General features: G+C 44.6%; 1 protein-coding gene across 1 annotated transcript; it reads left to right on the forward strand.

The window, feature by feature from the left end:
• Nucleotides 1-4,631: 4,631 nt before the first annotated feature.
• Nucleotides 4,632-36,505, forward strand: LOC144797834 (gonadotropin-releasing hormone II receptor-like). Its single transcript, XM_078668642.1, has 3 exons — nt 4,632-5,566; nt 9,982-10,186; nt 35,554-36,505. Exons 1-3 carry the CDS (start codon nt 4,901-4,903, stop codon nt 36,048-36,050), a joined length of 1,368 nt encoding a protein of 455 aa, XP_078524768.1. The 5' UTR covers nt 4,632-4,900; the 3' UTR covers nt 36,051-36,505.
• Nucleotides 36,506-72,089: the final 35,584 nt, after the last annotated feature.

The raw sequence follows: 72,089 nt of genomic DNA on the forward strand, positions 1-72,089 counted from the left end.
AAGTCAAACGCGGATTCCTTCAGGATGCATTAGTTCATTCAGCCACAAGGCCTTTTAGTCTAGTTGTCTGCTTATCTGTTTGTTCGTTCATCTGTCAATTCAATTGTCTGTACTTCTGTAATCTAGCTGCATATGCATGTCTGCCCATCTAACAATCTGTTTATGCGTCTTTCGATCCAGCTGTTTTCATGGGTTTTTCTAGCTGCCTTGCTATTTGACTGTTTCTTTCTGTATGTCCATCTCCTTCTTCTGTACATATACCTATATAACTGCACTCTATCCATCACCCTGTCAGTACATCAGTCTGTCCCCTGTCTGTTTATCTGTCAGTAGTTCCAGTTATCTGTCTGCCCTCTGTTTAACTGTCTGACTAGCTATACGTTTTGTGTATGTTTTCATATGTCTGTCTGCCCATTCATCACTTTGATTGTGTGTCCGCCCATCTGTTTATCCTCCTGTGTCTTAGTGTGTCTGTTAATCCATCCTTCCTTCCATCCACCCACCCATCTCTTAGACTGTCTTTTAGTCCTTTCCTTCATCTGAGTTTCTATCCACCATCTGTCATCTCACCAATCCCCCCATCTGCTGCTCCATATGTTGGTGTGTCCATCTCTCATTAATCTGTCTGTATGGCTAGCTGTCTGTCCATTTGTTCATCAGTTTATCTGGATTTCTGACCGACCTCATGGTCGTCTGTCCATGTGTCAGGCTGGCTATGCTTCATGTCTCCACCAGTCTCTCCATCTATCTAGCTTTCTTTGTGTCCATCTCTCAGTTCGTCCTCTGTTCATTCTGTCTTTCCAACCGTTTGATTGTCCTGGCCCTTTGTGCCCTTCTGACCACTTGTCAGTCGATTCATCAGTGCTCCCCACTGCCTTTCTGTCATCTGTCTGCCCATCCATGTGTCTGTCCATCCTCCTAGCTACTGTTTCATTTGTCCATCTGTATGTCATTCCATCTGTCTTCCTATCAATAAGCCTGTGTGTAGGTTCATCCATCCATCTGATCGTCCGTCTGAACACCTATTGTTCTGTCTTCCTATGCTTGTTTTGAGATGTCCTTCAATCCATCCATCCATCCATCCAATCCCTTGCATCCACCCATCCATCCAATCCCTTGCATCCATCCATCCATCCAACCCCTTGGGCATCCATCCATCCATCCAGCCTTGATGCCTTCGGGCTTAGTTGCGCATTATAAGATTTCCTTCATTTCATTTCATTTAATTTCATTTCAATAATTTCAGCCACTATCTATCTATCTATCTATCTATCTATCTATCTATCTATCTATCTATCTATCTATCTATCTATCTATCTATCTATCTATCTATCTATCTATCTATCTATCTATCTATCTATCTATCTATCTATCTATCTATCTATCTATCTATCTATCTATCTATCTATCTATCCATCCATCCATCCATCCATCCATCCATCCATCCATCCATCTCTCTCTCTCTCTCTCTATCTATCTATCTATCTATCTATCTATCTATCTATCTATCTATCTATCTATCTATCTATTGCCCTCACTCTATCTATCTATCTATCTATCTATCTATCTATCTATCTATCTATCTATCTATCTATCTATCTATCTATCTATCTATCTATCTATCTATCTATCTATCTATCTATCTATCTATCTATCTATCTATCTATCTATCTATCTATCTATCTATCTATCTGTCTGTCTGTCTGTCTGTCTGTCTGTCTGTCTGTCTGTCTGTCTATCTATCTATCTATCTATCTATCTATCTATCTATCTGTCTATCTATCTATCTATCTATCTATCCATCTATCTATGCGTCTGTCTATTTAACTATCTTTGTGTTTATATATCTGTCCATGTGTCCGTATGTTCCTCTAATTATCTTCCAATCTGTTCCTTCTTATATTCATTTGTCCATCCATCCATTCTTTTATCAGTCTCCCTGTCTGTTTGCCTGTCCATCCATCACAATGTCAGTCTCTCAATCCAGCGGTCGATTCATCCACCTGTCCTTATTACTATAACATTAACCTTTTCCGGGCCGCAGCACAAGCCTCAGGCATGTTTCCGACCTCCTCCACAGCGGTCGGATCCTAATTAGGCGGTCGGGACTGCCGACTACCTGTCGGGCAGTCCCTTTATTGCAACGATGCATCCTATTTGACAGTCCATCAGTCTGACTATTCATTTGCCATCCACCCATCCATCCATCTCTCAGTCTGTCCATCTGCCAGTCCATTCCTCTATCCATCAGTCCGTCGATCTGTCTATCTGTCTGTCTGTATACGTATCTATATATCTATTTTAGGCACTTGGAATAAAATATGGAGGTCTAATGAGATTGTAGTGATTTTACTTGGGGTGATAATCTGGGTCAGGTTTGTGAAAACATTCTGGTGACATTCCTGCAAGGAGTGACCATATTTAATTCTGGCTTAATTAAGTCCTGTACCCTGGTCATGGTGTGGCCGTAGACTCGATTAACAACATTGCTTGATTCAGCTCCCATAGATTAAACCAAGCTTAAAAAGGTGAGCTGAGGAGGTAGAACATGGAAAACAGAGAATGGAGATGGTAACTGAGTTTGTACTTTAACCCGAATAAGGCAGAGGAAACATGTACATTCTTTGGAGATCAACTAGGTACCCAAACTTGAGCAGCTGTGTCACATGCATCTCTCATTGAGAAGCCCAAGTACAAACCCCACCCAGAAATGCCTACACGTGTGGACTACTGTAGTGTGCGAAAAAATACTCCAGGTAGTAAAGCTTTAGTTTGCAAATCTTCGAACCCCTTAGGAAGAGTGAAATGTGTTAACTTTGTAAAACTTTGTAGGTGATATTTAATTTTCGCTTATCCCTCTGTGCCACCTAAAAGTTACAGGATTTAGCTACACTATCTCCCTTAAATTATAATATACACTTTATTTACCAGGTTCATTTAAGGATGGTTGTTGGATCTTCAGGTTCCTTCAAAATGGGGCAGGCGTAAGGAAAAAGAGATTTCAAAATGGTGGACTGTCTGCTGTGGGCTCTAGACACATAAAGTCACAGCCCAATCATATCTTGTCACCGGATCACTGTCTAATTATTCAGTGATCCAGTCACCCTGTAAATACGCAAGTTCCTGTTCTGCTCCAATGTGAACTTGATTGCATTAGCTGAACTTTCCAAAATTAAAAAATGCAGAGCACAGCAAAAGACACGTTAACACTGGGTGAACTTTTAATTATGCTGGCATAATTCTCGTAATTTGGGGATAATTACCACATACAGAAGGAAAGAGGCTATTGTTTCTGGTGCTTTTGTTTTTTGCACTTTTTTTTTAAGCAAGATACTCATCTTCGTGTTAAAAATGTAAGCAAAGACACATTTCCCCCTAAAATGCAGCACAAGAGGTCTGATTTGCAGTTAGCGTAATTCCACATAATTCCGCCTATTTTTTTAATCACATTTTTTCTCGTTACTCTAAAACTAATAACAAGCATTTCAAACACCCCATCTTATCAAGGGGCTATGCAACCTTAACTAATGTACTCAACTAACCTAAGACTGCATTGTTCAGAAGAAAGAGATAGAAAATGTGAGAGCATTCCTGTGGGGTGCAAGAACAAGAACCACTGTCGGGTCTCCTGTTATGCGAGATTGTATGCTTTAACAAATTTCAATTAAAATTCATAGCAGTCAAGAGCCGCTTATGGTGTCTGTCTTTCATGTCTATGAGTTGATCCATGTATGTTGTTCGTAATGTACCCAATAACACTCCAGCCATAATTAAAAGGGAACGTTTTAAAGCCCCCTGCTTCTGCGTGCCTGTAGCTTTCCCATCACCCCCAGGGGCTACACAGTGTATGCATGGAACACAGCACCGCAGAGATTACAAAATGGCGGCCCTTGTCACCACCGTTCAGGGCTAGCATAGATTCTCCGGCACAGACATTTGTTTTGTGACTTTCTGCTTGCAGCCCTTGCTGTGTTTTAGATGTCATTGAATCTTTTAGGGGGCTGTAAGAGCATTGAACAAACTGTTATTAATGTCTAAACATGTGTCATTTCTGATATTTGCAGGGGGAGAGCACTGTTTTCCGGAAAAAACAGTCAGTCCTGGAATCCTAAATGGAAAGGAATCGAGCTGCCCGGGGGACGGTGTGTGGTGCATCATCTGTTCCAATGATCATTCTGTACCGAAGAGTCAGTGAGTCACCGGAGGAGAGCAAGAGAGCCAGGCCCGCAGTGATGCGCAGAGCTGTGCTGGACTCTGAGGTGATGCTGGCTGGAAGCGGCTGGCACGTGTAGACCCAACCGCACCGCAGCAGTAAAAAATGAGCATTGAGCGGGAAAGATCAGGGAAAACGCATGTCTCTATGACTCTTCGCAGTATGACATAGACAGGAAGAGCTGTTGCGTCCCTGCTGTTTAGAGTGTTTGCTATCGCTGTTCAGTCGAATAGTCTAGTTCGGACAACGACTAACGCAGCCAAGTACCAGGCAGAAAAGTCCACAGTGATAACATAATTCAGCACAATTACCAGGCGGTAGATTCAATTAATGTCTCATGGGGTTAGGGTTTGATAAGATCTGAGTGTCTTAGCTGGTGTGTTGGAGTTGCACAATGAGAGCGTCTAAGTGGATTAAAACTAACCTGTCTATCTGCACGCTCTTAAAGATGAAGAATGTCTCCAGTAGTGGAACGCTTGGACAATCTTGACGACTGTGCTGGTCATTGTTGTTCTCAAGCATTGAACTTTCACTTATGTTACAGCCATCAACCATGGCGACGAGGATCTTAGATCAGCAAAGAACTCTGCCAAAGCACAGGTTTCCCACATTCCCACCTGCTTCAATGTTTTAAGTGAACCGAACAAAAGTGTGAAACCCAACAAATATCCCCAATGATCCTATTCCATGCAACCAGGATTTGTCTCAAAATGGCGCCTGCGTGGTAGGAGCCGACCTCAAGATAGAACACACTCATCTCAGGTGGCATCAAAAATGAATATCACTGTCCTAATCAAGGTAAATGAGCCCACCTACTCACCAATGATGAGCGGGGTCAAAGGAGGAAATGGGAGCTGTAGACATACAAAAGACCAGGTTGCACCATTGCCCAAACACAATATCACTTTTCCTAGTGAGGAGTCATTTGTGTTGCCCACCTTCTCCACCGCCGCTAAGGTTCGGGTGGCAATTACCTGCATCCTCTTTGTGTCATCGGCATGCTTCAACATTGCAGCCCTATGGACCATTACTCACAAGCACAGGAAAAAATCTCACATCCGGATCTTGATCATCAACCTTGCTATGGCGGACCTTCTCGTCACATTCATCGTCATGCCCTTGGACGCCATCTGGAATGTCACGGTGCAGTGGTATGCGGGTGACCTGGCCTGCAAAGTGCTCATGTTCCTTAAGCTGGTGGCTATGTACGCGTCTGCCTTTGTCACAGTAGTGATCAGCCTGGACCGACAATCAGCTGTCTTGAACCCGCTTGGTGTTGGGGAGGCTAAAAGGAAAAACAAAACTATGCTTTGTGTGGCTTGGATTCTGAGCATTCTCTTGGCTATTCCCCAGGTAAGTCCAAACTAGGTTCATCTTCATACAAAATTCTTCCCAAAAATATCTGTGTGATGTACATATTGTGAAATTAATGTCACATATCACAACAAGGGGTGTACACCGTTGCAAAGTTTTTAATTCACAAATATCCCTTTATTTTCATGAATTCTAAGATTATTGCCTGTAGCTCCTGATGTTTTCTGCATGTGGGTTTTCACATTAAATTCTGTATTTAAAGTTGTTTATAGAAAAAAATATCACCATTATCCATACAGTTGAAAAGATATGAGAACAACTATTAAAAACGTTATATTGCGAAAATATGGCACAGCAAGTTCTATTGCCAACTAGTACTTACTAAGAAATATTGTGGCAAAAACTGCATGGGCTTGAATATAGGAGCTAGAAAGTCCACCAACTACGAGTAGGCTAATAATCGGAATAGTATCTTGTTTAGTAAAACTTCCACGCCACAAATGACAGCCTAAAACAAAATGGAGGCCTGAGAAAGAATCAATCATTATATTTATTTATTTCGGCCTAGAAGGCCATAGAATTGATTGATTGACTGAGAAAGAATCATCAACAAAAGGAAGATCCTTCGTGTAAACCTTGGATGGCATCACAGGCCTGGCGTCCCCTAGGAACACCTAACCACACGGACTCCTAAGGTAAATTGTACATGATGAGGTCTTGTGAAGTGAAACATATTTCCATAGGCACCTCACAAAACCAGGAAAGGAATTACATCTTAACAAATATAGGGACAAAATCAGCTTCCTTGGGTTCATCCCTGTAGAGAGAGAGATAAAATAGAATTTACAAAGCAACTAAAGAGGTGGCTAATGTGTCAAAGAAGATATTTCTGGAAAGGATTAATGATTGTAGCTTCAAATCAAGCAGAAGACATGTATTCAAGTGTTTCATTTTAAATGTGTGAGCTGGCAGATATTGGATATCTTTTTGAGTAAGGTGAAAGGCCTAATTGTTGCAAAAATCTTATCAGACTTTACATTTCAAAGGCTAGCACCCTTTCTAATCACAGACCCTAGCTAAATAAGGGGCATTTCCTCTCTTCCAACAACCAATAATGCTTACATCCTATCACAAACAATGGATCTACCAAATTTCCCCTTTGAATGACAATAACAACACTAACCCTGTACCACACAATCTATTATCTACTATTCCAAAGTTTGTGTAGGGAATTCAAGGCCTGTGCCGAGGAAAAGTAGGAATCAGTGTGATGAAGATGACTGATTCATGCTAGCGGCATTATAATTTTATTTATGGTGGAAATGCTTTGAGTATATCCTAATATGATGATGAACTCTGATAAGAAAGATGAGAAAGACCAACCACAGCGTGATGCAGAACACATCTGGAAATTTCTAATCAAATTCCACAGATGATCATATAGTGTTTGGGAGAATGAGGGCACAGGTGGATATCGGTGGCTCCTATGTCCTCGCCAATCTTGTCATTCTTCCCCTTTAGAGGTGGGAGAGCCACAGTTTCATACAGGCGGAGCCACAGATAGCTCTGCGTTCTTAAAAAGCTTTCCCTGATGGGCCTCCAAGTCATAGTGTTGTGCTGATGGTCGCCGCACCCTATTTAAGGAGAGACGACGATCACTAGATTAGGTTTCAGTCCTAGGTAGGAAAATGGCTCAATGCTTGAACAATGCCAACATACCTTGTGCTGTACACTCATCAAACTCTTCATCCTTCGGAGCAACCGTTGCACTGGTGGTGGCTCTTAAGGCTAAAGGGAGTTCCGCCAGGCAGTCAGAGATCTCTAAATAAGGTGGGCTCGCTTCCTTCACTGCAGCAGAGGTCATGGCCAGCGCTTTCCTTGCAGGACCACAGACATTCTGCCGAGGTAGAAGGACCCCCATGTACAGCCTATATTTTAGCCAAAGAGGCTGCCATCTTTGAAAGTCACTAGTGGACACATATGCAGGACAGCTGATCTTCACGTTTAGAAACTGATGAAAACTCGCCTTTTCCTAATTCTTCCTCCTGTTCCTTAGACATGTACAGTCATTAATGCCGGATGCCTGTGTCTTCGAGGCACTATAAAAGTATATAATGATGATGTTAATCGTAGGCCAAATATGCAGGGATATCAACAGCGCTGGCCCTCAAGAGCAATAGCCCTAAACCCAGAGAGGCCGGCGTGCCTTTTGCAGCTTGAGCTCAACTCCAACCCAATAAGGGTTTATGAAACTGGCATCACCAGTTTGATCTACCCCCCTAATTAATGTATTTAACATTTTTGTATAGCGCTCACGAACTTTGGCTGAGAGGACGTGGCGTAAGGGCCAGAGCTGCCGACCTTGGGCGCTGGGGAACTAGGGGCATATTACCAACGATTAGCGATATTTATCGCTAACGAGGCTTAGAAACTAATTTTTTAACGCTAAGCATCGCCGGAAATTATCGCAGAGATAACTTGCTATTAGCAAGGTTTATCTCAGAAGTGATAAAAATCCTCACTCTAACTGCCAAATGAGAGATTATCGCTAGAAAACCAACGATAATCTCTCGAAGTTTGGCGTTAGCTTGATGATAGGGGCTCACAAACTTAGCCATGATATCCACCTTCCATAGGATATCATGGCTAAGTCAGGAAAATACCAGGTGTAAAAAAAGCAGTGCTAACCGCGGTTAGCGCTGCTTTTTTTGTCACTAACAGGGTTAGCGAAATCCTTGATAATAGGAGAAATGTCGCTTAACCACATTTCTCCTATTATTTTTCTCTGGAACGCCCCCTTTGCATCTCATTAGAGATGCAAGGGGAAGCATAGAGAAAAAGGGTGCTGACATGCGAATTTGCGTATTAGCACCCTGTTGCTGATAGGGAGATAATTTTATCTCTGCTTTCATGGCTTTTAAAGCCAAAAAAGTGGAGATAAATCCCTTGATAATATGCCCCCAGGTTCGAATCTCAGCGTCGTCTCAAACATCCTGTGATTCTGGGCAATATTGACAAAATGAATGTGTCCTTGCGTAATGTAACTGGTGCTCGTGTAAAGCGCTCCACTATCTTCGGGTCGAGTTTGCGCTATATAAAAAGTGCAAAAAAAAGGAGACTGTACATTACAACTTGAACAGTAATAATAGTGTCTAACATTAAATAGATTGCGCCAGACCATGAAACTGAGAGGACCAGAGCCCCGGAGAAGTATCAAGTAAGTTTGTGCAAAAAGACTGAATGGTATATTTGCTGTCACTGGGATTATAAGAAAATGGAGCATCAAATGCAGCAGAGAGGAGAAAATTATGTGGCAACAGAAGGCAAATTATTTGGCATTATACCAGATGCTTTGGCCGTATCATCTCACTATTATGTAATTTTTGCACACGTTAACCCTGCCTGAGTAAAAGCTTCACTTCAGTCGTGACAGTTTACAGCTATGAGCAATTGCTTAAGTGAAAGGTCGAGATGGTAATGTGTCTACGAATCAGTAAAAGCACACTGGTACTGTTTTATGTAACTTTTGATCTGTTCGAGATAGAAGCACCATTTGTGTGTTAACCTCTGCAAATGATGCAACAGATACTCAGGGACACTGGAATTATGCGACAGGAGAGGGCCAAACTATGTGGCAGGGTTGGCTAAATTATGCATCAAGAAACGGAAAATTATGCGGTTCAATTCGGCACAACTTCATTGTTTTGCCATTTTTACACTTGTTAACACTGTCTGGGCATAGGCTGCACCGCATTGGTACTAGTTTAACACTTAGATATAGAAACAAGCAAAAAATAAGGTGACACAATCAACCTTTGCGAATGGCCTTTCACTGTGCGGTAACACGTGCGTTTTAGTAACTTTTAAACTGTGTAAACTAGAAACATTTTTTTGTTAAAATCTGCAGATTATGTATGAAATGAGCAATTATGTGGCAAATGCATTCATATGTGAAAAACACTGCGGCCGCACAATCGCACAATTCCACTGGCCCTATAGAGAGTATACCATGCGGCAAGTGCGGTAAATCCTTAATTATGCGGAAAACGTTACATAATTCCAGTGGACCCTACTATTAGAAATTGGGGAATCTGGGGAGATGCTCGTATTGGAGGGACTGAGATAAGCAGAATGCAGACTTAGCCGTTGTATAGACCATTATTAAAGGCTTAATCAAGGAGAGAGCTCTTAAAATGGATGTCTCGGCACTCGAGATGAACGTTTTATCGAAATGACCAAGAGCGGGCTTCAAGTGCCGCTTCTGCTGGAACATGCACAACAATGAGCTCTTTAATTATGCATTCATGCCAGCTCGCTCTGATCTCCTGAGAGCGCGGGATTAGATTTATATTGCTGGTCCTTGGCGATGCCTCCGTCTCTGTTCTTGTCTCCCTGGGGGTCTCCGCGACCAGATGCTTACCGATGTTTTCATGTCTGGGTCTGTTCTGTCGCAGGTGGTGGTATTCCATACGGTGAGCCGCTCTCAGCCCGTGCACTTCGTGCAGTGCGCCACGGTGGGCAGCTTCGAGGCGCACTGGCAGGAGACGCTCTACAACATGTTCACCTTCGCCTGCCTGTTCCTCCTGCCCCTGCTCATCATGGTCCTGTGCTACTCTCGCATCCTCAGGGAGATATCCCGGAAAATGAAGAAAGCTTGTGGTAAGTTCCATCACTTAGGTTTCTTTTTTTGTCTTACTTGTTTTTCCCTCCATTACCTTGCCTCTCTCCTTCCGTATGTACCTTCTTGTCTTTTCCCTTCTCACTCCCTCCACATACCACTTTTGCGTCTCATTGAAGACGTGTATTCTTGTGTCTTTTTCTCTCCTCCCCACCTAGGTCCAGTGCTACATTGCGGCCACTGCTGGCAGCTACCTTGCGTCGCCACCACACATGGCCACAAGAGGGCACCAGATTGCCCCATATAGGAATTTGTTGCCAGGGAAAAGGGAACACACAAATTTCAAAATATAAATTTGCCATGGGCTTTAAAAATCCTTGTACGGTATAAAGATTTTAAGGAGGCACCCTTCAATGAAAAGGGAATGGGTCTCGTACAGACAAAAAACAAAGGCTTCCCTTTTCCTGGTTGTTATGGACCGATAAGGCTGGACTTGACCAGTCTTATATGTCGAGTTCTAAATCACACTGATATGAGGCACCCACAGTAGGTAACAAATTTACACATAGACTATTAGATACACTTGTACTTATTGCATGCAACTATCTTATTTCAAAATGATAAGAGGAAATTGAGTACCAGAGTCATAATAAAATTCATACATTTATTTAGCTTGAGTTGTGTTTAGCAAAAAACAAATTTATACAGTTTAAACAATTTTCACAGTTTCATTAAAAACAAACATTTAAATATGTGAGATACAAAGTAATTAAAAACATGAACGTGAAAGCACAGGAATTGTCGACGCGGCGTTTCGGTGAACTGGCTTGAACACCTTCTTCAGGACTATGCTTTATACAGGTTAAAAATTTCTAAGTGAAGGATAAAAAAGAGTATATTTAATTAAACATTCTAGCATCACAACAACCTCGCATCATAGTTGCCCTATATCCATTTTGCTCATGGCTGATACATTTATACTATTGGATTGACACATTTTACAAATACAGCAGTTGGGTAAAGTTCTACTATTTGTTACTCTGTAGTGCCTCATATTACACTAATGAACTCCCTGTTATTAACTTCAATTATTTAAAATGGAGGAGGACACTGAGAGTCCTGTATAAAATTTGGAAAACCAGGTAACAGTGATGCTCAATGAACCCCCTTTGAAGTTAATAACAATCCAATAGTATAAATGTATCAGCCATGAGCAAAATGGATATAGGGCAACTATGATGCGAGGTTGTTGTGATGCTAGAATGTTTAATTAAATATACTCTTTTTTATCCTTCACTTAGAAATTTTTAACCTGTATAAAGCATAGTCCTGAAGAAGGTGTTCAAGCCAGTTCACCGAAACGCCGCGTCGACAATTCCTGTGCTTTCACGTTCATGTTTTTAATTACTTTGTATCTCACATATTTAAATGTTTGTTTTTAATGAAACTGTGAAAATTGTTTAAACTGTATAAATTTGTTTTTTGCTAAACACAACTCAAGCTAAATAAATGTATGAATTTTATTATGACTCTGGTACTCAATTTCCTCTTATCATTTTGAAATAAGATAGTTGCATGCAATAAGTACAAGTGTATCTAATAGTCTATGTGTAAATTTGTTACCTACTGTGGGTGCCTCATATCAGTGTGATTTAGAACTCGACATATAAGACTGGTCAAGTCCAGCCTTATCGGTCCATAACAACCAGGAAAAGGGAAGCCTTTGTTTTTTTGTCTTTAAAAATCCTTGCCCTGCTGGATTGGTGTCATGTTGCCCTGGTCTATGCTACCTTCTGCCTGGGTACAAGGACTGGATCGTCAACTGTCCCAGGACCACCAGAGTGACTCGCAAGGACTAGTTTGCAGGCCTCATATTCAGAGCAACAGGGACACAAAAAGCTTCCGCCTTGCACCAGAGTCTTAACAGAGAATGATGGTGTGACATTATCAAATGTGCTGATAGGCGACTTGCCCAAAAGCTGGGCTTTCTAAGGACCTGGACTGTGGAGTAGTCTGTTTTCTGCTGATCCGTGCTCCTCTGTCCATTACTGTTTCTAACTTTCAAACATTCTCTCAATTATTTTCCCTTTCGGTGCTTAATTTGAGCCAGTGGTTTCCACTTGGCGTCACTAGCACTCATTTTTGGGGACCCGCACTTATTTTTCCTTATAAGATATTTCGCAAGAGAGGGGGAAACAAACACAGGGGCAAGAAGGAGGAAGATAAAGGCAGATCAACTGTCACAAAGAGAGAGAGGAGGAACCTGCAAGAGTGAGATAAAGGGGGAGGGGTGTCTGGTAACGGATTAAAGAAGCCTGAGGTGGATTAAAGGTTACACAGCCTGGTATTCGGTACACTAATGTTTAATACCACCTGCCGCGAGCTTCTGCGCACAACGTGGGGTGCTGGCACCCATTGTTTTACAAATTAAGCACTGTCTCTTTCTAGCTGTTTTCCGCCCTCATCAAAATTGGTTAAAAATGTGAATCTGAGGAAAATCTGCTAAAATCCTATGCTCAATTTTCCCGTGGGTGAGAAGTACCTACATCTTGGCTTTCTTCATTCAACACTCAAACCTGATTAAAAAGAAGGATGGATCTCTTTAGCCCATAATTTACCTGGGTCTTTAATTCTTATGCCTACAGTAATTTCAATAATAACTCAAGTGTCCAGTGTCTGGTTTGGTGTAATGCTCTGCAAAGTACTATATATAGGGCAGCGGTTCTTATACTTTTGACTTCTGTGGACCCCTACTGAATCATTACTGTAAACCGGGGACCCCTCTGAGTCATTATTGGAAGCTTCTATGTTTTGGACCACAAAACAACACACACAAATACAAAAACAGTTATACACCAAAAAATTCTCAAATATGGGAATATTTTGAATAACTCACAATGAAATATAGAAAAGGTTTTCAGATCTTCAATATTGCTTCCCGATTTGTATATGTTTTATGAATTTTAATTGATTCATTTTAATATTATTTCATTTTGTAAACAGTCATGGACCCCAGAGCTCTCAGGCCACAGGTTAAGAACCGTTGATATAGAGCAAGATATCTTGAATCCCTTATTTAATAAAGTCATTAGGACTGGAAATAGCATTTTTAGGTCTCGTGACCTTAAATGCGCGCAAGCGCATTGAGGAGCGAGAATTCAAGTCGGCAAAATCCTCGTCAAACCAAAGGGCTTTCAGCCGGCGTTTTCTTTCAGTTCACGTGAAACACAAGCACGCGCATCAGGCACTCCTCCCACACCTCACGGACATCTGTTCATTTCTCCTGCACAAGGCTCTCCTCCCTCCCCACATCAAAGGCATCCCAGGCTTCCCCAGCGCTGCCCCGCCCATCAATCACCCTCCCACGCCAGCCGCTCTTCCCGCTCCGACCCCCTGCTCTCCGCCCCCTGCTGCATCAAAGTCTTTTTTTTTTTACTTAAATTACCATCTGTTCCAAAGCCGCCTTCGAGAGCAGCTCGTAATGACTTGCCACAGCAGTCGCTTCCTAGGCTGCTGCACATAGCTTTGACGTACATGGGCGCTGTGCTATATGTTTAACACGCGCCCGCTTTCATAATTACAACACACACTTCAAATTGGGCCCCTGATTTCTTCGCGCAACCACACATCCCCTCCATGCTGTTTCACCTCAGATGCATTGCTAAAAACCTGTCCGGCCAAGGCGTACATATCTGCCCTAACGTTGAGTTGCTGCCCTCGTGTTTGCAGCATGAAGTAAGTACTGCTGCGCTCCTCAACAGACTTAATAAAGCTCTACACAAGGTCTCATACATGGAACTCAGCTTTCTTCACCCCAGTGAACAACAGATTACCAGCAAATGCCATGATGAGGGTCTGGCCGAAGTCTAAGAGCCCCTGCACAAGCCGCATGCACACTGTACAACACAAACCACATAAAATATGATAAACTCTTGCAAATTAAAACAAGCATTTGCAATGCAATAGGTCTCGTTTTAACGCAAATTTAAGCTATAGGCCTTGTAAATGACAAAGCCTTTTATTTATGTTCCAAAAACCAGAACGCAAAAATAAAGGGCATTATCATTTATAATGCTAATAGTTCAGACTCGCATTATTGCGAGACCTATTGCATTTCCAATGCTTGTTTCTTGTCCCATTGATTTGGGGGTGCTGCAGTAGACTTTGATTCCTGTTAGAAGGATTGCTTATGGGGTAGCAAAGACCTGTGGATTATACATCCATCAGTAAACTAGGAGGGTGCAAAATCTGCAAAATGCTATCTCAAGAAATTTGATACATTTTCTATAAATGTGTGGAAAATTTCTTACGTAAAGTGAAATGCCATTGAAATGATCTTGTTTGTAAAATGCATGCAAGGGCATAGCTCCCATGAATTATTCACACATGATACTGGCACTGATTTCTTTGAGCTGAAAATGTTCCTCAGTGTTAGACCTGGCATCTCTTACAGTGGCTTCCGCTGTCTTTTTGCTTCTGACCTACTGTTTTCGACTGTGTGCTGAATTTAGTTTTTGATGGCTTTAGGACTCTCGGCACTTCACTACTGCCCAGTGCTAAAGTGCATGTGCTCTGTCTCTAAAATGCACTGCTATTTTCCATGATTAGCAAATTTGAGTTGTTGGTGCACTAAGTGTGCCCAGCACCTGTAAATCAAATGCTACTACTGGACCTGCATCACTGATTGTGCCACTCACATGAGTAGCCCTTCAAACATGTCTCAGGCCTTCCACTGCTGAGCTTGTGGCACAGTTTTAAACTGCCATTTAAACCTTGCAAGCTCATTTACTTTGTAATTCGCAAATAGTATTATCTCAAAAAAGATGTGCCATCATTAGTGTACTTCACTTTTTTAAGGACGAGAACCCACACTCACCCGAGGGTGAGATGCTTCATCATAGGGCTCCCCCCTCACACTGGAGCCGAAGGTCCCCAGTGTGGGCTACAACTCTCCAAGATTTAGAAGAGGAGCTGAGGTGTTTTATGTTGAGGGGACCGAAGTACTCGGTGGGTGAAGGGCAGAGTGCAAACAAAGAAATTATTAAGCGAGAATGTTAAAACTGTCTACAGGGGACCCTACAACTTTATTGTGCAGTGTCCTGGGACAGGATTAAAAATGAAGACGACTAGGGGTTATGAACAAATATACCCCAGTTTAAAGGTCAACATGTTTCTGCCCCCCCCCCCGACCCCTTGCTGGGACCCCGAAAGGAAGGACTCGTACTGCAATTCGGCCTAGTTTCAAGTGGGGTACCCTTTGGATGAAGAGAGGTAACCTAATGCCTGTGAACTGATGAGATGGTATAATCCCCACCAGTCATGTCTACCGGCTACAAACTCTTGATGACCAGTATAAAAATCTGCTCTTGTTCAAAACACTTTTTTCTATTATATGTTCTATATGCAGAGTGACTAGTTTGTCTGTTGGTCCTGACGAATGCCCATGAAACCCAGTTGGGGTCGGTGGAGGGCAGAAACATGTTGACCTTTAAACAGGGGTATCTTTGTTCAAAACCCCTAGTCCTCTTTGTTTTTACTCCTGTCCCAGGACACCACACAATAAAGTTTCAGGGTCCCCTGGAGACAGTTTTAACATTCCCACTTAATAATTTCTTTGTTTGCACTCTGCCCCTTACCAACTGAGTACTTCGGTCCCCTCCACATAAAATACCACAGCTCCTCTTCCAAACTTCGGAGAATTGTAGCCCACACTGGGGACCTTGCAGCCCTGGTGTGAGGAGGGAGCCCTATGATTAAGTATCTCACCCTCCGGTGAGTGAGGGTTCTCATCCTTAAAAAAGCTCTCTCCGCATCCTCCACTAAACACTCAACACTCTGATTTATGAATACGTTTAGTAGTCTTACAGATTTCTCTAGGACACTAACGATGCACATCTTTTTTGAGAACGTACTGTTTGTGAGTTACAATATAGATGGGGAACAGTACGCTCTCTCTTTGTGGTTCCTCCCCTTTGATCTTTTGTGTGTATTACTATGTTCACATCCTTGCCAGGCCCTGACTTCCCTTTTATATCATGTATGGCACCCCTTAGGTAGGCCCTAGGTAGCCCCAGGGGCAGGGTGCAGTGTATTTAAAAGTTAGGACATGTGCTTGTGAGTTTTACATGTGCTGGCAGTGAAAACTGCTAAATTTGTTTTTTTTACTACAGTAAGGCCTATCTCTCCCATAAGTTAACATTGGAGCTGACTTGTAACAACTTACAAGTGTGTCTTCCAATTAGGAGCAGATAGAAAATTAGAGTTTGGTGTCTCTGGACTCATAATTTAAAAGCACATCTTTTAATGAAGTTGTTTTTTAAATTGCAGGTCTGAAAATAAGACTTTTAAAGTTGGCATTTACTTACTTAACCATTCAGTGCCTCTGCCTCTCCCTAGAATACATGTGTGGGTTGGATACAAGTTGGGATTTGTAAATTCACTCTAGACAGTCATACTCAAAATAGGCTGAAGTGTGCCCTGCATATCCTGATAACCCATCACCAGGCTGATGAGCCTTCCTGAGCTCAAGTGGTGGGAGGAGCAGACTCTTGCACGTGAATAGGGCTTTACCTGTTCCCACACAAAGAGCTGCATACCCCCCTGTAGTGTGTCTGGAGCCAGTGTGTCTGCACTACAAAGACCTTTCTTCAAAGTCTCCCTACTTCAAAGGCTAAAATGGGTATAAGTGCTGGACCTCTGACAACATATACTCAGAACACATCTGGACTGAGGACATTCTGCCAGGAAGAAGAGCTGTTGTGCTTCTAAGAGGGACTGCCACTTTGCTGTCTGATTTGCTGTGTTGGCCTGTTGCCTGCTGCTTCTGTCCTGGGAGTGAGAAGACTGGACTTTGCTCTCTGCATCATGCTTCATAAAATTTCTCCAAAGGCTCGAGTTGAGCTTGCCTCCTGTTGGAAGTCTCAGGGCCATCAAAGACTTCAGCTGCAACACCTGAGCTCCTCTGCTGAGAGTCGTACTAGCCAAGTAGTACCAATTCCAGTTCCTCAGCCCTTGGCAGTTAGTTTCAATGCTACAAGAAGAAACCAATGTCAATTGACTTTGGAACTCATGCCTGTCTGCAACTTTGACGCCTTGCCGCTGACTGCATCAAAACTGTGGCCCCACTCAATGCAACAACCATGACTTATAACACAGGCTCCGACAAAGATGCAGCACCTCCAAAGAACCGCCACTGCGGGAGTTCCGAGCACAGCACCACGACATCTGTGATGCACCACTCAGGTGCCGCAGCTGTGGCCCAGTAGTTCTACCTCAATGCAGCGAAATCATAGCCTTGCAGCTTGACCTGTTACACTTCATCGGTGCCACCCAGAAATACGGAACAGAGGGTCATCTGGGCTACCGCCACATCACCTCCCCAGTGCCATGCAATGTTCGCGGGCATAAGTGACTCCACGACTTTGCACCGCTGCCAGAAATCGATGCCTTACTTGCTGTAGTCACGTCTCACCTCCTTTGTACAATGCACTTTCCATGAGTGCCCTCGTGTCAACGACCTGATAGCGGTAAGGAACTGATGCTGCACTTGCCTCCTCGAAGCCTCTCCTCCCCTGCATCTTGTATCGTTTTCGAGTTCCGACTCCTACAAAGTACTGTACTGGGGTCTGTGTGTCTCCTGACGCTGGTGGCACTCCTTTTAGGTCTGAGTGAATTTGTGGAATTATCAATGTCAAACACGACCAAATGGCCCAGATGGAGCTATTGTTTTTTAAAAAGCTATACTTTACTTAATCTTTTAAAATTCATATCTTGACTTGTGCATGTTGGATTTTGGTAATTTGTGTCTTGTTTTACTCAGCAAAATATTGGCTAATTTTCTAAACTGTTGTGGGGTACTATGTGTTACTGTGCATGTGTGTGTGTGTACTTTACACATTGCCTATGGGGATAAGCCTGACTGGTCTTGCCAAGCTACCAATGGGGTGAGCATGGGTTATACTTAGTGTGTAACTCACTTACCCTGAAGCGAGTGAGGGTCCTTACTTGGACAGGATGCACACCACTACCAACTAGAGAACCCATTTCTAACACTCAGACAGATATTTTGTACTCATACCAGTCCACTGTGGGCAACAATCAAGCACAATTTTGTGTTATGAGTGATGGCTAGAGTTTTTGCATATTTCATATGATGTTAAATTCCCATTTGCGAAAAAATGAGTCCTATGAGCAGACATTTTGCATCGGCCTACACTACACCTCCATTTCCAAAACCCTTCACTCATTACATCTGCAGATTTAGTAAAAATGATCCTGCACTTCTGGGAGTTTTGAACTAATGCACTAACTTCTCCTTAAACAGTACTACCTCACCCTTCTTAGATGAATTAAAAGTCCAGGGGCTACACAGAACTTTTCAAATACCCCATCAAACAGACATAACATCTTCACTCAGCCTACCTCAGCCTCTCCACCTATCCCTAACTCAACACTTGGTACCTATCTTTCTGTACCTCACTAACCCATTGCACTATTATCTCTCTATATGCATTGCTTACACCTTTACAGTCAGTTTACCATTCTCTAATGATACCTCCCGATGCCTGTTGTGCCTATATCTCTCTTCTTCTACCTCTCCTTTCTCTAATTAATTTCCTTTTGCCTATATACTGCAATAGCTAGTCACTCACTACCCCACTAGTCAGTAAATCTCCACCTTTCTTTCTACCTGTCTACCGCTCCTTCCTCTCTTTTACAGAACTCCCTAAACTCACCACTGATGAGGACCTGAATTAACTGAAAATGAATGAAAATAAATGTAATGTTATTCCAAACACGGGACCTCAATGTCTTACCTGAGGCCCCACAAATCACCAAAATGAATAACGAATCAGAAGTCGGCGATCAATCCTTTGTTTCATGCATCTCTAAAGGACAGACCACCAGCACAATAATACTCTTAAACCCACCACACCAAGCAAAATTATCAAAAAATACCAGTTTGTGATGCAGAGAAATTAAAGGGCTGGAGTCTCTGATTACAGCAGGTACCCCACATCAAAACACAGTGATTATGACTTTTATCAGAAGAATAGGAAATAACCACACATCCCCAGAGATATCAGAATGGAGGATGAGCATATGAACCCAATTGCAGGTCGGCAATGCCCTTCCCATTTGTAAAAATGCAAATCAGAAGTTGGAGGGACATGAAAGGGATATCCCTGTTTGAATCACAATGCCACCTTTGAATGGAATGTGAAAGGGGTCCCCAATTGCTGTTTCAAACCAATGATCAGATAAAGAATCCTGAAAGTGAGAGGAGTCCATTTGCAAAGCACTGCATAGATGTATGAGTGAATGTGGACCACATTGAGGAGCTTCAAAAATCAAAACAAAGAGAGTACAGAGATCACCCCTGTGCTAAGACACGGATAGACCTTTTGAGTCTTCCATTGATGATGCCTTGTAAATGACCGTGACATTATTCCATTAATCTGTTCACAATCTAAGGTCCATCTAATTCCAGAGACCTGTTCACGATGGAGATCAAAATATATCTACAACATGACACAGATTAAAGAATGTAATGAAGGTGTTATGAACAGACAAGGAGAAGGCACATATCCCTGACCATCACTTAAGACGGGTATTGACTGACTGAGGGTTAGATAAATCAAAGTCTCTTTTTGGCCAGTCGGCACTCAGCTATCTACTCACTAAACAGAAGTGTAGTTTGTCTTTTAACAAACTTTATGTATCAGATTTTGGATTGTGAAACGTATTCTGTACCAGCGATTAGAGAGGTGAGGGCCTTAGTCGCACCAAGCATTTGAACACACTGACCCATATTTTTCATTGCATCAATGACGAGACTGGTTGAGAATTTTTCCCCTGCAGGGCTGTAGGATACTAGCTCTCTATATAGTGCACTAAAATGAAGTACACTGTGAAGTCCAGTGAGACCCAGATTGATATATAGAGGAAAAAGCAAATAATACTAATGCTCTATTTGTGGTAGTGTGGGCGAGCAGTTAGGCAGATCAGAGGGTAGTGCTAAGCATTTATTGTACCCACAGAGGCAATAGATGAGACACACATGCAAGAATAAATCAAAGACCAATTTATAAAAATAACACAGATTTTTATGTAATTTATCAGACCAAGAACTTTGTTCTACAATAAGTACTTTTTAGGTTATGAATTTTCAAAGTTCGCAAAATGAATCACTTTTGTGCACAATTACGTACCATTGATGTCAATGGGAAGAAACAAGAAAGTGCATATAAAATCATGCATGTTGATTTCAAGGCCCAATGTTCCACCAGCAGATTCTGAGGAGCATCCCGGATTCGGCCGGGAGCAGGGAGAAGATGTTGTTGGTATCTGGTGCGCTACGAAGAAAGGAGCCACCTGAAAAAACACCGCACAAGGGGACTTAAAGATAAGTCCGAGGGGTCCCACTTGAGGGACCAGGTCACAAGGACCTCAGGACCATGGGAGCAAAGCTGGTTCATCGGCAGCCAAGTCAGGCAGGCTAGCTGTAGAGTAGATGGGTCAATCGGGCGGCACACATCAAGATGTCCCCTGCTCAGGAGCAGGCAGCTTGGAAAAGTGATTTTAGGGCAGCTGAGCCACTCACAAAGTGGATCTCAGAGATATTGATGTCCCTTGATAGGTGATCACTTCCTGGACAGTTGGAGTCTACATTGGACTCTTCGTCTCAGTGAATGCTGCAGAGGGTCTGGTGCCCCAGGTATTGATGTGGCACAGCTCTGGTAGGTCCTGGTGTCTCCGAACTTGGTGGAGAGACAGATCTGACCCTTAAGAGCTGGTGTACATCTTTTGGTTAGGGTGCTGCATCAGAGTCGCCAGGGATCAGCAAGTTTGTAAAACCAGATTCTGCAGTTTGGTGCCTGCCGCTGCAGGGGAGCAGTATCTCCACTGCAAGGGAGTTCTTTGGTGATTTATAGAAGGCTGGAGGAGCTCTGGGGTTCTTGGAGGCCTCACAGTGACAGTATGAGTCAGCACACTACGATTATGGAGTCCTTAAGGAAGCAAGCAGGGTTTGGGCACCAATTTTCTGCAGCAGGGCTTCAGTCCTTGGGTCTGCAGCTCTTGTTTGTCCTTTTCTTCTCTATGTCAATCAAATCTCAGTTCAGGGTCTAGGGATGCCACCTAAAAACTAAATTTGAGGGGCGTTGAAAGGGGTTGTAGACAATGGGCTACCAACCTTTATGGTGTCCACGCCCTCTAAGTGGCCCCTTTCGGCGGGAAGGGGCACTACCCTGACCCTAATTGGCTGATTCCCCCTCGAACCAAGATGGAGGGAAATGAAAAGTGGTGTCTGTATTGCCTGCCCCACCTTAGGGGTGGTGTGGGATGAATGAGGCCCCACCTCCTTATTTACCTAATCTTCCTGTATGTCCTCCCCCTAAATGTGGAGCAGGAAAGGGTGGTTGGCATCCTCCACCAGCTGGAGCTGTCTGAGGTGCATTTTAAAGGCAGCATCACCTTTGAAGCTTCCCGCCTTGGAAGGCAATCCTGTCCTGGGGGAGGTGTGAAGCACCTCCCCCTAGAGCAGGCTTTGTTCCTGGTCTCGGAGAGCACTGGCCCTCAGCCCATGAGGTCATAAACATGTCTGGTGGTAGCAGGCTGGCTAAGACTAGTCAGAGAGTACACCAGTGCTCAGAAGGTTTTCTGAGGACCCTCTAAAGGGTCTAATGTGTGGGTTTATTAACCCTTTCTATGCTGATGACGGAACTGCTCCGTCATCAGCTGCGGTGGCGCTGTGCTGATGACGGAGCGGTTCCGACATGGCCCGGCCGCCGCGCCTGCGCGGTGCTGATTCCGCGCCTGCGCTGGGCGTTCTATTGAGCGGGCGGGGCCATGACGGAACGGCTCCGTCATGAGCACAGCGCAACCGCGGCTGGTGACGGAGCGGTTCCGTCACCAGCATTCGGCGGCCGCGCGGCCGCCCCGCCCCCTTAGCGCTGCGGCGGAATAGCCGCCATAGCGATGCGGTTAATACATCCAAAACTGGCATCAGTGAGGATTTATTAAGACAAGATGTTTGATACCAAACATCTTAGGGTACAGAGAAGCCATCATGGAGCTAGGAAACTCATAGTGACAAGTATCCAGTCCATATACCCTCTATGGCTTTCCTGGGCACTTACAGTATCCAAGAATGTCTCAGATATTGCAGGGTCATATCTGCTCATGCAGATATGTCCACACAGGGAATATAGTGCACCCTGCCTTAGGGCTGTAAGGTCTGCAGTAGGGGTGACTTACCTATACCTCATGTAGTGTTATTTAGGCATGGCACACAGGGATGAGTGCCGTGTCAACTCTTCAGTTTTGTCTGCATCAAGACACACAGCCTGCAATGGCAGTTTGCATGGTCTTGGTGAGGGGTCTCTGTGGTGGAACAATTTGTTCTGCTGCCCCAGTGGACCCTCTTCAGTCCTAATGCCCTAGATACCAGGGGAATCATTGACTAGGGACTTATAGGAGTTGCTGAAATTGTGCCAATTGTGGTACAGTTTTAGGGAAAGAACACTGGTACTGGTAACCTGGTTAGCAGGGACCCAGCACACCTCAGTTGCTTCAAAAACAAGCAAAAAGTATGGGGGAGGGGTACTGCAACAAGAACCCAGTTTCTCACAAGGGTACTGTTGCCCCTTCCCATAGGCTATTTTCTTCAGGTTGACTGTTGATGATTCTCCGGAAGGAGGGAGGAGTGGTTTGGACCTCCTGGGCACACCCAGGGTTGGTGGTCTTTGGCAGGAAGGGACAGGAGGTTTATAAGCCAGTGGCCCCCACTGAGTGCTCTTTTTCTCTGTTCTCATCTGTGCCTACACGAAGTAGCAATTTGAAGACCCAGCCAAATTTCCTTTACAGGTAAAGGCATTGGCGAGGACAGGCAGAAGCCAAGGAGCCTGTAGCTTTTCAAGTATTCTAGCTTTATTTTGTTCAATTTCCCTTTCATTCTGCTTAGCACATATTTACAACTTCATTTATTTATTTTTCTCTTTAATGATAAATTTAAAGGTTATTGATTGCCAATTTGCTTACCTGTTGAGCTGGTTGTGAAGGATGTTGGGGCACAGATCGGTGCCTCCCTGGGATAGAGTCCCGTTGTCTGGCTTCTGTGCATTGTTTTGTTGCAGCTAAGGTGCACTCCAGGGGAAATATTTGCATTTAGGCCAGGGGGAGTGCATGCAGGCCAGTAACCTTCATGCACCCTGGCCACACATCCTGCAAAAACATTGATTGTGGGCAAGCACATGGCACCTGCTCTTGAACTGGTCTGAACTGACTCTGATATGGGTTGCGGGCTTGATGTGTAGGGGGTCCTGATGGTAACTTTGCCTTCTAGCTCTACCTGGGTTTGCTCACATCATGGTGTCTTTATTTGCTGGAGGCCTGTGATATACCTTTATTATTGGTGGTTCTCCCTGGTTATTTGGTATAAGCACTGTGAATTCCTGATGTGCCACATTGTAAAGAAATAAGATAATGCACATGATTATTATATTACGTCAAGCTACCCAAGAGCTTAAGACATGCAATGTTGTCATGATGTCAAAGTCTGCAAGATGTGTCATCACTTTCATATGGTCTTAATTTATTTATTTATATGCCTATCGTGTCTTATTGCTCACATTGTAAGATGTGTAACCAACTTGTAAGAAAGTTAAAATTGTCAATTGTTTCACCCATTACTGCAGAGGTATACAGTTGATGTAATAAAATAAGCTACGCCCGCCTAATACCAATCAGTGGTTATGGCTTTCTATGTGCGTGAAAAATACTCCAGTGTGTGTACTATGTCTGGGAAACCTATGGGGGGTATATGTGCAAGAAGTGGTTACACTGTCTCCAACCGGTGTGAATTCTGGTTGTACTGCTTGCAACTGTTCTTTTCCTAAAGCAGTGTGTGGAACATGTTAATATTGTTATTGTATTTTGATTGGTGCCAGAATTTTTGACCCCATAAGGCAAAATCAAATGCTGATGTGTTTTCGCTCCAGCTAGACAAAAACATACTGGGGCTGATTTACAAGCCCCCTGCGCCACCAGTACGTCACTTTTCGTGATGTACTGGTGGCACAGAGGCCTCCTCCGTATTTACAAGGACAGGAAAAGCCACCCTGCGTGACTTTTCTTCTCCTTGTAAATACGGCCCCTTCACATGCAGCAGTTTGCGTTGAAGGGGCGTTCCATGGGTGTTTCTGTGGGTGTTCCCACGCAACACCCATGGAACAAGACACATCTCCAGATTTATGAGAAATCTTAAATCTGGAAATGCGTCTGAATGCTACCCCACCCTAGAGGTGGCGTAGGAAGGCACAATGAGGAGAAATGTTTTCAGTTCTCCTCGTAGGAAGGCACAACGAGGAGAAATGTTTTCAGTTCTCCTCGTTTTTTCCTCTTTCAATGCGTGCTGCATTCTACAGCACGCATTGAAAGAGGAAAAAGCCTTTAGTGATGGTTTCTGTGCAGGAAGGGGCACCTTCCTGCACAAAAACAATCTCCCCATGACGCAGGCATCCTTGCACCATGGTACAAGGGTGCCTGCGCCGGCGCTTGGCAGCTGCTTGTGCACAAGCGTAGGGGAGAGCACAGGAATGCAGCATATTCTTGTAAATATGTCGCATTTCTGTGCTCTGAAAGTGCAGCAGCGTGGCGCAGCCAAAGGGCTTGTGGTGCCACACCGTGGCACTTTCTTGTAGATCTGCCCCACTGTGTTTTCACCAATCTTGCTGCCACACTAGCTGCCACCTGCTGGTGGCACAAAAACACTGCAGCCTCAGCTCACCTTATGACAGAGCCAGTTCTGTGTCTTTTCTCTGTGGAGTGTTTTGACCCGACCATCGAATATCCAGTTTCATAACTCAGATTATGACCATTATTACCTTATCTCAATGAAAAAATAAAATATGTGTTCGATTGCTGTGGCTTACAAACACACAAAGGATGCTGTGAAAAGGCAGGTGTTGACCCTCAACTCTGCCATGAACTCAGTGGCGTGGCCAGTACGTCATGGGCCATGGTGCAAGGAAAAACATTGTCCCCTGGCCGCTGTTTGAACTGTGAAACACAGCAAGAGTCAGCGTTTAATGGCCCCCTAAGGCCTCCGGGCCCTGGTGCCACTGCACTTGCTGCACCAATTGAAACTATTCCTCTGCATGAACTGGCACAGAGGGGAAGCAGAGAGCTTGGGACATGCCCTCCCAGCACAGGAACGACTATGAGGACAAAGCTCATAGAACTGACACAAGCTTCAGTAGAGGCGCTACCAAGAGGAAAACGCAAAGGGTTTAACACCTTCGGTGCTCATGACGAGCTGAGCTCGTCATGAGCCACGGCGCACCGGTGCTCATGACGAGCTCAGCTCGTCATGAGCCCTGGAACGCTGAGGTGCGGGGAGAATTCCCCCACTGTGCTGAGCGTTCCACGGGAGCCAATGCACCTGTGACGAGCTCAGCTCGTCATGAGCCCTGGAACGCTGAGGTGCGGGGAGAATTCCCCCACTGTGCTGAGCGTTCCACGGGAGCCAATGCACCTGTGACGAGCTCAGCTCGTCATGAGCGTGCGGGCGCTGTGCGCGCTCCCCTCCCCCCGAGCACAGCGGGGAATAACCCCCGCAGTGAAGGGGTTAAGGAGACATTTCCAGGTCACCAACTACTAATGGAGTTCAGCGGGTAAAATGGAGTCAGGCTTTAGCCGAAGATCTGATATGCGGATAGAACTGTTTGGGGGGAGACAGGCGCTCACAAGATAAGAACTGTGATGGCGTAAAGTACTCAGAGTAGGGCCAGCCCCACTCAAGCTAAGAAAAACAAAGGGGTTCAAAGAGGAGATAAGATGGACTCTCCCAAGCCAAGAACTGCCGCTTTTGGGATAAAACTGGCACTATGGACTAGAGGGAGGCCCTATCTGACCAAAATGGGTCCCTGAGAAACCTGGCACTTCCTTTGAGACCCCTGGCACTTCCTTTGAGACCCCTGGCTTCAGAGGAGGCAAAAGGTTTGCCCCCTCTAGAGGCCAGGGGTCGCACAGGAAGTGGAGGAGTAGCAGGAAGCAGCTGGAGGTCACAGCTGTGACCCCTGACTACCTCCAAATGACGTCCATGCGTGGACGGAGTCTCACTCGGGTCACAAAATGCTACCAGGTGAAGAAATGTATAGAAGATGGTCTGTGGCAATCATAGAGGTAAAGGTGTTCGGAAGTACATGGGCTGGAGGCAGGCTGCCGGGTCCGGTGGCTCAGCGGACTAATGCATCCACTGCAGGGGCCTGTGTTCAGCCTCATGGTCACAGGTTCAAATACCGGGTGGGTCCACTCAGCCTTTCATCCATTTTAGGTTGATAAAATGAGTACCATTGAGTTGGGTAACAATAGACATCTGTTTTTCAGTGTCAAGATACCCCATTAGGGGTGAACGTGCTCTTTACAAATACATGTTATGTTATGTGCAAGTACTTGCTACGCGCATAACTGGGAGTTTACCCCTCTATGACAAAAAACTAACTAAGCATACAACTGACAGCTTGGAGGACGACCTGGGCCAGAAAAAAATCCGACATTTGGGGTAAAATAAATTTAGATGAGAGAGGCTGTCTGAGGCTCTGAGAACTGCCTTGACAATAAATTGGAAATATATCTCAGAGTGTTCACTCCTTGCTCTGGGATTTAAGTCCAACTGCAGATGACAGGTTTGAATAATGGCATGGCTGGCTCGGCCTTTCATCTTCCCGAGCTAGGTAAATACCCCTGAGTTGCAAGGAACAAACACTGTTGTTTACAGTGCCATGAAACAAAGTCTCCATGGATCGAACAGCTACACTGTAATAAAGTTACATTTAGGGTTATCATGTGTATAACAAGCAGTAGATTGCAGATGGTTTGACGGTAAGCCCAATGGGTAGGGAGACAAACCCTGGGAGGGCCTGCAGCCTGCACGGCAATAAATAAACTACGTTGAAAGAGATGAAATAGAAAAACAGAAAAAGAAAGGCAGAAATATTTTTGGGGACTAGCTTATAAAAAAATATATACTGCATCTAACTAAGTCAGTTATCCATGTGTAAAGTTCTTTTGGAAACAATTGGGCCACAGTAACAGCCTCGACATCTTCAGCAGCAGCTACTGATAAAGGACACTACTATTATGTTATGGCTGCCATGTAATAGGAATACATGATGTTAAAACGCAAACAATTACAATGCATGCATTTACAACACAGTATTTACATCACAACTACCATTACATCGCATGATTTTACAACGCATTCCATTACCATGCATTTTTTTAAACTACCATTACAACGCATTCCATTACAACGCATATCGTTACAATGCATACCATTACAATGCATAATACTTTTAGGGCAACATTAGGGTAAGTGTTGGATAGTGTAGGGGAAAACATATTACTATTACTACTCCAGTGAGTGCAACAGTAGGGAAAGTGTAGGAGTAAAAATTACTATTCCCATGTACCCCAAAACCGATACCCACCCTAAAACTAAAAAATCTCCATTACTTACTTTTTAATACGTTGTAATGGCATGCGTTGTAATGGTATGCGTTGTAATGGCAAGCACTGAGTGACATGCGTTGTAAGGGCATGTTTTGTAATGGCATGCGATGTAAAGGCAGTTGCGTTGTAACAGTTGATTTGTAAAAGTAGTGCGTTGTAATGACAGCGTAGTAATGGATGTTTCCCATGTAATAGGTGAACCTAAGCTAACAGGACCTGTCTTGCTTTCTGCTGGCCCAGTTAAAACACTTCAGTGTTTCTTAGTGTGGCATGTAGCCAGATTTTGCTATAAAATAAATGTGGTAAACAAACCATCTGCTATGTTGTTAGTGGCAGATTTAACAGCAGTGGGAACATAGCTGCCATGTTGCACTCCTGTCAGTGGGGAATGTACAACTTTTACCAGGAACTGGTGAATTTTATTTCAAAGTACATCTCTAAATCATGCTCTTAGCTTGGCTATCCACTTTAAAAACTCGAGATTTCATCCCATTATCAGCCCTGACCAGATCAATTATTTAATAGTGGACCAAAAGATGGCCCTGAGGATCTAGGTACTGTAACTGTAGGGGCTGTGATCGATAATCCATACGACTGTAGCTCGAGCATATGTTAGCTATATTAGTGGTGCCTATGGAAGGAGCCCTGCCGTGACTTCCAGGTCGAGGGGCCCCAGGCGTGCCCGCGGAGTCACGGGGGGCGGTAGCACAACCTCAGATGGGGAAAGGGTTTAGATGGTTTCTATGATCGGGTGGACTCCCATATGATTGCCTATGTTATGTGTAACTGCTGGGATTGCAACTAATGTGTCTAAGTCTACGCTATCAATGAATGCTGACATTGGATTGTACACCTGTGGCATGGGTTACTTACAACATACAAATAAAGTTAATAAAATAAAAAAACTTTATTAGTGGTGCCATGTGCATCCTTTGCAGGATTCCTTCTGAAATGGCCGCGTACTCAATCTGTAAAATAGAGGAGAACTCAGCTACTTCTGGACAATGCCTGTGCTTTGGACAATAGTGACGCATTCACGACCCTTAACAAAAGGATGTGGGCGCTCACTGTATTGCTCATATGGAAAAGGAGTACGGTGATGCACAAGTCCTTCGTCTTCACGCTTACGCGCTGCAGCCCCCTTTCCTGAGGCCTTCTTGCTTGTAGGAGGTAGGGCTGCTGAGGGCAGGCACCGGGCACATCCTTGTGAAAGAGGCAGGATCATATCTCCATTAAAATAGTAGGAGATATTCACATAAACAAATTGTCCCCTGTAAAATGGAGTTAGTTATAGGTTTAATAAGTGCTCAGATGACATTGACATAAAAACATTTCTCGCCCTACTTCCAGCATCCCCCTGAGTGCGCGTCACTGGATACCCTGGTAATCAAATGATATAGAGCCGGCCTTTCTTCATTGTTGATCATCATCCCTGCAGGGAATATCTTGCGTTACCTGATCCGTCCCATCCCACGCACAATTCCTTACGCTTACGAGACAATGGCGACTGCGTCGTTGCTCATGCTCGTCTTTCAAAGGTACAACCGCAGGGGCAGCAGTGCCTACTGAAAGCACTGGTCCTGGCCCTCCCTCTGCTCCCTACAAGTTCAATTGCTTGGCAACTCTACAGAAAGCATAAAATCAATTTTTTGACCCATGCTGGAGTGCAGCCATTATCCCATATTACTGCCCGTGTGATGTGATAAATAAACCCTGTGACTCATCTCATACAACTCCATGAACCCGTGCGACGAGCTCCAAGGCGCGTTAATGGCCGAAGAGCTCCAGCGCGTCAACTCAAGCAGCTATGTCCTACAGAGCAATTAGCCTTCCAGCAATACATCAATTTTCACAGCGGATCCTACAGCTACTACAGCCCCGCTTATTAGCAGGCACCGCTTCATCAGATGAGGACGACTGCACAAACATTTATGGCTGCTTCATACTGCCTCTCCGTGGTAGTGGCAGGCGCATCATTTATCGTAACAAGCAGGCGTCATCGCAGAGATTGAACGATCAATTTGTCTGGATCCGGTCCGCAGGGTTAGACCCACGGATCCGCAGCCCAGGAGAGAGACAAGATAGTTGATATTGGAATTCCCTGTGTATTACTTCTTGTAAGGCTCAGATTGAGGGACGAGCAATGTGTCCTCCACTTAATTAGCTCCTTGATTGATCTGAGACACTTACATCTTGTCAGAGATTCTCCTCGAGTTGTTTAAAGTAGCTAATTGGACGCCGGATCCTTAGATGTAGATACGCTTTGTTGTTAGAGGCGGGAGTCCAGTGTCTGTCTGAGCTTCATTCAGTATCTTTAACAGGAAAGACAGGTTGCAAATTTATTCCAGAAACATGGGCCCGAAACGGAGAGGGCTTTGTTTGCCTCTGTTGATGAGATAACAATATTTTGGAAATGTGTTAGGGCTACACTAATTCGTTTTAGTCCAGGAGAGCAAGCTTGCTAAGTTTGTATCTGTGTCTCAGGTGTTTTGCCTTTAAAATCCAGCGGTAAGATTTGTTCACGTTTCACACAACGCTGAGCTGCGTAGGGGGTAAAAGAGTGCAAAGCCATATTTTCCAAGCTGGGCTACTGCTGTCATCCTCTGCGCTGCCACTCTAAAAGACAGCTTTGCATGAGGTCTGTGGGGGAGATTTTCAAACATTTTGCGCTGGGTTAGCTGTCACAAAAGTGGCGCTAATCTAGTGTAATTTTTCGCAAAACATGTTTTGTGCTGGAAAGCACCCTAAAAGTAGTGTAAAGCAGCGTGAAGCTCTGTTTTGCGTTACTTAGCGCCAAGGGGGCGTTACATGGGTGGAACATGGGCATTCTGATGCAGCCACCCATGCTTTTTGACGCTAAACCCTATCTACAACAAATTGTAGACAGGTTTTAGCGCCAAAGGTTAACACTACTTCAAAGGAGATGCTAACAGGATATAACATTTTTATTTCTCCTTTATTTTCTGACTTTGCATGAATGCTACACTGTGCAGCACACATACAAAGTAGTGAAAGCTTTTAAACTTGCCTAGGCATGGTGTTTCATACAGGACGTGGACCCCTTCTGTACGAAACGTATGCTAGACTCAGGCGCACACCCTATGGTGTTAAGTTGTGTGTGTGGGTCTCAGCAGCTGAAATCAACACTGGGGAGAGGGGACGAGAGAGTCATATCTCTGAAAGTATGGCCATCTCCTGCTCCCTCCCTGTCATGCAACGCAGAGCAGCCTCTTTGGGGGCTGGGGTGGGTTGCGTGCATTTTTTAAAAATATAGCCCTATGTGTGCTATCTGGGGTATAATTCATACAAGAAACATACACCTCCAGCATAAATGCCAATGTCTCACACACTGGATGTGTGCTGTGCACTTCAGCATACATTAAATACGTGTGTTTTTTGAGAAATGAAAACATTCCTCTCTGATGATGCCTGCTTCAAGGGGGCATTCTTTTTTATGTATGGACCATTATGGTTAGATCAGATTTTGTGTGATGTCCTCTGGGATTTTGCTTCAGTCTACTCAGAAATGTCAGTCGGCGCAAAAAGACACAATGTAGTTCCAAAGGGGCTTAGTTTGCAATGGACAGTAAATACCCTTGCAAGACTTTGTGTTGATGTGCGTTACTTTGCGTTGCATATAGCTTTAGCAAATATGGGCCCAGGCGTCCATTCTTGGTATGTTGGACTGCTACTCCAGATTGTGAGAAATAGAGACAACACACATTTAGAGCCCTAATAAAAGTTTCAGGGTGCTGGTAGACTGGGAATATCGTGGCCAAAATTATCATTCAAGGTCTTATACCGTACAATTTCAAGTTTTCAAGCGTGACATATGGATTAGTACATGGGTCCTGGAAGTATCAGGCTCACTCCTGTATATCTGGTCCCGAATCTGCTACATTTCCTCACAAATATTCTTCCAGCTGTTACAGAGGGAAGTTCTGCCTGGAAACAGAGGTGAAGCTCACAGGTATGATCCCAAACTAGATCTATTTATAATTGAGCCGTATGGCATATTCTACTCGAGGTACTATTCTTCCTGATCCATAGTCAGACCCTCACTACTCACTAGTCACAAGATGGAGAGAGAGCCAGACCAAATGTGCTTGGCTTCAGCAGAGGCCACCTGTGTCATTTCAAAAGGTGTTAACATAAACAAGGGGAGTAATAGAGGTTGGAGACAGAAATATACCAGGGCTTCTCCTACCATATTCTTTGCCTGCCAGTTGTCCTCAGATGATTCAAACATTCTCCCCCAGTCAAGCGATCTGGGTTAAATCCATCCTTCTTTTTCCCACTACGCCACCCCAGTTTGGACCCAGCCATATGCAAATCAGTCTTGACCCTGTGCCTCATGGGAACAGTCCAGACCTAACTGCCAAGCCGGGTCCTCCATGGACCTGAAACAAGGATCCCGGGACCGGTTGCAGGGCATATCACCCTTCATCAGCCAGGCTAGCTTGAATCCAGTGGCACAGTGAGCAAGGGACCCACGTCTGGGCATACCCGTCCCACTTAGGGTGAAAAGTGTAATTGCAACAAATGATGGACGGAATGCTGAATGATTCAAACATTCTCTGCCAGTCAAGAGTCCATCAATTGTGTGTCTTTTGCTTCTAAGCCCTAAGTGCGTCAGGTATGCCCAGACATGGGTCGCAGGCTCACTGTGCCACTGGATTTAAGCTATCCTGGCTGATGAAGGGTGAAACCCCGAAACCAGTCCTAGGCTGCTTGTTTCCGGTCTTGGGAGGCCCTGGCTTGGCAGTTTGTTATAACCATATCAGGACCTAAAACAGTTGTAAGTCAAAATATTGCATACAAATAAATCGTCTGAGATAAATAACAAGTCCCAAAATCATAAAAAATATTTCCTTATTGGTATTTTAAATGATATTCTGAAAAATACATAATTGTATCACACCCCAGAAACTAGGCAATAGGAGGAGGAGGATTTAAATTGGAGTTTGCACAATGATGCACCCTTATATTAATGCTCATCGACAGTTTAGTTTCCTAAGTTTAGAGCTCCCATCTATATCAGATCTTGCTCCCTGCAGCACACCAGTCTTTCGACCCCACAATGTTTCCTCGGCATGAATGGTCTACTGACACCTATGTGGGAGCTCTAAGACTAAGTCCAACATTTACTAAGGCTTTGTTTGGTGCAAAGTGATGCAAAACAAAGCATGACATTAACTATCAAACAAAAATAAATTATGCACTGAAAGTTGCTATTTTCTCAGCTCTAAAACTGCTTTGCACTGTTTTGTGTCACTTTGCATCATGTGGGCGTTTCTGGGGAGGATCAGATCAAATATCTAAATCATTTGAAGCAAACCCAGATGCTATGTATGTATGTATGTATTGCAGTCTTATATAGCGCAAAACACTGTCACCCAAAGGATATCCTGGCGCTTTGACAAAACAAACTAGCACACGGTCACAGAGATCACGCTACTCTAGGAAAGAGATAAGTTTTTAGATTTCTCTTAAAAGATGGAAATTCACTTTGGCTCCTCAATGGAAGCGGAAGAGAATTCCCGAGACTAGCAGCTTCAAAGCTGAAAGATCGACCTCCCATTCTTAACCTCTGAAACCTGGGAACCGTTACCAGGCATGCAGAGGAAGAGCGCAAGGTTCGTGAAGCAGTGTACCAGGAAAAAAGATTCTGCAACAGAACAGGTCCCTGTCCATGCAACGCCTTAAAGACCAAACACGAGGCCTTAAAAAGAATCCGTTGCTGGACAGGTAGCCAATGGAGATCACGCAGCGCTGCGGTGGACGAGGCAATGCGCGGGCGAGACAAGGCCAGCTTGGCTGCCATGTTTTGTATCCGTTGGAGCTTACCAACCAAGTTCCTAGGTGCACCCAAAAGCAGTGCGTTGCAATAGTCCAACCTGCTTAGTATAATCCCCCGCACAGCTTCAGATCTAGCCGGAGCTGGGAGCATGGGAAGGACTTTGCGTAGCATACGAAGCAGCACCATACATGTGGCAATGGTCTTGTTGGCAAAAGCATCCAGTTGTATGTTTGGACCAAACATAACTCCCAAATTGCGAACAGAGTCTGCTGCTGTCACTGCCCCCGAAAAGGAAGAAGGCCAGAAATCCTCTGGCAAGGAGCGTGGAACACGATCACTGGAGCAGTACAGCACCTCCGTTTTAGACCTATTAAACTGGAGTGAGTTGGAACACAACCAGTCCGCTGTAGCTGACATAAAGCGGTGGAAGGTCTCTAAAGAAATGGCATCTCCACCTTCCAGCGAGAAAATCAGTTGAGTATCATCGGCATAATTAAATACCGAGATACCAAAGGAACTGATCAGTTGAATTAGAGGGCGGAGGTACAGATTGAATAGTATTGGGCTGATGGCTGAGCCCTAGGGCACCCCCTGCCCAACCGTCCGCACACCTGATCTGTAAGGCGGCAGTGCCACCATGTGCTGCCTATTGCGAAGGTACGAGACTAGCCAGTCCCGTGCCAGCCCTGTTACTCCAGCCTCCTCCAGTCTCCTGATGAGAGTCGAATGGCTGACCGTGTCGAACGCGGCCGACATGTCGAGCAGCACAAGAAAGGCTGCTCGACCAGTGTCGACTCGCGAACGAAGTTTGTCCAGCACGACCACCAAAGCCGACTCTGTGCCATGCGCTGGGCGGAACCCAAACTTGGCCACGTCCAGACAGTTGTTATCTTCCAGATATCTGGACAGAGACTGGGTAACCACCCTCTCCATGATTTTAACCGGAAAAGGGAGTAATGAAATGGGCCTATAGTTCTCCGAGCAGGTGGGGTCTAGAGTAGGCTTCTTCAGTAGGGGGGACACCACTGCTGTCTTCCAACAGTCCGGAACCAGAGCAGATTCAAAGGACTGGAGACAGATGGAATACAGTGGGCGAAAAAGTTCCCTATGGAAAAGTTTCCAAAATTTATGGGGAAGCGGGTCCATAGGGGAGCCCGAAGACACCGTCTGTGCCAGTCTACAAAAATCATCGAAATTCGGGACAGAGAAGCAGCTCAGCCGAGGTTGAACGAATAGATCTTCTGGGTCACGCAGGGTAGATGGAGAGACCCGGGGTATCAGAGACTGGCAGTCAGGCGAGGTAAGACCGCTCAAAATGGTGGCTATCTTAACTTCAAATGCGGCTGCCAAAGAGTTGCATAAAGCCTGGGAGGCCGGGATGTTATTCGAGGCACATGCAGGCCGGGAGAGGTCACTAACAATCCTAAACAGAGTCTGTGACTTGTTAGTTGCTTGATTTAGTGTCTCCTCAAGATAGATAGCTTTCGCACGTTTAATCTGTGCTTTATATTCCATTAAAGCGAGCTTAAAGATGGTTTTGTCCGGATCTAAGTAATGCTTCCTCCAAGCCCTTTCAGCCCGCTTACACCGCAGTTTCAACTGCCGAAGATCGCTGGAATTCCAAGGCTTGGTTTGTCTCTGTCTGTCCCTTGACCTACGGAAAGGAACCACCAAGTCCAAGGAGTTCGAGATTTGCTGACACAGACTGGTATAGCTTTCTTCCGCATTAGCCCCCAACACATATTCGCCAGGGAGTAAGATAGGCAGAGCCGAGGCCTTTAAAAGCGTAGACCAAGGCCTACCCACCTTGAAAGGCTTGAACCTTGCTATGGTAGCCATCACAGACTCATCTCTGGACAATGGTGTAACCATTATTAAAGCACCAGCGATGTTGAGGAAGACAGCATCAGGAGACGAATATATGCCTCTAAGCTATGTTCTACCCTTGCACAACACAACTCAACAAATTTGTCTTCTGAACTATTTTGCATGAAAATTTTAACTTATTGTAGAAGATACAACGAAAGTGGACAACTATATATTTTTTTTGTACTGGAAAGGAAAACTGACCTTATTGTGTTTTTTTTCTTTTAGACGTTTCTTCAAAAGAAGTCCACCTGAGGCGTTCATTTAACAACATCCCTAAAGCTCGCATGAGGACACTCAAGATGTCCATTGTGATCGTCTTAACTTTCATTGTGTGCTGGACACCGTACTACCTCCTAGGCATCTGGTACTGGTTCTCTCCCGATATGCTGACGAGGGAAAAGGTCCCACCATCTCTCAGCCACATCTTGTTCCTCTTCGGCCTTTTCAACGCTTGTCTGGATCCAGTCATCTACGGCCTCTTCACCATCCATTTCCGAAGAGAGATCCGCCGGGTCTGTCGGTGTGCCAAGCAGACCACGGATCCAGACACAGCGTCGGTGGCCACGGGATCCTTCCGTGTCTCCACTACTGCTGTGCCGATCAAAAAAGTGACTGGTTTCCAGAAAGCATCCGGTAAATATGAACTGGAGGTCACTGGTGTTGGCATTCACAGTGGGAAGTGTGAACACTGCAAGCGGACGGTGGCTGAAAGTTGTATGTGATGACTACCGTAGAGTAGACAGCATCTTTATCACAACTGTGGGATTGAGAAACAATGAACACAGTCTACAAGTACTGTGTATGACTCACAAAAGGAATGGGGCTTGAAAACGTCAGTGCCAATCATGATAAATGTATATGAAGCCAGGTGTACATTTCTTAGATTGGACAGATTTTTTATGTCCACCGTGAAGTTATGCAGTTGGCCCATGACACATCTTCTCATTGGAACCTAGAGGCCAAATATTTTTGTTAATCAGAGATTTCTTTCCAGACAATGGTGAATTCCTCGATGGAATGTTATTTTACCTGCCTCAAGTGGGAACTGACATGTTTAAGAGACTATTGGTCAAGAATTTATCGAAATGTTGAACTGCTACCTTGTTGTGCTACAATAAAAGCTTATTTCCATCACACTTTTGGCAAGGATAGGACCAGCTTGTGAATTAAATGGAAAGTCAAGGCTATAAAGTGTTTTTTGGTGGCAAAGCTCATCAAAAATGTTTGGCTTCTCGAGTTTCTTCCATGGCTTGCATTGAAGTGTTCCGGGGAACTCCGGCACTGCACTCCTCCATTCTCTTACTGTGAATTAAAAGCACCACATTATACACATCCCATACACACTAAATGGATTGACACCTTGTGTTGCAAGAGTGACTAAACAGCATTGTGGACTGTGAGAGGGGCAGAGCCCAGCCCCAGCCTGACTCCCACTGACACCATGGTGGGAACCTAGAATGCTCCCTTCAGCCAGAATTGAATCTCCTCTGCCCCTGAGACCATACCTACCAATGCCCCGCCCTGTGACCTGCACTGCACTCCACCCTCCCATAAACCACCTGCTTAAAGCAGGATCTCCAAAAAGCTTCAAGTACCAGCAAAACCAGAACCAAACTAGAGGGCCATCATTGTCTCCCACCTATGGTAAGAATTAAATTCAGAGCCCCATTGATGAGACTCCTTGGGCCTCCAGAACGTCACTTTATGTGAGGTTCCGTGGTACAGAAGCCTGTGTGATATTTATCAGGCAGCACTAAGCCACTTTTTTGGGCTTAATGCTGTCTGGTAAATATCAGTCCCTTTAGCGCAGTGTTCTGCGTTAAAGGTGCGTGCAATGGGTGTTGCAACATCCATGGCCTTTTGACACTGCCCCAGATTTACGAGAAATTGTAAATCTGAGGCAGTGCCAAAAGCTTACGCCTCCCCGGGGGAGGTGTAGAGGAGGCACAACTAGGAGAAATATCTTTATTTCTCCTTGTTTTTCCTCTTTCTATGTGTGCCGCAATCTGCAGGACACATAGAAAGAGGAAAAAGCCTCTTGTGATTATTTTTGTACAGAAAGATGTCCCTTCCTTTACAAATATAATCATCCCGCTACGCAGGCACCCTTGCACCATGGTGCATGGGAAAAGGACAGGAATGTGCAGTATCTTATAGACACGGCGCATTCCTGCCCTTTTCTTTTGCCGCAGGGAAGCTCAGCAGACCTGCTGAGCTTCCCTACGGCAAAACCTCATAAATGAGGTCCTCAATGAAAATAATGTCCTCATATTTAGAACTGGGTGGTATAAAAGCATGGTGTGGAGTCAGGCAGTTCTATGCCATTGCCACTGACCTGGTGTGTACTCATGTTTTCCGTTGTGAGGGCTTCCTACTATGCTTGGGGTATATAGCTCTTCAAATAAATGGTATCCTCCAGATTCCTAAATGTATATTCAAATAACAGGATTTTCCCCAAGGTGGGATTTTGGTCACTTCTTTTGGGTTGCATTTTCCAAGCATTCAACCCAAACTCACGGCCAGTGCTCCATCTTTTACCAACATCAGATGGACATACATAGGGTTTGTGAATCCAGGTAGCAATTCCAGATTATAATAATAGTAATAATAATTCCAGATTTGTAAAGCACGATTTATCACCCCTAACAGTATCCAGCCGCTGGAGGCCGTCGGGGAGAATACGTGAGTTGATGAATTATTAATCAAAAGTGCTGATATGTATGAGAAAGACCTTAGCAATCTGTTCAGTGCAGTGGCGGCTGGTGACCTATGAAAGTGGTGAGACGTAAAAGCTTGGGATGAGTAACTGGTGGCAGACGAGCATGCCCGACTGTCCCAATGGATGTTCAAGTGGGTTCTGGCCCCAGTCAAATTTATAAAAAAGAATGTGCAAATGGGTTCATATTCAAGCAAATTTGAGAAAACAATGTCAGTAAAGCAATTGTGAACGTTTAGTTATGACATTAATAAAGTGGAGTAGTGTGGCTCACTGGTTAGAGGCGGCAGAACCGGGAGCAGAAGTCGGCCCGGGACCAGGGTTCAATTCCTGACGCGGCAGGGTCGTGGACTTGGGTCAGCAGACTCTATAATTCTCGCTTCGGTGCTTACTCTAATCAGGGGGTTCCACTCGGCAACTCTGGGCATTAGCTTGCCTAATCTCCACAACGGCCCCATCAATTCCAGGGATGCCTGGCTCCACCTTGGGGACTCCCAGCAGGGACCATCCCACAGGGAAAGCCAGGACGGGTTCCCCAGAGTTATACAGCGCCAGGAAACCTACGGACGGGTAGCAGTGCGCTTTACAATCTCAAATACATTTACATTTACAAAGAGATTTCACATGACAATGACTTATGTAGCTGCGTATTCACTATAACCACAGAACTGCATAACAGACGAACCCCCACATGCATCAACCTATTTAGGAAGTGCAAACGGTGTGAATCGGTAAATTCGGCCGTTTGCACTTCCTAAATACGTTTTTGGGATGCATGAAACAGACCCCCACATGCATCAATGTAGGATTTTGCATTTCTTAAATAGCGAAAATTAAGGAATCGCTATTTAGGAAATACAAAATCCTATGCATCAAGAAATCCTAAAAGTTTTTAGGATTTCTTAATTTTCGGAAATTGCGATTCCTTAATTGCGAATCGCAATTAAGGAATGGCATTACATTGATTCCAATGGGCCTAGAGGCCCATAGGAATCAATGCCGTTTTGCATTTTTTTTTTTTTGCACTTGCAATTTGTTGATGCATTGCAAGGGTGCAGAGGGGGGTCCAAAGGACACCCCCCTGCACCCCTGTAATGTATTTTCAAGTGCATGTTTCACACACACATGTCCTAAGGACATGTGTGTCTGTAACATGCAAGTTTAAAAAATGCATTTTTTTGCTTTTTTTTAAATTTTCGCAAATTAACACGAGGGTCAACCTCGTGTTAATTTGCACTTCCAATTTCAAAATTCGCTATTTTTTACAAATTGATGCATTGCATTTAAGGAATCGCACAAATGCGATTCCTTAATTGCATTTGCATTTTTAAGAAATGCAAAAAATAGCGAATTGTTTAATGTATCCCAAAAACGTATTTAGGAAGTGCAAACGGCCGAATTTACCGATTCGCACCGTTTGCACTTCCTAAATAGGTTGATGCATGTGGGGGAGAGTGTCAAAATTCTCTATTTTTTGCATTTCTTAAAAATGCAAATGCAATTAAGGAATCGCATTTGTGCGATTCCTTAAATGCAATGCATAATTTTTTTAAAAATTGCGAATTTTGAAATTGGAAGTGCAAATTAACACGAGGTTGACCCTCGTGTTAATTTGCGAAAATATTTAAAAAAGCAAAAAAATGCATTTTTTAAACTTGCATGTTACAGACACACATGTCCTTAGGACATGTGTGTGTGAAACATGCACTTGAAAATACATTTCAGGGGTGCAGGGGGGGGTCCTTTGGACCCCCCTCTGCACCCTTGCAATGCATCAACAAATTGCGAGTGCAAAAAAAAATAATGCAAAACGGCATTGATTCCTATGGGCCGCTAGGCCCATAGGAATCAATGTAATGCCATTCCTTAATTGCGATTCGCAATTAAGGAATCACAATTTCCGAAAATTAAGAAATCCTAAAAACTTTTAGGATTTCTTGATGCATAGGATTTTGCATTTCCTAAATAGCGATTCCTTAATTTTCGCTATTTAAGAAATACAAAATCCTAGATTGATGCATGTGGGGGTTAGAGATAACACTGAGTACCTAACAGATTTCCTTATTTATTGATATACCATCACAAATGAAATCTATTGAGGAAATAAAAGTTTTGGTATTCGTGGGACTGGACACAATGAGACAGCAAGGAAAAAACATTAAAAGGTAGTGGGGCACCCTGCAACGAGAGTACAGCCTGAGGCAATACGCCAGCGTCATCCCATGGAATCTGTTACCAGGCCCTGTGTTTTTTTTTAATGTCCTGACAAATGGCTCGAGTTGTATTGCTTGCATTCAAAGCACCTGCTTTTAGCAGACCAGGCTGCAAACCATTTGTCAGGCAATAAGGATAGTACAGAGGGCTCAAGAGTCAGACAGGCTGAAAACTATGTTTGAGAACGAAATCGGCAGCGAATCCATTGCAAAAAGTTTATTTACATGCGAGCGAGCCTTGAAGCACTTTTTACAGACTAGTGTGCATCATAAAAAGCAAGGCTCAAATACAATGCTATAGAAAACAAATATATATATATATTTTAAAATACAGCTTAAATACAGTGTTCGCCACTCAAGCTTTAATAACTTTTCCTCCTGGCATTGCTTTCTATTGAAGTTTTCCTCTCACCCGAGTGCCCCCTTCACACACTCTCCCTCCCTGGTATTGTAGTAGTAACAGTTTTGGGGCAAGAGATATGAATCTGGCAAGTTTTCTTTGCTTTACAGCAAACAACTAGCAGTTTACAGGCTGTCTTGTAAACGTTTTGGAATCATCTGCTTTGAAATGAAAGGATTTTGCTTGCCTTGAATGGAGCTCGGTCATGCAGTTAGCAAGGGCTATTACATCATGTCCCCTGGTGTCTAAGAATTGCAGCTCTGTTACTGGGTGTTTAAGTTTCACTTGCTGAAATCCCACTTTTAAGCTGCTTCTGAGATTACTGCAGTGTCCGATCCAAGTTGTTCTACATTTCATGTCTGTTCCCCCACTTCCCACCTTATTTCAATCCTTGCACAAAGTTCCAAAGCAGTTCTCTATACGGTAGTGAAAGCATCACTCCAAAAATCACTCAAACGCCACTGCACATTAATCACAGTATATTTAACCAAAAGTTAAGCGATGAATGTACCTTCATTAGTTTTGAAGTGGCATACTGATAATGCGTGAACCAGCTCTCGAGGCGCTGGTCCGCTTTATATAGAAAAGATACAAGAAGTCTGCTGTAATACATAAACACCGCCAGGTCTCTGGGGAGGGGACACGTAATTGAAGAGAACAACATGATGGGGCAAAACGTGTATGAATAGGGAAAAAATGTTACACTTGAAAAGGGAATTTTTAATGTGGACTATAAACTCAAGTCGACTCGAAAAGGGAAACCTTACATACATGAAGCACTCCTTAATAAGTGCAGCAGGGGGTAGGATTGTGATTTGTGTTCGATACCACATAGACAGAGGTCTCTGCCAGTGGGACTAACCGGCATTTTCCGGCCACCACCACGGCTCTCTGTGACACGTGACTTTACTTACTCTATGGAGGCTGCTCCTGCAAAGACTCTGGCCCACATGCATCAAGCATTTTTGTAGTCGCAAACGGTGCGATTCCTTAAAATCGGCTGTTTGCGAATGCAAAAGTGCTTTTTGGGATGCATGAAGCAATTTTAGAATTCGTAACATTGTTGCGAGTTCTAAAATTGCGGGTGCTTTTAAGAAGTCGCATATGTGCGATTTCTTAAAAGCAATGCATCATTACTTTTACAAGTGGAAATTCGCAATTAGGGTGCCAAATTTACAGAGTGGTTGAACCACTCGGTAAATTTGGAAAAAGTGTTTAAAATGGTGAAAATGGTTTTTTTTCAACATTCATGTTTCACACACACATGTCCTTAGGACATGTGTGTGTGAAACATGATGCGAAAAATACATTTCAGGGGTGCATGGGGGGGTCCTTTGGACCCCCCCCCCTGCACCCATGAAATTTTCCTAAGTGCCACTCGCAATTTGCTGATGCCTTCCCATTGACTCCTATGGGCCTTTTGGCCCATAGGAATCAATGGGAATTGCGAAAATTTACTTAAGAATTCGGTATTCATTTGGGATTCGGTAAAAATTGCGATTTTTACCGAATCCCAAATGAATACCGTAAATAATGATGCATAGCATTTTGCACTTCTTAATTTGCGATTCCTTATTTTTCGCAAATTAGGAAGTGCAAAATGTAACAATGATGCATGTGGGCCAATATGTATGCCATTAGCGCCACTAATGAGTTGCGCTTTTACCTTCACACAACTGTGATGTACCAGTAGTAGTACCATCATAGGACTATTGCCACAACACAGTTGTGAAGTTAAAAGCGCAAATCATTTCTGGAGCTAACACATTCTGGCTCAGGATATGAATAACAAGGGAAACAGGCAGGGACTGAGCGTCCCGTCAATTCTATTATTACAAAATTCTCACAGTTGGTGCCGATAACAGTTCATGGCGGTACGAACAACATATGCCTGTTCCGCTGTGGTCTTTACCGTTCAAACAGCGGCCTCACTGGTGAATTACTGCTTACAGGCTGCAGGCTCGAGCAGTTTTGCAGCCTAATTGTGAGGTTATTGAGGACAAATCCTAGCTGTCCTAACCTCCCCCCTCACCCACCCCACCCCCTCCCAGGGTACAATGTAGGGTACAGGGAAGGAAAGACGTTGCATAGGCTAGGAAGACTAGGTGGCGTGGTGCCTGCTGCCCGAAGGCCAGTTCGGTCAATGGCCCAGTAAAGAACTGAGGATGTGAGCATAAAGAGTGATGGAGGCAGTCATTGACGTCACAGAGAGCAACAGGCAGAGACCGAGGAAGACTGAATTTTCTTGGAAGGGGTTTGCTGCAGCTTGGAAGCCTGGGGTGAAGAAATGCTTTTTTTAAATCAAAACAGTAAAGACGAGTAAGTGAACAAATCTTACCTACTGTGGAGGCACGAAAGTCCGTTCTGCTCTGCCATTACGGTCATGACTGCAGTGTGTAGGGGAGTGGATTACCAACACACGCGGGGGCTAGAGGTACACAATGACGATAGACCATACACACTTGGTTACTGGATTGGACAGGAAGCCACGAGCGACCTCCGTCCGTTTATTTAAAGCTTCTGGCCACGCCTGGCCAGAAGGTGTTACATTGTGTGGGAGTGTTTCCGGGTCACAGCCGAGACCCGTGAAACACTAGACTGCTACATCCCATCCCAAGTTGGTACTTGTTTCTCCTTTTCCACAATAGTCTTAATCAGTCAACAAGCAAAATCAGCTAACCTCTGACTGGGTCGGGGATTTGGCCGGAGGTTGTGCGTTCCTCGAACTCTGGTAGGAATCATTTCAGGTTCCGTTTGCCTTGGAGATGATGACGAGGTGGCAGTGTCATTAGTCGCACAAGGATCGTCCCCATTGTCAGGTTGGTTAGCGACTTCTGTGACGGGCCCGTCATCTGTTTCTTGTGACTCATGTCGAGATGGGATACGCTTGAACCATGACACATTTCTGGTGATTTGCTCTCCGTCCTTTTGTGCCGTTACAGCGGTACCCTTAGTGGCCTTGATTGTCCATGGTTCCACCTCGTAGGGCGTTTTGAATTTTCCCCCTGGCCTGCGTGCCCTCACCAGAACTGCGTCCCCTGGGACTAGCACTCTGTCTCGTGCCCGTCTTTTGTGGCTAGCCTTTTCATTCGTCCTTCTCCTTCTCTCTTGGGTTGCAGCTGGTGAGTATGGCTCCGGCCTCCAGTGCTCTGATGTTGGCAGTAGGTCATGCCGTGGTCCCGCAAACATCAGCGACCACGGAGAACGTTGAGTGGTACTGTGGGGGGTGCTCCTGTACTCCCTTAGGAACAGTTGTAACGCCGCTTCTGGGTCGCCCCCCTCTACCAATGCGATTCTCAAAACTTTATTGATAGTCCTCATGAATCTTTCCGCCTCTCCATTCGCCTGGGGCCATTGAGGCGTGATTCGCTGGTGTTTTATTCCTAGTCCTTGTAAGAATTCTTTGAATTCATGTCCCTGAAACGGTGGCCCATTGTCCGTTTTCATCACTCTTGGAATGCCAAACATTGCAAAGACCTTGCTGAGGATCGGCTGGACATTAGAAAAACTGGTAGACGGAGCCACTTCCACCACCGGGTATTTAGTATAGCTGTCTACTAATACTACAGTCACCCTCCCATCTGGAAAACTCCCAAAGTCCAGACTGACCCAGGTCCAGGGCGCCGGGGAGGGCTCATCTGTGATGATAGCTGCTGGTGGTTCCGGAATGCTAGTCAGTTGGCAGGCTCGGCAGTTCTTCACCAGTGCTTCTACCTTTTCATCCATGTGGGGAAACCAGACCTTTTCCCTCATCCGTGCTTTCAACCGTTTCGTGCCTTGGTGCCCTTCATGGGCCAGGGACGTTGCACGTTCTTGGAGAGCGTGGGGGATCACCACTCTCGACCCTCGAAGTATGAGTCCATTGTTCGCTCTGCTGAGTTCATGGCGTACTTTCCAGAACTGGGACAACCGCACCCTGTCGTTTTCATCCCAGTCACTCACATTTCGCAGGAAGTTTTCCCAAGATCCAGTGTCTATCGCTACTTTGACTCTCATGATGACAGCATCATTTTCATATTGGGCTATAATGTCTTCCGGAGCCAATGCATGGGGACATGACAGCAGTGACACCATGTCTACAAATTCTTCAGTCCGAGTTTCCTGATCTGGAGTTGCCTGTGACTCCTCCTGTGGATGCCGCGACAGAAAATCCGCCGGGTTCTTCGCTCCAGGCCTGTAGACGAAGTCCATTTGGTAGTGCTGGACCTGAATGGCCCATCTTTCGATCCTCGGTGGTGGATGCGGGGCCGTGACTTTGAACAAAGGCACTAGAGGTTGATGGTCTGTGACCATTCGGAAGGGCTGTCCTGTGATATAGAGATGGAAATGATTACAGGCCCACTTCATGGCCAGAGCCTCCCTCTCAATCTGTGAGTACCTACCTTCTGTTGCGGTGAGCGCCTTACTTGCAAAGGCCAGTGGCACCCATACTCCGGGTTCCGCCTCCTGTGACAGTAAAGCACCTAGCCCTACTGGACTAGCGTCCACCAGTATTTCCGTTTGCCGTGCGGTATCGAAATATGCCATTGTCGTGCTGCTCAGCAATGCTGCCTTTATTTTGTCGAAAGCCTCCGCTTCAGCCCGGGACCATTTCCATGGGTTCTCCTTCTTGGTTAGGTTCCGCAGCGGCTCTGCTATGGTGGCGAGCTGTGGAATAAACCGAGCACAGTACTGGGCCATGCCCAGGAAACTTCTCACCTCTGAAGCGGTCTTTGGGGCTGGGGCGTTCTTGATGGCTGTTGATTTCCGAGGGTCTACCTTGACTCCTTCTGATCCAAACACATAACCAAAGAACTCTATCGATTGTTTGAAGAATTGACATTTCTCTTTATGGAGGGTGACACCAAACTCCGCCAACCTTCTGAGGGTGGCTTTCAGCCTCCTATGGTGTTCTTCGCTGGTTTTGGCATGGATGAGTATGTCATCGCTGACATTTAACACCCCACTCAGTCCTGATAGAATCTCTTTGATAGTGTTCTGAAAGATTTCAGCCGCGGACGTGATGCCAAAATTGAGTCTTTTATATCTCCTCAGCCCTAAGTAAGTAGAAAACGTGGTGATATACCGGCTCTCCTCCGCTAACTTTAATTGATGGTAGCCAGCATTTAAGTCCAGTTTGGAGAACCATTGTGCTCCGTTCAGATCCGTGAGTATGTCATCCACTGTGGGCGTGAGATGCCTCTCCCTCTTGATCGCTTTGTTGGGCATCCTCATGTCGATGCATATCCGGATCTTGCCAGGTTGTCGAGGCTTTTCAGCGATCACCATCGGTGACACCCAAGGTGTCGGTCCTGTCACCTTTTCTATGACCCCTTGTTCTTCTAGTTTGATTAGTTCTTGCTCCACCGCCGATCGAAGATGAAATGGTATCCTTCGATGCCTTAACGCAATGGGTTGTATTGCTTTGTCTATGTGTAATTTCACGGGTGGTCTTTTAATAGTGCCTAATCCTTGGAACAAGGATGGAAATAGTTGAAGGATTTCCTCCGTATGTAATGCCTTGACTGCATTTGCAAATGCAATTAGTTTTAAGTCCTCCGCAGTGTGGCTGCCGACCAGCAAGTCCGCCTCTTTGTCTATCACATGGAACGTTGTTGTTAGTTCCTGATCTTCGGCCTTCACCTGCACTGTCATCTTCCCTCTCAGGGGTAGTGGCGTCTGACTGACATAGGTGAGAATTCGGGCTTTGGAAGGTACAAGTTGGGGTCTCGGCCGTAGGGCCTTATAATGCTGGATACCCATGACATTGATCGTAGCTCCAGTGTCTATGACCCCAGTGACTGTCGACCCGTCAATTTGGATTTGGCACTTCGGTTGAGGCCTTCTCCGCCGCTTGAGCTCGCTTACAAAGGAGACGTAATAGCACTCATCCTCTTCGTCCGTTGATGAGTCATCCAGCCGTTGTGGGTGGCGGGATGACGTCCTGTTCCCTCTCGACTGGTATGTGTCCCGTGTGTCTTCCAGGTCCAGCTGCCTCACGGCTTTGGTGGGTATTCTCTTCCCTGCCGACCCTTGTCCTCGTGATCCTCGTGAGTTTCCTCTTGCACCTCCTCTGCACACGCTAGCGAAGTGATTCGCTCCCCCACATTTGTCACATGTCTTGCCACGTGCCAGGCAGCTGTCTCGGTTGTGTTCTTCATACCCACAGGAACCGCATTGTGCTCGTCTCTGTGTTCTGGTTGGCCCTCTTCCTCTGCCTCCGCGGTTACTGGTCCTCATGGCGTCCACTCTTTCCGTCTTCACGGTTACTTCCGTGCTCGACGATGGGTTGATAGCTGACTCCATGGCCGTGGCTCGTGCATCAGACAGCTCATGTGACCTGGCTAGCATCAATATTTCATCCAGCGTTATGCGGGGATGCCTCAAAATCAGTGTCCTCAGATGCTTGTTCTTGCACCCCTGAATTAATTGTGCCGTCACCTCCTTTTCTTGATCATCGTCCGGGCACGTACTTATCAGCTCCCTCAGCCGAGCATGGAAAGCGTCCATCGTTTCCTCATCCCTTTGTCGGGACTGCCTGAACTTGAACCTCTCGTAATGTGGATTCAGTTGTGGATCAAAATGTGCATTCAGCGCTTGCACCGCAGCATTGTAGTCTGTAGCTGCTCCGGTATTAGGTAGATGTAGAAATAGCTTGTACAGCTCATCACCCCCAAAGTGAAGTAGCAAAGATCGTTTCACCTCATTGTCTTTTTCCCTCGTTGCTGTAAAGTAGTTATTTAGGCGACTCAGCCACACCGCCCAGCGAGGTGCCGCCGTGCCTGGGTCTGCTAGCGCACTGAATGGTGGGATCGGGTTGATCTGTGAGTGTGGAGATTGTTGGACCATTGTGCCAACCACCTGTATTCCTGCTGGTCCAGCTTGTTGCGGGGCTGCTGCTTGTTGAGCCCCTCCTGCCCCCGTGGCGTCCTGCGCTACCGACATCTCTGTGTCGTCGTTGGCGGTCTCTGAGCCACCCCGTGGTTAACCTGTGGTTTGGTGCGCTTTTCTCGCGCGATCGCCAGCCTCTTCCTGTTGGCCGTGTGTGCAACACCACCTCTTTCCTGCCACACTAGGGACGTTTGTATGCGTGCTTGAGATGCCACCCGGTACCTGCAAGTCTGTTATAGATGGTTTTGTTTCCTCCAAAAGTCCTGTTTTTCCTTTCTCATTCAATTATTTCTCTTTTTTTTTGTGTTTTTTTTTGTGTTGCAGGTAGCAATGCTTGATAGTTCCTCACCTCGGCTCAGTAAAGCACGCACTCGCTAGTGCAGCGTACACCATGCGCTCCCTGTCATCACCACCGGTGCCCCAGGACGACCTCTTGGCTCGTGGAGCTTGCCACCTCCGCTCGGCAGGATCGGGGCCTTCTCAATCGGCTCCCTCCGCTAGGCCGGCTTGAACAATGCGCATGCGCGCACACCACCACGCGGCCTGCCGGGTCTGCACGCCGCGCGGAAGGAGATAGGGACACCTCACCTCACGCGGCCCCACTGCAAACCGGCACTCACACAGCGCTCCCCACGCTGCTCCTCGGCGGAACGTACTGCTGGTACCTGCGCCTCACGCGGGAGGTCTGCCCCTCCTCCGCACGCACGCCGGGCCGGATCACCGAAGCCAGCAGGAAACCTTCCACTCCACCGACGGGGTCCAGAAGTGATCGCCAGATCAGCTCACCTTCACCACCCTCGTCGCCAGTGTAGGGGAGTGGATTACCAACACACGCGGGGGCTACAGGTACACAATGACGATAGACCATACACACTTGGTTACTGGATTGGACAGGAAGCCACGAGCGACCTCCGTCCATTTATTTAAAGCTTCTGGCCACGCCTAGCCAGAAGGTGTTACATTGTGTGGGAGTGTTTCCGGGTCTCAGCCGAGACCCGTGAAACACTAGACTGCTACACAGTGCTCACACGTGGACCAATCAGAGTACGGCAGTGCCACCACCCGCGCTGCGTCTGGATTGGCTAGAGCAGGGAGAGGGCCCGCCCATTAGGAGACCGGGGGCGGCTGCATGAAGCAACCCCAGGCCTCTCGGGCCCCCCCTCGCTCTCCTACAGGATGGTAGTAGGTGGCTTTTTTAATAGAGCGCATGCTTGGGCTGGTCATAGAAATGACCAGCCCAAAATCGAGCATGCGCACTAATGAAGCTGCCTTAGTGTGTGCTGCTGCCTGCTGTCACTCAAACCTTGCTGCCGTAGCCCCACCCCCACCCCCTTCAGCCGTAGCGGCTGATTGCCTCGGGCGTGTCTACCAGCACGAGACTGGGAGAGTCAGCCTGCCAGTGCCAACTGCGAGTAGTTAACTAATTAGAAACTAATTAGAAATCCACTGGAACTAGTTGCCTGCGTAAATGGGGCCATGTGGCTAGTGGAGCAATGCCCCAGCGCCCCCTATGGACGCACCGCTACTGGTTCAGTGTCGCAAAAGTCAACGAGGCGCCCGCTTCCATGGCATTATCTGCTTGGGCAGTTGTGTGTCAAAATATCGGCTTTTTAACATCATGCAATCATAACATCAAAGCAAAAATATGGACAACCAAAGTATCGACAAGAAAATATATGTTATGCTCCTGAATATCGAACCTACAATATTGTTGGGACAGAACATCAAGGCCAAAATATAAAAAAAGATATTCATAGGTAAGTAAGTCTAGATTTTCTATACCTAAGTCTGCATATAATTACTTCCGTGGTATATATATCTTCAAGGTACATAGATGTGGAGTTACAAATTGTAAATCTATACCTCCCTATATGTACTTACCTTTCGAGATTGTATCCTTGAAATTCCGTCCTTGATATTCTTAAATCACATTGTGGGTGTCGATATTCAGTAGTAGAATTAGTAAGTATAGGTTTACTATGGAAACACGATATTAAGACATTTGGGTACCATATCGATTAAGCGAAAAAAAGAAGTGTACAAAACTAGTCTTCATGAAGGGTTGAGAGATGACACCCAGCACATGGAGGGCATATTAATATACTTCCTGCCCAGGTCAACCATGTTGTACATAGCCATTAGAGAAAAGTTGACCAACATGGCATAATTGGGCCAACCCTAATTCGCTAATTTTCCCAACCTGGCACCCCCTGCTGGGGTTTTCCAAAAGACAAAGGTGATGACATCTCCGACGAAGTAAAAAATCATAATCCTCTGACTTCATAATGTGTCAGTGCCTTAGAGACATGGACAAACTAGGCACTAGATCACAACATTTGAATTGCTGTTGAGTAATTTAGTGATCAGTTTTCTGGTTATTGTTCCTGGAACCTCGTACTCCTTTCCCTTGCTGTTTCCCTTGCACGCTTTATACCTTGCACATGGGAAAAACCCTGTGATTTGACGGTTTTCAACTCTGGGATCCGTAAAGTGACTAAAAACTGATAGGTCTCTGAGGGAGGGGCTTTTCCTGTGTGTAACGTGGAGCTATAGGTAATGTGGGGCCTATATCATGGTCCATTTGCAGAATGTTCCAGTGTTTCCTAAAAACATGACAAACTTCCTTGGATTCAGCTGAAAAGTTTATTATCAGCCTTGTTAATTGCTCGTCTCTTTTTGCCGCTTATTCTTTATCAGTTATTGTTGTCTATCCAGAGCCTGCACATTCATAGCAGCTTGACTTAATATCATTTTGTGATACCCTCTTTTTCAAATCGCCCCAAAGCCTCACTTTCGGCCTGTGTGTATGCTTGGGGTGAAGGGGTTTGTGTCCCTAGGGTGGAGTTGGGAGGATTGCTTTGTTGGCCTTGGGGTCTACTGCCATGTGGTGCCTTAGCATCCTAGAATTAAGAATCTATTCAACGCAGTGTAGTGTACTGAGTTAGTTTCACTAGGAGACCATGGAGTGCAGTGGCTTAATATCTCTTGGATATTGGGCAGTGTGGTGGGTTGGTGCCTTTGTGACATAGTGTGTTGAGATTGTGTAGATAGGGTGTAGTGTGGTATGTTACTGACCATAGAATGCAATGCAGTGAAGGGGTTTGTGTCCCTAAGGTGGAGTTGGGAGAATTGTTTTGTTGGCCTTGGGGGCCACTGCCATGTGGTGCCTTAGAATCCTAGAACTAACGGGGTAATTAGGATGGCGAGCGAACTTCTGTCCGCCCGCCACCCTAGCGGTAACGGGACCGCCCACCTGCCATGCGGCAGATATCAGGACAAAACTTAAAGGAGGTGTCCGTCAAGCTGTAATAAAAGGGGGTTTGATTAATGCGCACTCCTTAGTTAAACATGCGCTGGACATCAGAGAGCTAATCATACATAATGAGTAAGACTTTCTATGCATTACTGAAACATGGCTAACAGAGGACTACAACCTGGATATTGTAGAAGCCCTGACCCCTAATTTTAGCATCTGTGGCAAAGACCGGGAGATTGGCAGGCGGGGAGGAGTGGCTATTATCCATAGAGATACTCGCCAATGGAAGACTTTTAGCCTACATAAACTCAAGGGAGCAGAAAGTCTTGGTTTCTGCTGTACCATAAACGGATCATCTTCATTCTCGGGAATGTTAGTCTACCGCCCACCAGGCAATAGTAATACCTTTCTGGACTCACAAGTGGATACCCTTATTCATGCCCGACTCAGATACGCAAATCTTACCTTGTTGGGAGATATTAACCTACACCTTGAATGTAGTAACAACCCGGGTGTAATCACCTTTCTGGAATCAACTACTTCACTGGGCATGAAGCAATTAGTGCAAGGGCCGACACACAGGGCAGTACATACGATAGATGTAGTCTGCTCTAATCTTACCTCGATTCAGGTAGAGGCCCCTATTCCGCAGCCCTGGTCAGATCATTACTTTATTCCTCTGAGCATTCCAATGCCTAAGCCTGAATATGTAGCCACAAACAGGACCATTGGGGCACCAGGACGTAAATGGCATCTGCTAGCCACTAATCCCAGCTTACCCATAATTGCCCAAAATAAGATACTTACCCTAACTGGTGAGCCAGCAGAGGATTCTCACCGTTTCCATAACTGGATGACAACCATAAGTGAGGAATTAATTCCCTTATAGCATACCACCAGAAAGGGTAATAGGAAATTACATAACGATCCATGGGTCACTAAAGATCTAGCGCAGCAACATCTGTACTGGAAACAACTAGAACGAAAATAGAGAAGGGGATATGAAGTAGAAAATCTACATATTTTTAAATCATATAGGAAACAATATCACTTGGCTATTAAATCAGCCAAACAAGAGTATTTTGGCAATAGAATAGCCATGGCAAAACAAAAACAAAAAGAGATTTGTGAAATCGTAAAATCTTTTATTGACCCTAGAGCAATACATACAGAAATCCCACCCTCTCAGATGCTTTGCGATGATATTGCAACGCACTTTGAAGAAAAAATCAAGAACATACATACGGACCTTGAAACCTTAAGTGTACCGGAACCTACCAACGAACATGAGCAAGATTATGGACAGGACAAGCCGGTCCTTCAAGCCTTCCAAACTGTCACCTTAGCTCAGACATATGATGCCACCCTGGCTTGTAAGTCAGGTTCACCACTGGATGCCTGCCCCCCAACAATACTACATCAGATTATCAATGTAGTGAACCCTGTGGTCAATGACATCGTGAATTCCTCCCTATCCTCTGGGATAGTGCCGGATGAATGGAAATTTGCCATTATAAAGCTATTGAAAAAAAACAAAATATAGACTCTGCTAATTTTTCCAACTATAGAACCATATACCTTTTGCCGGTTCTAGGGAAGATTACCGAGCAAATGGTTCATAAGGAACTTTCCAGTTTCCCTGAAGCAGCACAGATCTTCCATCCCCATCAATCCGGCTTCCGCCCAAAGCATGCGACTGAATCTGCGCTGCTGGAAACGTCGGGCACCCTGAAATTTATCACAGACAGCGGCAAGAAGGCAGTGCTGATCCTCTTGGATCTATCTGCCACGTTTGATACTATCTCCCATTACATCTTGCTAGCCAGACTAAAATCCTGCGGCATTTCTAATGTGGCTCTGGCATGGATTACATTGTTCCTGTCGAGCCAGAGACAAGCTATCTCCCATGGCACTTTTCTCTCCTCACAATGTGCCATCACAACGGGTGTCCCTCAGGGTGCATCACTTAGCCCACTTCTCTTCAATATTTATATGGCTCCACCTATTTCTCCTATTTCATCTTATGGGATCAAAACAACCTCTTATGCTGATGACACTCAGCTGATCCTGTCTCTTGAAAAAAATTCGACGGAGAAGGAAAATTTCAAATCCTGTCTCACCGCGTCATCAAATGGATGAAAACCAATCACCTCCGTTGTTATACGGATAAAACAGACATCCTATATAGGGATAAATAATCCCTTTCAACCCAGGAATTGGTGGCCTGCAGAAGCAGCAGCCCCTCCATCCTCTGTGGAAGTGGCAAAAAACGTGGGGGTATGGTTCGATTCCTCTCTCTCGTTCAAACCCCACCCATTAAAGGTGGCGGGCACATGCTTCGGCTTAATTAGGACCTTGAGAAAATTCTTTGATTTTCTTCCACTTGAGGCCAGGAAAACAGTGGCAGTGGCTTTATTACTCTCTTGTTTGGACCACTGCAATAGCCTCCTGGTAGGGGCCAATAAATCTACCCAGAAGAAATTACAGGTGGTTCAACAGGCAGCAGCCAGATTGGTCCTAAAGCTCCCCCATAGGACGTCAGCCTCAGCAGCCCTGAAAAGCCTTCACTGGCTCTCGCTCCACAAAATAATTTTGTTCAAACTTCTCCTCACAGCCTTTAGAGCAGTACGCCGATTTGGCCCAGAATACCTCTCTACAAGATTTAGGCCTTACATCACAAGGAGGACACTTAGATGCACTTCCTCTAACCTCCTTAAAATACCTGATTTTGAACTTAAAACAAGGGGAGGGAAGTCGGCGACTGTGCTAGGGGCAAAGGCTTGGAATTTCATGCCAAGCAAATTAAGATCAATAGAATCTGAAGAACAGTTCAGGAAGGCCCTAAAGACATGGATGTATGGAATATCTGATGAATCATGTCTCGCACTCCTCTAGATCCCAATCTGTATCTGCAGTAGCATGTTATCTGGTAGCGCCAGAAGGCTCCTTTGGGAGCGACAGTTTGCGCTTTACAAAAGTTTCATATCATTTCATTTAATTTCTTGGTTAAAGTTTGTAAGTAGCTTGGCAGGGTTGCGGTTCAATGTCATCGCATGGTTGGTTATAGTCCCTAAAATGCAGTGCAGTTCGGTGGGTTGTTGTCCGTGTGAAGCAGTGCAGTGGACTGAATTAGTGCATGAAAGCTGCAGATCAGTGCAGATCCTTACTGTCCCTAAATTACACTCTGGGCGTTGTCTATCGGATGCAGTGAGGTGTGCTGTGTTAGTGTTCATAGGTCCAGTGCTGTTGGTTGGTGTACCCAGGATGCAGTGTTGTATGGTGTTTTTCTGTCAACAGGGAGCACTGAAGTTTGTTGGATTCTAGTCCCAATATGGTTTAGAATCCTTTGAATGTGCTGCAGACACACATACTATTCCCAAAAACTCGTAATCCCTGTTATTCCCCCTGCCCAGCCCCAAGATTTACTGGGGCCACTGAAAACGGTATTTCCGGAGCAAATGAAATAACTGAGCTTACTCCAGCCCACTCCCAATGAGGGACTTGGCATCCATTTGATCTAGCTCTGTGCTTTGGGGTGTAATGCAGTATGCTGGGTTGGCGAAGTTTTTACAACGCGGTACCTTTAGCACGCATCCCTTACAACGCAAGTCGTTACCACGACTTGCGCTGGAGGGCGCTAAAGGATTAAAAATAGTAAATTTACTATCCCAACACCTTCCCTAGGGTCCACGGGGACTGGTGTTAGAATAGTAAATTATACTATTCGAAATCCGCACCCCCAACGCAAGTCGTGGTAACGACTTGCGTTGTAAGGGATGCGTGCTAAAGGGATGCGTTGTGACGGTACGCGTTGTACCGTCATACATCCTGCTGGATTATGCCAATGTAGTGTCACTGCGGTTCAGTGTGATGGATTATAGTGCTATGCCTTGCATGCATAGGTGTGACAGCGTTAGTGCACCTATGTTGTTTGTTGAGCATACATTGCAACAGCAACAATCAACAATACACTATGCTACAAGCACAGCAAGAAAAACAGGGCCAAAGAGACATGCAAACATAATTGTGAAGTGCATTTCTGAAAACCTGCCCCAGTTTCAAGGGATTATTAAGGGATTTCACATATATATTAACCTGTAACATGCAGACTTTTCACAATCAGTTATTGTGCTTGCTGCAGGGAACTATGGGTAATCTGAAGGTCATCATTTGTCCCTATTATAGACCAACATTTTTAAAATCATGATAGATGATAAGCCTTCTACAAAAAGGTGACCTATAATCGCGGCCACTGGAATTATGCGATTGCGCAGCATTATTTGCAATTATTATGGATTTGCTGCATTTGGCACATAATCCATCATCTGCTGCATAATCTGCAGATTTCTACCACAAAAAAATTGGTTGGAGCTCAAACTGTTCAAACGTGACTAAAACCGCAGCGACACATGTTGCAGCGCAGTGGATGGCCCTTCACAAAGGCTGACTAGTCACCTTTTTATTGCTTGAGTCTATAGTTAAGTTTTAAACTGGTTTTAATGAGGTGCAACCAGTGTTAACATGTGGAAAATGAGAAAATATGAAGTAATACTATCCCAAAATTTGCTGCAGTACGCCGCATATTTTGCTTTTTCTTGCTGCAAAATTTTGTCAGCCTGGCCGCATAATTGGATCTTCTCCTCATACATAATTCCAATGGCCCTGCCTATTACCTGAAGGCCCATGTTTCCAATCCTAGTGAGAACTGTGGTGGATAAACATAACCACGCCTGAGATCTGTACATAATCTGCATGTCAAAAATGTTAATCCAAGTGCGAAAGGCTACTGCCTCTCCAGCAGGGCCGGGCTGGGAACCGAAATCGGCCCTTGTAAACTGCTCCGCCGGTCCCCCTGGGGGGAAAGGGAGTGTGGCCAAGCTGTTTGCTAGGGCTGGTTTTGGCCGATTTTGTTAAAGGGGGCCGATATTGCCGTACCCCGGTAATAACACCGGCCCCCCAGAGGCCCAAAATCGTCCCCCACCCTGGCGGCCCACGGGGGAAATGTCTGGTGCCTGCTATGGCCAGTCTGGCCCTGCCCTACATCTTTCTGTGTAACCTATGGGTCAAAGTTTGCAGTTTTAGTAGGCCATCACCCTCCCAGCGGTGCACTGGCATAAACGTCTAGTAAAAAACTGTGGAAGGTATATGGCGAACAAACAAAGCATTTGCTGAACATACCATTGTCAGACCACAGGCCACCACAAACGATGCCCTCCGTTAGTGCCCCCTCATCTCCTCACCCTGTCACCCTCCCAGTGCTTCGTTTGTAAAAATGTACATGCCAGGGTACTTCTCAATACACCTCTGCAGCTTGGACGACCCATTGATGTTCCAGTGCTGCCAATGCCAGTACCAACACAACTACTAACCATCAGACTCCTACAAATGTGCCAATTCGGACTATTTCAGTCATTCCAAGCTATAAGAATGGCCTAGATGGCAAGTGTTTTAATTGTACTGTTGTTGTGCTCACCTCAAAATTAGACAAATAGCGCCACCCTGTGGTGGGCTGTAGTGCTGGTGCCGAGACCGGGAAACACTGGCTCAAACGAAGCACTTTCCTTCATGCATCGTTATTTGTGTGTTTATCGGTTCTTGTGTCCTAAATATGCCACCAGCTCCAATAGATGCTTCAGGGTTTCCTTGTTATCTAGTCCAGGTGTCTCCAACCTGTCCATCGCTAGCTACCAGTATCTCACAGACACCTTGAGAGTAGCTCACAGACATGCCTTCATCCTTCAATCAGCACTGGGTCACATTTTCCTGTTAAGGTTAAGCTTAAGGTTAAGATAAGCCTGTGTTTATTTTACATTATTATCTTCAGGCTGCAGATAGTAGGGCCTGATAATGAGGAGTGCTGGGGTCAGATTTATGACCCAGACTGGGGGTGGGGCACAGAGGTGAAGAACTGAGTCACTGAGGTATTTACATCTTAAATAAAAGTCCTTGTAAACAAAATTATATTTGTGAATGCTTTTAAATAGGAGAAAATGAAAATGTAACTTAATCATTAAGTTAACTCTTCAATTTGATTGTATCCCATTTAAAAGTGTTTAATTTACAAACAGCAGGCCTCTTGCTCCCAGTGGCCAATAGACACCCGATATTTATAACCGAAAAATATTGTCATTTTTTTCAAATAGGAGACATTTCAAGTGGATAAAAGTATTTCTATTAAACATTGAGTCAATGTTTTTCTCCACTTTCAATTAAACCAATTATATCTTTATATTTTACAAAGAATGTTATTGCACTTTAAATTCCTCCCATATAAACAAATGGCTGTATTTTTCTGTTGTAAATATTGCACCATGTCTACAGGGCATGCACACACAACAGAAATCTTGCTTCCAGTGCTGGTAAACACAGTCTCATAGTTATTTATAACTGAAAAATACAGTCACTGTTTGAAGTGGGAGAAATTTAAAGTGTAGAAAAATTTTCCATATTATGAACGTTTTTTGCAGAACATTTTTCTGCACTTTACATTTCTCCCATTTAAAAATGTTGTTTGTTTGTGTTATGCATTTAACAGTACCACATTTGGTAAAAGGTATGTCTTGAGCCACAAGTATGACAGACTCATTGAGCCATACACATCTATCCCATTCATGCGCATGTTTAAACATTCCCAGAGACTACGCTCTCACTGACAGACATAGCAAACACAACAAGATAATGGACAGAGGGCTGAAATGTTTCAACCACTCACACCCAGTCAAGATATTTGGGTTTAATCCATTTTTCTTTTGCTCCCTATGCTACCTCATTTTGGACCCAGCCATATGCAAATCAGTCTTGACTCTGGTCCTCGTGGGAACAGTTCAGCCCGAACTGCCACACCAGGTCCTCCCTGTACCAGAAACAAGCATCCTCGGACTGGTTTCGGGGCAACAACCCCTCATCAGGCAGGCTAGCTTGAATCCAGTGGCATCGCGAGCAAGGGACCCATGTCTGGGAATACCCATGGACATTTAGGGTGAACATAGCAAACACAATAAGATGATGGAAGAAGTGCTGAAACTTTTCAACCACTCACCCCCGTCACTGACACACATGGTAGCTCCATCAGAGTGCTCTTAGTCAAAGTGTTTTGACCAAACCAGAGTCTGTGGTTGTATGGGCAAATTAGGCATAGTCAATTAATGGAACTGGGCGTGGGGATGTCTGGTAAAATTGTGCGAGTGGCTTAGCCTTCAGTAGCTCACAGCGATTTTCACTGAACAGAAGTAGCTCTCACTAAAGAAAAGGTTGGAGACCGCTGATCTAGTCTATTGCACGGGGTGTTATCCCCACCAAAAATCCAGCTATGTAACAAATCCTACCATTATATATTGCATAAACAATCGACACGTCGTGACAAAGTTTTGAGAAATTACCTGGTTTAGAAACTTTTTTCTGTGCCTTCACGTTAGACATTACCTTTTCCTCATACCTGCCAATATTCTGTGATCTAAAAGAGGTTTTTCAAGTTTCAGTTAGCCTAACGATTACATCACCGGAAACTATATCAAATGACCTTAGGCTCGATGATGACATCAGAAGAAATCATATCACGTGGCACTGGATTAATTCACTCCAAATGAGAATAGGGTTTGGGGCATAGATGGCATCACGAGAACTGAAACACGACATAAGTAAGCACCGTAGCAGCATTAACCTAAGAGATCTTCAGTATTTATCAAACATATCACAGCATTGCAGGGCTGTCAGCCAGAAACCACTGGAAGGCATGGATTGAAGCCTGCCTTCAGAGATATATTGGACATTCTCATCCTTTGTGTCTCGTTAATAGGTGCAATCTGCAGTCCAAGGATGACACAAGTAGTCTTAATTAGGCTGTCGTTTGGCTGAAAAGGGTCACAGATCTCCTGACAGTGGCTTTAGCAGTGTAACCAGGTGTCAGAAAGTGGCGCAAGAGGCCTGTGCTGCTATGGCTTCACTCTCCTACCAAGGCATGCCATGAGGGGGCGACAGATCTCATGGCGGCCCCCTTAGTCCATCATCCTCCAGCATGGCAGAGAAGCTTCTCAAAGAACTAGATCTGGTCCCTTACACCCCCGTCTCCCCAGCTTCAGATCCCCCTTGGAAATATAGTCTTGAAACTTATAGTGGGAGCTGTCCATTAGGGCATGAGGCTAGGCCTAATTTGCTCACTTTGCCACTGTTGCCTAAGTTTTGTTACTGCAGGTAATTTCCTTTTTATGTTGTTTGTAGCACGAAGTCCTTTGGACCGGGTATAGTTACATGTTCTCGCGAGCTAGCGCGAAAGAGTTACCATTAAGATAGATTTGTGTCCCTTTCTACTGTGGTCTGCCGCTTCCGATGAGAAACATGCTTGACAGTTGCCTCGTAGTTTGATAATACCGGGGTGGGTTTGTGAAATACATGTAGACACGTTTTTTCACCGCGTCCTTTGGACCCCTGATATATGACCCCGCTTGCATTTGCACACCTATGTTTTTACAGGGTTCCCTAGATGCAGAGAGTGGTGATGCGAGATATAGACATATGCTGATAGTACTGACCACGCAGTGACGCTTTCTTTACCTTTGTACGCGCCCGATTTGTTTAATAGACATGTGTTTATGAACCTGTGGGAATAGAGGTTAAAGGGAGTTTGCTAATGGACGATTCCCCTTTCTTCTTTTTTCTTTCTTCCATGCGCGATGTTTATGTGATGGCAGATAGCACGTGGAATTCAAGCCACGCCTGTCCCACGCTTGCCTTATCCAAGTGGACTTTCTGCGTATATATAAAGGTATGACAGGGCCCAGATTTGTGGATATTGTGATGAGACTCCCCTGTTTTAAGTTACACCCGGGATCACGACCTAATTGTTTTTTGTTATATGTTAATTTTAGGAAGACTTCCTTGTCTTGGGGTCAGATAGTGATCTCTGCCCCATCCCCACACCCCCATGAGGGTGGGTGTGTTTGCGGGCTGCATACACCTGTCCGAGAATTTACGAGGACCGATAAGTATAGGTATATTTATTTTTTCTGTTGGGCGCCAGGTTCTGAGTTTCCTAGTACTGGAATTTATTGTGGGAAGATAATTGGTGTATATTTTTTGTTGCCACTTTTGTTTTTCGAGACGTTTGTCTTCTCACAGAGAGATACGGTTGATGGTTTCTTCTATACACACGGTAGTTTATTTAATACCTCTTCCCTCAGTTTGCTTGATTTTTCTTTGCACACTGGTGGACTGTTGGTGCTTATCCTCTGCCTTTCCTTGGCTTTCTTGCGGGTTCTTTCACCTATTCTGTGTATATATCACTAGACCTTGCATTTCCACACAAGGGGGAGATAATGTTATTTGTGCAGCTGTGATGTGATTTGAGTATTTGGATTTCTACTTGATTAGTAAGATGTTATAATATATGTACATAATTGTTGTTACCAGAGTACCCATTGTACTGATGAAGCCTACATCATCTGGCTGAAACGCGACCGCGTCAACACCTTTTGCTTCAATTGGAGTCCCTTGTTACGATGAAATAAGTTGTTTGATTTTTTTCTGATTGGCACCTATATAAATATAGATTGGGTTGATTCTGTAACCCCCAGGTGCTTTACTCTTGGGACTACCATTGTGTTGTGCTCTCATTATAAATTAAGTGGAGGCACCGATCCGAATTGGGATATATATATATATATTTTTTATATATATTTTCTGTTTTGTTTGGGGTACATAGAAACGTGATATTGTAAATGTAATGTATATTTGTATATATGTATATGTGATATTTTGTAGATAGACTTTTGGTTGTTGTGCTCCCCTTGATGTCCGCTTATATGTGTGTTGAAGAATTTACATATAGGAATTTTTTGCATGTTTGATTTCTGTGTCGCAAGAGAACTAATTGTTTCTTGTTTGAAAATTAAATTTGGATCAATCCCTTTGGTACCTTTTGTTGCTACTTTTTCATCTTAGGATGTCTCCTGCTCAGGTATGGGAGGGTTAAATGGGCAGAACCCCTGACCATTTTTTGCTTGTCTTTGCTTTACACTTTGTCAAGTGTGAGGGTTGTTTCTACAAATACAATCTCAAAGTATAATTGATGTTTGAATATTTAGAGTTGTTACATATATGAGTTTGCACCTTGGAGAGCTTCTTGTTCATTGATTGTATGATATATGTTTGTTGTTGTGCCTTTTTGGAACACTTTTCATAGCTGCATATTATACAGGTATTTCACCTTTTTTTCCAACATTTTGTTTTTGAGTGTTCCCATCTCCCATGTTCGTGATATATTCTGTTTAATAAAACTTTTTTCGTTTTCTTTCACCTAAGAGGGGTATTACTAGTCGCTACATGGTATATGAAATATGTCCATTCCTCATCTAGTTAGCTTTACAGAAGGGGAAATCAATAGACTTAAACAATTACCATCTGTACTGGGAGCCGATTTGGCTGGAGATGGACCTTTGAGCTCTGATAAAGGAGAAAGGTTAATCCAATTACGTAAGAAGAATACCCGCACACAACTGCATGCTGAAGTTTTGCTAGGGCACCTTAAATCCAATACTATACCTGTAGGTTTACAGGTTAGAAACACTCCGGTGATCTTTCTCCAAGATAAACCATACCTAACGGATTTTAGTGGGGTTGGTACGAAATGCTCTCAGGACTGGATAGTCCTATCGATTAATACAGCATTACGTATCAATGAAGAGGAACTAAAGGAAATTAAAAAATTGGAAGAAGAACTAAAGGGAGACCCAACTATAACTGACACTAAAGCATTGCTAGACAGTATTGAAAAGACTCTTGCAGATTTCAAATCTCACACTGTAAATCTTAAAACTACCAAATTAAGCAGGGATATAAAAAACTTTAAATTGGAACTGGTGTACCCTTACCTACAGGACGACTTTTTTAAGAACACAAATCCAGGTAATCTTAACACTCAGTATAAGGGAAGGTCTAAAACAAGATTCCTTACTTTCTCAAACTTTTCTTCTGACTCAGACCAAAGTGACGGAGGGTATTATTACCCCCCATACCCTCAATACCAACCACACTACCAATACCATCAAAACTCCCCGCCCTTTGCAGATAGAGGTGGGAGACGAGGGAGAGGGTTTAGACGAGGCTGGAGACAACCACAATATAAATCTTTCCAGCCGTTTCCACAGCCAGCCCCAGCACAAGATCCGAATTTTTTTCGGACACGCCAACGAGCGTACCCACGTTAAACATGGTTGATGATCACCAGGGCTCTGGTGACATTGATACCCACGATCGTTCGAATACTGAACCCATACCAATCTACAATTTATCCAAAATAACTTTGTCTCCTGTGGAATTATGAGTCCTTCAGAAAGGACTATCTTTTGTGCCTTTAAGCATACAAGACCCTGTGGACACTAAAACTGAGGTTCTTCAGTTCCTCAGAAAGGTTAGACTGAAAGCATTTTTCATAGATCAAGAACAACAGATGGACTGGAATGTCAGTGGTCTCAAATTGAAGTCCACTTTTTGTCCCGATTCTGCTAGTATGCCAGACGAAGTGATACTCTTTGAGAATCAGGTACTAAGGGAGATTGATAGATTGAATAAAAAGAAAATTTCTTATAGATTCAATTTCTGGAAAGAAGATCGCCAGGCTTTGATCAGTCTAGCTAACAACCCCTTAGCGGTGATAAAACCTGCAGATAAGGGCGGGGGCATTGTGCTTTGGGATAGTGATGATTACGACAGTGAGGTGCTGAAACAGCTGAATAATGCGGCACACTATCGGAAAATAGTAAATAGCCCCGCCCCTATGTTGAGAGCCAAAATTCTACACCTGACTACTGAAGCTTTGGATCTGGGATACCTTGGCAAAAAAGAATATGAGTTTTTGAACACTTCCGAACAAAAGACACCTATGATATATGTACTCCCAAAGGTGCATAAGGATGCTATAAAACCTCCGGGACACCCGATTATTGCGGCATGTGGCTCAATATTGGAGCCCCTTGCCAAATATATCGATACGTTCCTAAAACCATTTGTTAGCACCACCAGGGCTTTTGTGCAAGATACGATGGACTTTATCCATAAGGTGGAAGACTCGGTGTTCGACGGTGACCAACAATTGTTGGTCACCTTCGACATCGAAAGTCTGTATACTAATATACCTCAAGAAGAGGCATTATTGGTTATGGAGTTGGTTTTAGACCGTAGAAGTAGACCCCACCAGGTCCCTACGAAATTCATCATAGAACTGGCTAAAATCTGCCTTAAAAATAACTTTTTTACGTTCAAGGACCCCCTTTATTTACAACTGAAGGGAGTCGCAATGGGTTGCTGCTTTGCGCCTGAAATTGCGAATCTAGTGATGGACCAATTTGAGGAGGTGTATGTCTTCGGTGTGGCGAACCCATTTCGGCATTTGTTGTCGAGGTGGGTTCGCTACATCGACGACATATTCCTCATATGGAATAGTAACAATGAGGAATTGACCCTCTTTTATGAGTGGCTTAATTCATGTTCCCCTGATTTGAAATTCACTATAAATGTAAGCAATGACAAAATCAATTTTCTTGATGTCTGGGTTTTTAACAACGAAGGAACCTTGAAAGTTAATCTCTTTACTAAACCTACGGACCGGAACACGCTTCTAGAATTCAGTAGTGGCCATCCTAGGAGCCTTAAAGAAAATTTGCCCTATGGGCAATTTTTGCGCATTCGTCGCAATTGCTCCAAGAAAAGTGATTATTTTGACAATGTAGAGATCTTAATGAAAAAACTCTGCAATAGAGGCTATCCCAGGAAGTTGATCAGAGCAGCACTCAAACGGGCATGGTACACGCCCCGAGAAAGCTTGCTAACACCTAGAGATAAAAAAGAAGGCATTGCATTGACCTGTGTATTGACATTTAATCCCAAAACGAATAAGGTCAAACAAATTATTTCAAAAAACTGGAGACTGATAGACCATTTGAATATTCCGAAACCTCTTTTTGCGTTTCGTAGAGGAAAGAATATAAAGCAGCATTTGGTTAAGGCAAATAGAATGCTACCACTCAAAAAAGACACCAGGGGATTGCTGGGATTACCACCGGTAATTGGACATTATCGTTGTATGAACTGCTCTGTATGTCCAAACACAAGAGATCTGAAACAAATAGAGATCAATGGCCATACGCATAGGATACGTACTTTTTCTAATTGTAACACCAAGAATTGTATCTATGTGGTTATTTGTCCTTGTGACCTGGCATACATTGGTCAGACGTCACAAGCGGTCAAAATGCGCATTGGACAACATAAATCACGCATAAGATGTAAGTACATTGGGGCGCCACTAGTACAGCATTTTATGGAGAAAGACCATAAGGAAGAAGATCTCACTTGGGCAGTTCTTGTCACCATCCTAGCAAAAAATAAAACAGATTTAGAGACCAAGCTGAATCGAACTGAAGCAAGACTAATAGAGAGATATCACACGTCTGAAATAGGGCTGAATGAACGTGATGAAATTTGGGCATTGATCTGATATGTCGTAGTTTTCTTTTTGAAGCCTTCCTAATGTCCATCCTCTTGCTGTGGGCTCTGTCCATTTTCATTTTTACCTTGATTTCAATTTTTAATTGAAATGGATAATGAAAATATGATGCATAGCCCGTTATATTGATTGCTGAGTAGGTCTCTTCATGTGTATATATAGTTTTATTAAATGTGGGAAACCAAATTTGGATAGGTATTTTTCATTCATTTTTTATTGATATTTTATATCCAGAATGGGAACCCAAGCTGTGGAAATGTAAAAGTGCTTTCTCTTGATATATATTAACTTGTTTCTTTTTTCCTTCGCTATGTGTGTACATTGACTGTTGTCTGTCTGATGATTAATCACTCATGTTAGGTTTATTGTTTGTTTTCAAATGAGTCCCTTTTCCTTACATGTGTGCGCCAGCCTTCTACTACTTGAGAGAATCTGGATTGAGCCTTGCCGGTGTTGCACTTGTGACGTGTGACTGTCAAATTGTTTAATTCCCCTTTGGGGAGATTCGTCCTTTTTTAGTGTTCATCACTGGACTGACGCTTGTGCTGACGCTCTAGATGCGCCCTCTATATGCGTGAGGAGGCCCGCCCTTCTCTAATTGGAGTTTCGATCTCGTCGTAGCGAACACCGGTTGTCCGTGTTGCCTAAGTTTTGTTACTGCAGGTAATTTCCTTTCTATGTTGTTTGTAGCACGAAGTCCTTTGGACCGGGTATAGTTACATGTTCTCGTGAGCTAGCGCGAAAGAGTTACCATTAAGATAGATTTGTGTCCCTTTCTACTGTGGTCTGCCGCTTCCGTTGAGAAACATGCTTGACAGTTGCCTCGTAGTTTGATAATACCGGGGTGGGTTTGTGAAAATACATGTAGACACGTTTTTTCACCGCGTCCTTTGGACCCCTGATATATGACCCCGCTTGCATTTGCACACCTAGGTTTTTACAGGGTTCCCTAGATGCAGAGAGTGGTGATGCGAGATATAGACATATGCTGATAGTACTGACCACGCAGTGACACTTTCTTTACCTTTGTACGCGCCCGATTTGTTTAATAGACATGTGTTTATGAACCTGTGGGAATAGAGGTTAAAGGGAGTTTGCTAATGGACGATTCCCCTTTCTTCTTTTTTCTTTCTTCCATGCGCGATGTTTATGTGATGGCAGATAGCACGTGGAATTCAAGCCACGCCTGTCCCACGCTTGCCTTATCCAAGTGGACTTTCTGCGTATATATAAAGGTATGACAGGGCCCAGATTTGTGGATATTGTGATGAGACTCCCCTGTTTTAAGTTACACCCGGGATCACGACCTAATTGTTTTTTGTTATATGTTAATTTTAGGAAGACTTCCTTGTCTTGGGGTCAGATAGTGATCTCTGCCCCATCCCCACACCCCCATGAGGGTGGGTGTGTTTGCGGGCTGCATACACCTGTCCGAGAATTTACGAGGACCGATAAGTATAGGTATATTTACTTTTTCTGTTGGGCGCCAGGTTCTGAGTTTCCTAGTACTGGAATTTATTGTGGGAAGATAATTGGTGTATATTTTTTGTTGCCACTTTTGTTTTTCGAGACGTTTGTCTTCTCACAGAGAGATACGGTTGATGGTTTCTTCTATACACACGGTAGTTTATTTAATACCTCTTCCCTCAGTTTGCTTGATTTTTCTTTGCACACTGGTGGACTGTTGGTGCTTATCCTCTGCCTTTCCTTGGCTTTCTTGCGGGTTCTTTCACCTATTCTGTGTATATATCACTAGACCTTGCATTTCCACACATGGGGGAGATAATGTTATTTGTGCAGCTGTGATGTGATTTGAGTATTTGGATTTCTACTTGATTAGTAAGATGTTATAATATATGTACATAATTGTTGTTACCAGAGTACCCATTGTCCTGATGAAGCCTACATCATCTGGCTGAAACGCGACCGCGACTGCGTCGACACCTTTTGCTTCAATTGGAGTCCCTTGTTACGATGAAATAAGTTGTTTGATTTTTTTCTGATTGGCACCTATATACATATAGATTGGGTTGATTCTGTAACCCCCAGGTGCTTTACTCTTGGGACTACCATTGTGTTGTGCTCTCATTATAAATTAAGTGGAGGCATCGATCCGAATTGGGATATATATATATTTTTTTTTTATATATATATTTTCTGTTTTGTTTGGGGTACATAGAAACGTGATATTGTAAATGTAATGTATATTTGTATATATGTATATGTGATATTTTGTAGATAGACTGTTGGTTGTTGTGCTCCCCTTGATGTCCGCTTATATGTGTGTTGAAGAATTTACATATAGGAATTTTTTGCATGTTTGATTTCTGTGTCGCAAGAGAACTAATTGTTTCTTGTTTGAAAATTAAATTTGGATCAATCCCTTTGGTACCTTTTGTTGCTACTTTTTCATCTTAGGATGTCTCCTGCTCAGGTATGGGAGGGTTAAATGGGCAGAACCCCTGACCATTTTTTTGCTAGTCACTGGATTCAACTTAGCCTGGCTGATGAGGGCTGTTAGCCCGAAACCGGTCCCAGGATGCTTGTTTCTGGTAGAGGGAAGACTTGCTTGGCAGTTCGGGCTGGACTGTTCCCATGAGGCAGAGGGTCAAGACTGATTTGCCTATAGCTGTGTCTAAACTGGGGTGGCGAAGTGAGCTAAAGAACGATGATGGATTCAGCCCAGATCTGTGACTGGGGGTGAGTGTCTGAAAAGTTTCCGCAATGCGTCCATCATCTCCTTGTGCTTGCTTTGTTCGTCCCTAAATTGGCAGGGTATGCCCAGACTTGGCCCCCTTGCTCACTTTGCCACTGGGTTCAAGCTAGCCTGGCTGATGAGGGCTGTTAGCCCGAAACCGGTGCCAGGATGCTTGTTTCCAGTCCAGGGAAGACATGGCTTGCCAGTTCGTGCTGGACTGTTCCCATGAGGAACAGGGTCAGACTGATTTGCATATAGCTGTGTCTGAACTGGGGTGGCGAAGTGAGCTAAAGAACGATGATGGATTCAACCCAGATCTGTGGCTGGGAGTGTCAGAAAAGTTTCAGTGCTCCGTCCATCATCTCCTTATGTTTGCTATGCTTAAATTGTAAACATATAAGTGCAGGTCCCAAGATTTTTTTGTAGGAACCCTCCATTGCTGCTTCAGAATGCCAAGGCAGCCTAATCTTGACTCCACCTCCTGCCCCTTCCTTCAGCAACCGTACATGTCCTGCCTCTTTATCTCACTCTTGCAGGCTCTTTCCCACCACTGCTTTCTCCCACTGACACTCTTTTCCTATCTTGTTCTCTTATGAAGTCATATTATGTTATGTCTATTTAGTAAAGCACCATCTAATCTCACCCAAAAGTGTATCTTGGCTCTCGGCTTCCACTTGAAACGCACCTAGTAATTTTAAATAGCGAGGTTTTTAAGAGCTTTTTTAAATTCACCTAAATCTGAACAGCTGAGGAATCTCTTCCTTCTACCTTCTCCCTTTTCCTGCTCTAAGGTGAAGTCTGATGCTAAAAAGTAAGTCTTGGTACTCATAAATGAAGGCCAGAGCCAAGCACCACCAATCGCCGGCACAATTTAAGCTTCTGTGTTGACCACAGCTATCACTTTTCAAAGTCGATATTCTAGCAGTAATGAGGAAGCTTGGTGGCAGAATCTAGTTGAAGCCATCGGCCTCATTGGCGCCACATCTGCGAATGTGCTGTGCAAAGAGCTGAATCCATCCTGCACATGTACAATCTGAAAAACAAAGGTTTGGTGGCGCCAGAGGCTGCGATTTTCCCGGGACATCAGACATGGATGGGGTTTTTGAGCTGCATGTTGATATGTGGGACGAGCAGCGGTGTAGCTACCATTGGTGCAGCAGGTGCAGTGGCACCATGACCCACAGGTCTGAGGGATCCCCTGGAACCCAATTATTTCTGTATTTTATCATTCAAACAGTAGCCAGGTGGCACACTTCCTTCCTCATACTAGTGCCCATGACACACTGGCTATGGTACTGGAGGCGAATGTCTTTGCTGTGAACGTATTGCAGCCGTTTAGTACTGGTCTGTATAGGGCTGGACTGGGAGCCAAAACCATCCCCGGCAAGATGGTCACATCAGCGCTGATTTGAACATGCAAGGGAGTGTAGTAAGCCAGACTCTCCAGTGGTTTTGTGGAGAACCCCTGCCACCCCAGACAATTATAGAAAGAAACAGAGGCCTACACAGTGCATATCTCAACACAATCTTTGCAAATGAATATAGATTCGATTAAGCGCCCTCAAGGCAGGGTCATGGTAGCCCACCCAGCTATAAGAGCAGTCTTCTAGCTTGCAAGCCCCAGTGCCTGTCATTGACATATAATCCTGGCTTTCAAGCCCCTAGTGCCTGTCATTGACATATAATCCTGGCTTTCAAGCCCTCATGACTGTCATTGACACATAATCCTGGTTTTCAAGCCCCCATGCCTGTCATTGACATATAATCCTGGTTTTCAAGCCCCCATGCCTCTCATTGACATATAATCCTGGTTTTCAAGCCCCCAGTGCCTGTCATTGACATATAATCCTGGTTTTCAAGCCCCCATGCCTGTCATTGACATATAATCCTGGTTTTGAAACTCCAGTGCCTGTTATTGACATATAATCGCTGTTTCCAAGACCACCTCCATGATATTGACATTTAATTCCCATTTTCAAGCCCCAGTGCCTGTTATTAACATATAATCCCCGAAGCATATAGTCAAACTGTTGAAGCGGAGCCTTCAGTTGAAAATTGCTGCCGGTGTAAAATATCATTCTCGGTGCAGATTTACACGTAAATATTGATCTGTTGTCCATAACTTCTTCTATTACCCCGCCTCCACCTCCCAATTGAGGTGCATAAAACACTCAATAAATGGCCTTTGTAACAAATTGCAGGCACAAACGTGCAGCTGTTACTTTCCGGGAGTTGGGATTGTAGAGTGGCAGAGTCCAAGATGTATACATTCTGAGTCTGTTAGCCTGTGACTCATAGGTAGTCTAGTGATGTATTTCTGTCTGAATTTCACACCAATATACCATGTTGTTTTTTCAGTGCCAAATTATGCCCTGGTTCTGTTTAGATGGACTCTTAGGTTCTGTCCAGGTTAACACGGTCTACGTGGAGACATTTGACAGGATGGCCGCTCTCTTCCTTGACGGACGTGGAGCAAGTCAATTGAAGCGTAGGAAGCCCACAGCTAGGTGGTATAACCAAGAATGCAGAGGGGCTAAGTCCAAACTGATTTGTGCCATCAAAACCCGAGATCCAACCGAGGTTCGTTTAGCCCGAGCAGTGTATAGGCGAGCACTATTAGTGGCAAAGAGGGCTTGGGATGATTCCCAATGGGAAGAGCTAAAACTGGCTAGCCAGAACAGGAACGGTGAACGATTCTGGGCTTTAGTAAGAAAAACCAATGATGATGGCTCAGATCTATTACCTAACCAAATCAAGGACAGGGAATATGGTTCGAACACTTTAGGAGACTGTACGCCGGGGTAGGGGCTCCCGAGAATAGCGAACCGATAGCAGAATGTATATTACCCCTGTACGATACAACCTTATTTACTGATCCTATAGGGCAGACCGAGGTTGAGTCTGCGATCAGCAAAATTGTCCCAGGCAAGGCACCGGGCCAGGATGGCATTCCCGGTGATCTATTCCGCGCCAGCCCCAAGCAATGGGCCAAGTTCTTTTCCCTGTTGACTAATGCCCTCCTCCTTGGGTCTCCAGTCCCAAGCTCATGGAAGGGGGCTGAAGTGATACCTATTTACAAGAAGGGGCCTAGGGGCGACCCTGCCAACTATCGTCCGATCAGCTTGATCGATGCTGGTCAGAAGGTGGTTGGCAGAGTCCTTCTGGAAAGGATCCTCTCTTGGGCAGAGGAGAACAACATTATCTCCCCCTTCCAGGCAGGTTTTAGGGCTCGTACAAGCACTGTAGATCAGGCTTTCAGGCTGCTATTACTCCATTGGAAGACAGTCTCGATCGGTAAGGGCAGCTTGTACTTGGCCTTTATCGATTTGAAGACTGCGTTCGACCTTGTCCCCCGAGGGCGCCTGTGGGCGGTTCTTCATGAGATGGGGTTTCCTCTGCCCATTCTGAACCTGTTGGCCCGCATGCATGATGGAACGTATGCATGCATCCGGTGGGGCACGCAGGAGCAGAAAACCGCAAAAATCACGGTGAATAGAGGTGTCCGCCAAGGATGCGTCTTGGCGCCGACCCTCTTCTCTTTATTTGTTAATGGGGTGGTTTCTTTTTTATCTGATATTGATGCTGATGCCCCTAGCTTGGCCGGTGTGAAAGTTCCAGCCATGCTTTTTGCTGATGATACGCTACTAGTCTCCAAAACGCCCATGGGGCTCCAAAAATTGCTGGATCAGTTCTGTGTTTTTTGTAATTTAAGGGGCTTGGTTATTAACACCTCTAAAACCAAGCTCCTTTATTTTAATCCCAGTAGGAAAGCCAACGGCCGGCTCACACTTAATGAAGAGCCATTGGAGCGGGTTAAAATGTTTGACTACCTTGGGATTAGGATATCCGACCAACTTAAATGGAAGTTTCACATTGAAAAAATGGCCTTAAACCACAAACGGGTTGTGGGCATCATAGGCAGGGAACATAGATCCTCAGTATCAAGACCCATTGCTCCCGCTCTGGAGATTTATTCTGCAAAAGCAGTAGGCAGTGCACTGTACGGAGCAGAGCTCTGAGGCTTCAATAATGTTGATTCCCTCGTAATGGCCGAGAATAAATTTTATAAGGAGCTTTTGTCTGTCCCTAAGAGTACCCCAAACAAACCCATTCAATACCATCTTGGATGCAGATCTATCAAAGATCTTATAACTCTGAGTCCGCTTCTTTATTGGGCCCGCCTGTGGCGCACACCAGAGCTAAAGAGCTACGCAGACGGCCTTAAAGAAGTTATGAACTTGCAGGGGACTCACAAAATTGCTTGGCTTTCCAAAGTGAAGGAGCTCCTAATGGCCATTGGTTTGTGGGTTGTATGGGAATCCGGTGCTTCAATACCTAAACTGGAGGTTAAGTGGGCATACTGGTTGTGGGTCGATGCCCAAGAATCTAGAGCGGACAATCTAGGTAGACTCACAGACGAGTTTCGTCTGCACAAGACAGTACCCTTGTTTGAACCCTATATGGACTTTATTAGAAAACCTAAAGATAGGGCCTTATATATCCAATTTAGAATGGGAACTCTACCAGTCCGTGAACGCACTTCAAAATGGAAACCCCCCCATCAGACACCTGCCACTTGCCCACACTGCAGCGCTGAACTGGAAACCATCGCACATGTCTTTTTTGTCTGCAGTGCTTATAACAAGCCTAGATCCAAATGGCTAAAACCAGTCTGTCGCCTACTCGAGACTAGAGGCTGTGCCCCAGCGTTAAGAATCTTACAATCTGATCCTAATACACTACTGGCCTGTGGGGTAGCTAAATTTCTTAGCTGGGCGTGGGTGATCAGACTCAAAGCTATGTGATGAATTTTTCTCTGGCGATCCCCTGCCATCTTTTTTCTTAATTATCCCAAAGCTGTAAATTGTTTAATGCTGTTTTATTTTCTCTTTTTAATTATTTTTTAAGTGTTTTAATTAATAACATGAATTGTATTTTTATTGTTCTGTGCTTTTAAGATATTTCTATATCGAATAAAGCTTTGATGAGACTAGACTCTTAGGGTTAGGCAGGCTGGAAGTCTGGCATCTGCTAGATGGTCCATCTTGAACCCAAGAAGGTCTTTTGAAGGTCAGTTGGATAATGTGAATATCCCTGAGAGCATACAGTC

Source organism: Lissotriton helveticus, chromosome 12 (assembly GCF_964261635.1).
Source record: "Lissotriton helveticus chromosome 12, aLisHel1.1, whole genome shotgun sequence".
NCBI classification, from domain to species: Eukaryota; Metazoa; Chordata; class Amphibia; order Caudata; family Salamandridae; genus Lissotriton; species Lissotriton helveticus.

Bases quoted from the DNA above. Each gene is read 5' to 3' on its own strand.
- LOC144797834 (XM_078668642.1), top strand. From the start codon at position 4,901: ATGCAACCAGGATTTGTCTCAAAATGGCGCCTGCGTGGTAGGAGCCGA. The intron at 5,567-9,981 runs GTAAGTCCAAAC...GTTCTGTCGCAG, and splicing joins TTCTCTTGGCTATTCCCCAG to GTGGTGGTATTCCATACGGT. The intron at 10,187-35,553 runs GTAAGTTCCATC...TTTTTCTTTTAG, and splicing joins GAAAATGAAGAAAGCTTGTG to ACGTTTCTTCAAAAGAAGTC.